The 70,798-nt window shown below is 47.0% G+C and overlaps 6 protein-coding genes and 1 pseudogene across 7 annotated transcripts in view; 4 read left to right on the top strand and 3 right to left on the bottom strand.

Annotated features, from left to right (window-relative positions):
• The window catches only part of LOC136468766 (uncharacterized), a 2,200-nt gene extending 1,658 nt beyond the window's left edge, over positions 1-542 (bottom strand). The window contains exons 1-2 of the mRNA XM_066467217.1: positions 74-542; positions 1-27 (exon numbers count right to left, since the gene is read on the bottom strand). The exon at positions 1-27 is cut by the window's left edge and continues 459 nt beyond it. Coding sequence (XP_066323314.1) covers positions 1-27; positions 74-542 — 496 coding nt within the window. The remainder of the gene's footprint in view (positions 28-73) is intronic.
• Positions 543-28,764: 28,222 nt separating this feature from the next.
• LOC136471424 (protodermal factor 1-like) lies at positions 28,765-30,333 on the top strand. The gene is made up of 3 exons (XM_066469149.1): positions 28,765-28,971; positions 29,278-29,449; positions 29,540-30,333. Exons 1-3 carry the CDS (start codon positions 28,854-28,856, stop codon positions 29,859-29,861), a joined length of 612 nt encoding a protein of 203 aa, XP_066325246.1. The 5' UTR covers positions 28,765-28,853; the 3' UTR covers positions 29,862-30,333.
• A 747-nt stretch (positions 30,334-31,080) lies between these two features.
• LOC136468767 (protodermal factor 1-like) lies at positions 31,081-32,170 on the top strand (annotated as a pseudogene).
• Positions 32,171-33,509: 1,339 nt separating this feature from the next.
• On the bottom strand, positions 33,510-35,027 carry LOC136471426 (uncharacterized). The gene has a single exon (XM_066469151.1). The coding sequence runs from the start codon at positions 34,892-34,894 to the stop codon at positions 33,818-33,820; it is 1,077 nt and encodes a 358-aa protein (XP_066325248.1). The 5' UTR covers positions 34,895-35,027; the 3' UTR covers positions 33,510-33,817.
• A 132-nt stretch (positions 35,028-35,159) lies between these two features.
• LOC136471425 (uncharacterized) lies at positions 35,160-52,712 on the top strand. The gene is made up of 3 exons (XM_066469150.1): positions 35,160-35,320; positions 50,747-51,297; positions 51,376-52,712. Exons 2-3 carry the CDS (start codon positions 50,761-50,763, stop codon positions 52,087-52,089), a joined length of 1,251 nt encoding a protein of 416 aa, XP_066325247.1. The 5' UTR covers positions 35,160-35,320; positions 50,747-50,760; the 3' UTR covers positions 52,090-52,712.
• On the bottom strand, positions 36,753-42,635 carry LOC136468768 (uncharacterized). The gene is made up of 4 exons (XM_066467219.1): positions 42,380-42,635; positions 41,396-41,539; positions 40,923-41,317; positions 36,753-36,758 (listed from the first exon to the last, which is right to left on the bottom strand). The coding sequence occupies exons 1-4, from the start codon at positions 42,633-42,635 to the stop codon at positions 36,753-36,755; spliced, it is 801 nt and encodes a 266-aa protein (XP_066323316.1).
• Positions 52,713-62,342: 9,630 nt separating the features above from the next.
• LOC136476059 (heat stress transcription factor C-2a-like) lies at positions 62,343-63,933 on the top strand. 2 transcript variants are annotated; one of them, XM_066473739.1, is made up of 2 exons: positions 62,343-62,821; positions 62,920-63,933. In XM_066473739.1, exons 1-2 carry the CDS (start codon positions 62,570-62,572, stop codon positions 63,475-63,477), a joined length of 810 nt encoding a protein of 269 aa, XP_066329836.1. In that variant the 5' UTR covers positions 62,343-62,569; the 3' UTR covers positions 63,478-63,933. The 2 variants fall into 2 exon arrangements, with proteins under 2 accessions (XP_066329836.1, XP_066329837.1); XM_066473740.1 differs by having other exon boundaries at positions 62,344-62,812.
• Positions 63,934-70,798: the final 6,865 nt, after the last annotated feature.

Consider the following 70,798-nt stretch of genomic DNA (forward strand, 5'->3'; position numbering starts at 1 on the left):
ACAACAACTTCAGCATTGTGGAAAATGCTGTATTGCCAATTCGATTACGAGACTTGATATACAACATCCTCACCAGAAAAAGAGAATTTTGAATGGCTAGATCCCGGGCTAAGTGACTTCTTCGCATCTTCAAGGACTCTTGCAAACCTTGGTTGTTCTCCATCAGCCTCTACCGCAGCATACAGATCTCCTATCATCTCTGGTACTCCGTGATCCTCATCATAATCATCATCGGCCACATCCACATGTATCCCAAAGTCATGATCACTTCCTTCGACCTCCTGCTCCAAATTTTCAACTACTACAGTATCTGCCGACTCCCCATGATGAATCCACCTGGTGTATGCAGCTGACATTCCATAAATGTGTATATGGTCATTTACATCATCCTGAGGCCGTAAACTTTGATTAAGACATTTGCTGCACGGACAAAGTATGTGGTTGTCTTCGGGGTATCTTTCACTAACAAATTTCATGAACTCTTCAACTCCTTTCACATATGCAGGTGTGAATTGTGTCCCATAAATCCAGCTTCTATCCATCTGTTTTGAGAGTAAAATAAACCTTGCACTCAGTCCTAAAATTAGAGTAAACTCAACAAAATTCAAAAACACATCCATCACATGCATATACATAAAGAAATTCAAAAACAAATCAAACCTTGTACTGCTCTATCCCACACGCCTCTGTCCCACGCAAACCGCCGCTGCCCTATCCCACGCAAGTCGTCGCTGCCCGGTGCTGCTCTCCTCGCCCCACGATCACCGTTGCTGCTCTGACCACCCCATGATCGTCGACGCTGGTGCACTAACCCACGCGCGCCGCCGCTGCTCTGTCCCACGAGCGCCGCCGCTACCCAGCGCTCCTCTGCTCGCGCGCCACGTGCTGCTCTGCTAGCCCCATGCTCGCCGGCGCTGCCACACTGTCCCACACGCGCCGCCACTGCCCGGCGCTGCTCTCCTCGCCCCACACTTGCTGGCGCTGCTCTCCTCGCTCCACGCTCGCCGGCACTACTCTGCCCGCCCAATGCTCGTCGACGCTGCTCTGCCCGCCTGACGATCGCCGGCGCTGATCTGTTGTGCTCGCCCGACGCTACTCTCACGGCGTGAGGGTTTGTCTGCGCCCACGTTCGTGCGATCATGGGTTTAGGGCCCATGAACTGTGATCAATTCAATTTAGGGAACCAAGTTTCAATTATCATGTTATACATTTACAAATAGAAAAACATGCATGCCTTTATCACAAAACGGCGAGTGCTCCAGTGGTAACGCACCAACATGTCTAGCAGCAGGTCATGGGTTCGAATCTCCCAGCGTGCGCTATTTTTTGGCAAAAAAAAGGGAGGCAGAAGGATGTAGGTCTAGCTGGACCATGTGGGCCACGCTGCCCCACTTGTTCGCCGCCACGTCCTTAGGCTGAGACCCGCTGGTGGGACCGCATCGCCACGTCTTCGAGGTTGGGACCCAATGGTGGGACCACATCGCCACGTCCTCGAGGTGGGACCTGCTAGTGGGACCACGGCGCCACGTCCTCGAGGTGGTACACGAGCCAAACGATCTATGACGATTTAGTTTTGTTGTTTTATGACGATTCTTTTGTTTTCATCATTATTCTTCGTGCCAAAGCTCCATCACTTGTTACTTATGACGAAGCTAGAAATTTCGTCATAGAAAGCGCTTGTTCTGTGATGAAATTTGTAAGCATCACGACTGAATCGTCATTGATGAACACATTTCTAGTAGTGCTTTTAGTCTGCTGCTGAACTAGAGCTTGAATCCCTTTACTGAATTCAGACCTGCTAAAATAGTTCTTGACAAATTCCACCCTTTTGTATGTTCCTTTATTTGTTGCATAAGTGAACTCTGCATATAGGTTACAGTGTTAGTCAGACCTAGTAAAATGAACTCTTGCTTTCTCTTTTACAGATTCCATCTTATAGTAAATTTATTTATACAACTGACTTCTGAAGCACTACTTCGGGTTGGCTTCTGAGTGTAAGTTTGTTAAATGCCTTCAAATTTAACACTACTTTTACCCTTTGCTGTTGTTATCTCTTTCTATTGGCTAAGTTAGTATTTCTGTTAAATTGGTTGATAATTTGTATATGTCCCAAGATTTAGTTTTGCCCCATTAATTAGTCATTGTCTTGCATAGAGAAAACTGGAATAAGAGTAGCTGTAGAACTGAGGTGTTTCTTAGTTGTTTTTCGATAAATCACTTTCACTTGAGCATTTACTTGGTGGAACATTTGTTCCACAGCAAGCTAGTCACAACCTAGTAAGTAGTAACCCTCATCAAGTGACTAAACTCAAGGATTGAACTAATGATACATATTCCACTATTCCAGCATACCACTGACTGCAAATGCAACCTTGGGTTCTACCCTGAACAAACAGGGACCTGAAAGCACAGCCCATAAAAAACTTAAAAGATTAGACACTAATTCTTACCTGAGAAACCATAAGACAAACAAAGAAATTACACATTTGCCTTTTTCTTAATCTTCGGACTGACAAACTTGCAAATTCTCCTTCCTGCATTGTTCAGATGAAACTGTAAACTGCACTACACTATAGAGATGATTCTGTATATACTTCCACACAGGCATTCAGCAAAAGCACCAGCAAATCCATCGGTGCCTTTGATGAACTGACGCACGGTATCGCGATACTGAGAAAACAACAAAACAACTAACTGAGTCAGTACTTGGTGAAACAACTATAGAGAACTAACAAATTTGGAAGATGTTGGTTTAGCCGAAGAAGGTTGCAAAAGATCATACGTTAATTATCAAAACTTCATCAGCATCATGCTCTGATAAAGACCAAAGATGCACTTACATAATGTTGTCAGTGAGGCTATTGTTCAAAACGTATATCTCAGAAATCATTCTTGTGTTTATACTTTTAAAATTCTTTTCATCATAGATTATAGTCCAACAAATGTAGAGTTGTTTGTGTTTTCTGTCTAGCTGGGCTTCTCTGCTCAACCCACATAAAAATGGTTGGGCTCTGATGTCCTAAGTGTTGGCCCTTCTGAAGCCAGCTTCTCTAGAGTAAAAAACAGAATTATGAGATTTCTAGAACAAATGCTTTTATCTCTAATGGCCTAGGGACAGGAAATTCCAGAGGCATCCTCACAACTTGCAGCAGCAGCAGCAGCAGCAGCAGCAGCGCAAGCAATTGTGAGTACAACTAGCCTAACTTATTACCTTTTCTATAAAATGCATGGCAGCTTTTCTCTAGTTTAACTAGCTGGCTGATTAGCTAATTGTATGTTTTTTTCCTTACGAATGAATAAATATTAAATGAAACAATAAGATTAGCATTTTTTAAGACGTCTTCTGTAAGACTGTAATATTGCTTGATGATAAATTTTATGAGCATTATTTGAAATTAGTGATTTGTTCTGAGTGTATGCTTTGATAGATCTATGGTACAACTACAAGTACACCTTGGGATGGACAATTGGTGGTACATTTTTGTTTATGTATGGCTAATTGGTAGTACATGCTGAAGGCAAATAATCTCTTTGCTTCCATCTAGAATGTGTTTACCTACTGGTTGTTGTTAGCATCTGAAAGATTACTACTACTACCTGTAGCAATCTAACTAATATTTCTCTTCATATATGTATAGGCCACTGGTTCTTCTCATGTTGGCTCGGAATCGACCAATGATGACAATGCCACATATGGCCACGATGAAGACAATCTCAATGCCGCATACAGAGCTGCATTGGAAACACTGAACCAAAACCATGCATGAAGGTGGAGTCATCACAAACAGATAATGCCATTTTATGTTTGTAGAAGCTGTTGGTAGTTGCCACTTCTAACCTTTAGATAGTAAAGGTGCAGCCAATAAGTTGATGCTAGTTTTTGGGAAAGACAATCAACTAGTTGATGCTTTTGTGAAATTATTATTTATGTAGCTGTGGATGCAAGACCTATGGACATCTTAATTATGTAGCTGTGGATGCAAGACCTATGGGCATCTTAATTTGTGGTTGTTGATGCCAACCGTGGGCATCTAATCTATATGTATGGCATGTGGATGATGACAAATTGATGCAATATATTTGTGTTCTAGTTGAAAACCTTATAGAATCAGATGTCATGTTTGTGCCTATACTATTATCATGAATATCGTATGAAAATTATAAATAAATGAGGTGCTTCTGTGGCCTGGTGACTACAATTATTTTCTGTCGGTATGTTGTAATTATACAGTCGGGAGGGGATGACAGAAAAACTATAATTCTCCTGTCCTGGCTCTGTCGACAGAAAAACCAATATTTCCTGTCGGTACGAGTTTATTTTTCTGTCGGTTTAACACCGATAGGAAATTTTATTCTCTGTCGGTACACATATTTTCCCTGTCGTCATTTACCGACAGAAGCAAAAATTCTAGACTTGGCGACCCACAATTTTCCTGTTGACGCCCATCGACAAGAAAAATAGTAAACTGACAGTAAAATAATACCACCGACAGAAAAAAGTTATTCCCCTGTCGCTTTAGTTCTGTCGGTATACCGACAAAAAAAATTATTTTAAATTTTCCTTGTCGGTTTTTTGCTTTTTTCTGTAGGTTTTTTACCGACAGGAAATTTTTGGTTTCCAGTAGTGCACTAGGGTTTGCGTTGTCATTCTCTCGCCCTCTCTTCTCTCTCTTCATCGCTCTCTCTCACTCTCACCCCTCTTGACTATCTTCTCTCAACACTGAGGGCGCGACGGCGCGCGCGGTGGTCTGGACGATGAAAATATGATATGCATCAACATGAAATTCAACATACATTAATGTTGAATGTATTCATTCTATGCATTTGTGCTGGTTTCTTATATGCTTTTTCTTGTAAAAAAAAGTTCCGAAACATATTTATGTATCAATTATAATGTTTTTTTTTGGAATTTTCTTTATTTTTTAAAATATATTTTTCTCATTTCCTAGACCTAAATCTACTTTTCTAGAGTATCTAGAGATATTTTCATAGGTTCTAAATATATTGTTGGACTTGTCGTATTCCTATCTATCACTAGATTTTTTTATGAAAATTTTTAAAGCTTAGAGATATTTTTTATGGGTTCAAAATCTTATCAAGTACTTACTCTTTTATAACTAAAAAAAAGGATAAAACTGACTTCAAAACCACACCAAACTAGGGCAAGAAGTACTTTGACTGGTTCTAAAAAATTAGGATATAGAATATTTAGTTTTGGGTAAAATTGGACTACGACCGTAGTTCTTCGGTACCTTGAGTGGACGGCCCCAATTATAATTCCATGTTCTGACTTCAGAGTTGTTTCCTTTCTTATATACTGTCATCGTTCTAAATTATAAGATGTTTTAGCTTTTCTAGATTTATAATTTTCTATGCACTTAGGGCAGGTACATTGCTACACGTCAGCTATCTCATACGTCGTCTCGTGTAGTGCCACGTATAATTTTTGGTGATGTGGCAGAAAGAGAGAGGGGAGAGAGAAAGAGGTCGTTGTTTCGCGAAACAACCACCTCGTGAGCTAAAATTTAAGACTATGAGATAACTATTCTACCATTGTATGAGTTGTTGTTGCCATACAACTCACAACTTTATTTTTATTCTATGCATAAATTAAGGAATTATGAGCTACTACGAGACAACTTAAAAACAACCATGGTATATGTTGTCTATTAAGTCGTCTTAAAATTATGTGGCACTACACGAGACCACCTACGAGACAAGACCCTTAGATGTACACTATGTCTAGATACATAATAAAATCGAATGTATCTTGAAAAACTAACACGTCTTATAATTTGGAACGGAGAGAGTAAGCTGCAAAGGGGTGAATTGATAACTATGCTATTACATGGACCCAAATATCTAACGAGACCAGTCTGGTCCAAACGCTCTTGAGCTTGGCTTTCTCCACGAGCGAGTTTCTGGGCCTAGGCTTGACTTGTGGTTGGTAACACACGTGCCATATTAGGGTACGGCCGGTACCTGGGCTGGGCGGCACGGGCGGCCTTCCTCGTAGCCGCCGTGGCGAGGAACCGGCATACGGACTACTACGCAGTCTACGCCTGCCTGTTTCTTTCTGGCCTCTCTTGTCTCTTATATATGCAAGCACAGACTGCATAGAGTTGCCTTTGCCTGTACGTACGTAGTAGTCAACTTGAACTGCAAAATGTGCATTGATCAACCAATCTAGGGGAACGGGTTAAGTTTCCTTGAGGATCGGAGGACATACATGCTAAATTCGCGCGTTGCTTCAAAAGTTTCAAGGTGCAAGACTATGACGGCAGCACGCTACTGAGTACTAAGCACGAAGCTGCTCAGTATAATGTACTTGTCATCGAAAGGGTGTGCTAGCCAGCGTTTTGTTGACTCCCAACTCTCAATTTTTCTCCTCACACGTATAGGCACTAAACGCCAAGAGCTAGTTTGAATTAAATCATTCTCCACAGGGATTGAAGAGATTGTCGGTGCCAAGCTTGCAGAGGAGAGAAGGGGCGTCGATTGAGGGGGAGAGGACTAGGACTCTAGGAGGCATGCGCTAGCGAAGGGGGAGTCGCGCCAATGAGAGGAGAGAGGAGACAAAGCACGGTGGATAGGGTAGGGCTGTGGGAGGCACGCTGATGGAGAGGGGGGCGGAGATGCGCTTGTAGGGAGTGGGGGAGGCACGTTGGCGGGGCGGGGGTGGCAACATGATCTAAGACCTGGCATTGACATAGTTGGGAGACGAGAGAACACGCTGAGTAGAAGGAGAAAACAAAGAAAAGTATCAAAATATATCATCTCCACTAACAAATGAGTCCCATGTGCAAGAAGAGTTATTGGAGATAGAGTTTTCACCCTATTGCAGGATAGCTCCCTCAAACCTTGAAAAGGCACTTGAGGTTCTCTAATATCTTTTCTTAGGCAAAATCGTCAGCGAAGTATTGTCCTTCTACTAGATACGCTCGATTTTCATTCCCCGTCTTTCATGAGAAGCTCCATGACTGAAAGGGTGAAGGTAATAAAAAGCCTCATAACTCAAAATGTCAAGTGAAATTTAACTCAGTGGCAGCATTGTTCAGACAAAACTATTTTCCCAGCATTTCATCAACAAAAACAAGGTGATTGAAATCGTAAAGACATGAACAACAACAAAGTTGCGACTACGACGCCGATTTACAGTTCATACAACGCCCTCGAGTAGAAATTTAATTATATATAAGAAGTCACCGCTAAAAGAGAGACAGAGAGAGAAATAATGCATACATTATACGTATATAGGATCTTCAATCGCTTCTGTGAGCCTCAGCATGCATCTGCAAAATAAGAATGCACCTAGCGGAGAGTGTGTACGTGCGTGCTTTCTAATCAGTCGGTACACGAGCTGTGTATATATGTACCTCAACCATATATGCATGCGGCGTTTAGGCGTAGATCACCGAATTTTACGGACTCGGGTCACGCATGTGCTGGAGCCCACACTCCTCGGTTAAGCGTAGCCGCACATGCCGTAGGTGCACGGGAGCCCGTGGGCGCAGGCCCGGCCGCACGCGCCGGAGTTCTCCGCGTCGTAAGCCACCGCGACGCACCGCCCGCCGCAGCACACAGCCGGCCGAACGGGCACCGCTTCCCGCACGCGCCGCAGTTGCTCGCGCTGGCGAGCACGTCGGTGCACCAGCCGCCGCAGCACTTGAGCACGCGCCAGCAGGGTACGGGTACCCACGGCGGCACGCGCGGCCAGTCTTCCTCATCGTAGCCGCCGCCGCCGTGGCGAGGAACCGGCTTGCCGACATCCCGCGGTTATTAGCTCCACCACCGGCCTGATGAACCGAGCCGCCGCCGCTCGCCGGTGCGTTAGCGGCGGCGGCAAGTAGTACGCGCAAGCTCGTGGCTGCGATTAGGACGGCGAGGAGCAAGGAGATTGGGGTCACTCGGCCGGCGCCGCCTGCCATGCTACGTGCGTGCTCCGCTTCTTCGCTCCTACGCCCTGTTTCTTTTCTGAACTCTCTTGTTTTATGTACAGACTGGACAGAGTTGCCTTTGCCTGTACGTAATTAGCTAATGCAAATTATGTGCATTGATCAACCCATCTAGGAGAACGAGTTACGTTTCCGTGAGGATCGGAGGACATACATGCTAAATTCGCGCATTGCTTCAAAAGTTGAAGGTGCAAGACTATGGATGACAGCAGGCTACTGGAGTACTGAACACGAAGTAGATAGCTAGGCCTAGGCAGTGTAGGCCAGCAGTGTACTTGTGATCAAAGGGATGTGCATGTGCCCGCTGAACGACACGCGTACAAATGCGCGCAAGGGCAGATAGCTAGGCCGCTGGAGATGGAGATGAAGATAGTGAGAGTGTGGGAGTGGGAGATGCTGGTGATGCCGGGACACTAACGCCGGTGAGGTCGTCCCCGTCTCCGACGTCGGTTGTGACAATGAGGGTGGGGTAGGGGTGGACGACCAGTGGGCCGGACAGGTCGCGCTCCGGCGTGATAGGTCGCGTATTAGATTTTGCGTTGTAAGATACTATGGGTGTCCATGAGATTGGTTCATGTACACAAGCCTAACCTGCCTCGCACGTGAGAGCCAGGCCTCCATCAGCCAAGCTGCGCGCATGCAAATCCAACTATATGTTTGGTTGCCTATTTAATCTAGGGTAAAGTACATTTTCCAACTCTCAACTCGCGTCGAAGTTCGATTTTTAACCTTCAACTATGAAACCAGTTAAGAAACACCCTCCAACTATCAAAACCGAACAAATTTGGTCCTCGGTTGGTTTCAAAAGCGGTTTTCTATTTTCGGGAGGCGCCAAAATTTTATATTATTTTTTTGAGCATCTTAACGTCCTCAAATGAAAAAACTCAAAACTACAAAGTTGTAGATCTCATTCAGAGCTACAACTTTGGTATAAAAAGTATTTTCATTTAACTCCATACAAATAATATATTAGTGCTCTAATGCGGCAAGCGCTAGTAGGCGATTATTATGGTGCTGAAATTTTATATTATTTTTTCGAGCATCTTACTGTCCTCAAATGAAAAAATTAAAACTATAAAGTTGTAGATCTCATCGAGGTCTACAATTTATATTTAAAAAATATCTTTATCCGACATCGTATTGAAGGGTTATGATTTTTCAAAATTTGAGTCTCGTCACACGACAAAACAATACTGTGACGTGACGAGATTCAAATTTCGAAAAATCATAACCCTTCAATACGATGTCGGATGAAGATAATTTTTATATATAAATTGTAGACCTCGATGAGATCTATAACTTTATAGTTTTAATTTTTTTTTCTTTTGGGGACAGTAAGATACTCGAAAAAATAATATAAAATTTCAGCACCATAATAATCGCTTACTGGCGCTTGCTGTATTAGAGCACTAATATATTATTTGTATGGAGTTAAATAAAAATACTTTTTATACCAAAGTTGTAGCTCTCAATGAGATTTACAACTTTGTAGTTTTGAGTTTTTTTCATTTGAGGACGTTAAGATGCTCAAAAAAATAATATAAAATTTCGACACCTCCCGAAAATAGAAAACCGATTTTGAAACCAGCTGAGGACCAAATTTGTCCAATTTTAATAGTTGAAGGTAGTTGAAGATATTTCTTAACCGGTTTCATAGTTGAAGGTTGAAAATCGAGCTTCGACGTAAGTTGAGGGTTGGAAAATGTACTTTACCCTTTAATCTATCGTGGCCCAACTACAAACGCTGTTTGGTTGCCTAGATCAACACACGCTAATTCGCTGAAGGCATTTTTCAGCTAGCATAGGGCGCGCGTCGCACGATCGGAGACCCTCTTGCGAAACATGGATTGTTTTCATATCCAGCGAGCCAGGCCTAGCAGTCGCTTTTGCACCCTCTTGGCCAGATCTGACCCCTAGTCCGGCCAACCAATCAAACGATTTTTGCATCCGTAGAGCCTGGACTGACCGGATACAACAAAGCAGTCACGCTCTAATGAACTGGATGCTAGATAAACTAAAGTCGCCAAAAGGAAAGTACGCGGAAAAGAATCTATACAAATCACTACGCAGAAAATGATTTTTAGCAACAGTTTAATTTTTTTTATATGGACGGTTGATGATAGAGCCGCCCCTATAGTGATGTACTCGGGTACCCAGACACCAGCCGTCCCTACAAATAAAACAGTAGGGGCGGCTGGTGTTACGAGCCGCCCCTACAAATGGGGGTCTCATTTGTAGGGGCGGCTTAATCAACAGCCGTCCCTAGAAATGCTATTTGTAGAGGCGGCTGGTGATTGAGCCGCCCCTACAAATGGCCCCGTATTTAACGCCTCGATTTGTAGAGCGCCCCTACAAATAGCCCCCATATAAAACAGAAGCAGCACATTCTTTCTCCTCAGGTCACTCACTCCAACCCGTGAAAGAAATATGGGGAGGCCTTAGGCACCTCCCAAAAATTGTTCTACTAAGGGGGTAAGGTTTTGGTCTCAAATCCTTTGGTGAAGAGGTCGTAGAAGGTAAGAAAATGCCATTCCACATTTTTTTGAAGTTTTAATGGTTGGTTAGTGAGTAATTAGAGTTTTATTTTTTCTCTCTTCTATGGTGCTTGAGCTATTTATGAGCAAATTAGACCCAACTTTTAAATGTACTAGAGTAAATTAGGGAGGAGAACAAGATCATACCCTTATTTGGTCCATGTTTCTTGATTTTAGTGAACCATTAGTTAGTTTTATGGATGTTTCATGTGCATGTGATCTAGATCTAGAGTTTGATTTTTTTATTAATTTCGTTTTTGTAAATTTATGTTTGATAAAATTGGACTAGGGTTTGTATGAAAGATATTGGGTAAAGTATAATTATTGCTAATTGTTGTCTTTGAAATTGTTTATTGTAATCAATAAATATGTATTTTAATTATTTATGGATAAATGGGCCATTAATTAATTTTCCTCTACCATGGTGTGTTTGTATGCTTCATGTAATTATATTAGATTTATATTCATATATATCTGAGGTATATACAATTATTCTCAAATAATTATTACTTTGATTCATTTTTATATATATCTGAATAAGTAGTCCTTTAATGTTTGTTTTGTTATTGTAAAAGATGGAGTACAGAAACTCTTGGATGTATGGTTCGTTAAGGTTCAAGACAGGTTTCTGTGAAGAGGTGGATAAATTTATTGCAGCCGCAACAAAGCATGCAACAACATTGAAAGAGAATAAGGATACAATTATTTGTCCCTGTAAAGATTGCAAGAACCGTATGGCATGGACAGATGTGACTATCATCAGATCACATTTGATTATGCGAGGATTTGTTGAGGACTACACAGTGTGGATTCATCATGATGAAACGGTTATTGTTAACAACGAGGATGAGGAGGAATACGACGACGAAACCATAGAATCCATGTCCCAATATTCAGCAGAGCTTGATGCACGAATGGATTTCAAGTTTGGCAATGAACAAGGTGGTGATGCTGGTGGTTGGGATGGTAATGACGAAGGTGGTGCCAATAATGATGGTGGAGCACGGGTCAGAGTTGACGATGATTTAGATGACATGATTCGAACCCTTGGACTAGAGATTTTATTAAATAGCCCGAAAGGTCTAAAAATTTGGAAAGAGTGACAAAAGCATCGAAGGAGACTGTGTATGGTGTTGAAAAGGGTTGTCCGACATATTGGACATTGCTACGTTTCGTGCTTGAGCTGCTCATCCTGAAGGCTAAGTACGGCTGGTCAGACTATAGTTTCAATGATCTATTGCATCTCCTGTCATGGGTGCTGCCACAACCAAACTCAGTTCCCGCCAACACATACCAAGCGAAGAAGGTCATTAGTCCATTGATAATGGGGGTTAAAAAAATACATGCATGCCCCAACCACTGTATACTTTTTCGTGGCAAAACGTTCAAGTCATTGGATAAATATCTCCGGTGTGGGGCCAGCCGGTACAAGAACAATGACCTTTACGGTGGGGACGAACCATCCACGGGGAAAAAGAGGAATAAGAAGGGTACAAAAAAGGTGGTACAAGAATCTCAGTCCCCAGAGGACACTCCATTAGGCAACAATGCAAAGTAGAGAAGAATTCCTACCCTGATAATGTGGTACCTGCCAATGACCGACCGCTTGAGACGTATGTTCCTAAACCCTAAAGAAGCCGCACTTATGATATGGTGGGATGATGAACGCAAGGTGGATGATGATAAGATTGCACACCCGGCTGATTGTAGTCAGTGGCAAAGGTTTGATGAGAAGCACAAAAAATTCAGCGATGACCCAAGGAATGTACGGTTTGGCTTGAGCACCGATGGAATGAATCCCTTCAATGAGAGGATGAGCAACCACAGCACATGGCCAGTGATCTTGACCATGTACAATATCCCAGCATGGTTGTGTTAGAAGAGAAAGTACCTTCTCCTCACTATTCTTATTTCTAGCCCTAAACAACTAGGCATTGATATAGACGTGTTCCTCGAGCCCTTGATGCAAGAAATGGAGAGGCTATGGAGGCATGGGGAGCAGATGTATGATGCATTCCGAAAGGAGGACTTTATATGTAGAGCAATAATATTTGTTACTACCAATGATTACTCCGTGCTGTTTGCTTTGTCTGGACAGATCAAAGGGAAGACGAGATGCTTGGTTTGCTTAGATGGTACTACATGGGTGTACCTGAATGCATCCAAGAAGATACTTTACCTAAGGAATCAATGCTTCTTAAAGACAAGTCACAAGTACCGCAGCAAATTGTTCTTTAGATTTTATGACAACGCCCCGGAGATTGAACCCCCTCCGGAGAGACGTCATAACGGAGAACATGTGTACAGAATGGTGAAAACATACGCGTCGTCTATAGAAAGAAGAATCCAGATGGGACAAACAGAGATAGAAGCACACCTCCTGTTGAAGGCGTACCTTTCAAGAAACAATCGATCTTCTTTCAGTATCTGCCTTATTGGCCAGACTTGGAGGTCCGCCATGCCATTGATGCTATGCACGTGCAGAAGAATGTCTTTGAGAGTCTCATTCCTACCTTGATGGACATAGGCAAGTTAAAGGATGGTCTGAAAGCACAGAAAGACATGGTACAGCTAAACGTGATGCTACAACTTCACCCGGTACCTGAGGCTAATGGAAAATACACTCTACCCGTGGCGTGCTTCAACCTAACACTAGATGAGAAGAGAGCTATATGCACTTTCCTGAGGGGGATCAAAGTCCCGACTAGGTTTTTAGCAAATGTGAAGAAGCTAGTGTGACAGAACCGCCCAATTTATACAAGATCAAGTACGGTTGTCCCCGCTAACACGTTGACACACCCATACTTTCACTCATATAAACCCGGTAGTCCGCCGAGTGTCCCGAAAGACCTCGGTAAATCAACATCACAACCAAGATCGCGTGATTAAGCAAATACACATCACATACATCGGGTTGCAGCGGAAATACTATTACAAAGGGTTAACAAATAATAGTACAAGTTTGGGTTTCAAAACCGCTTAGTGAAAACAACATAGCTTTCAAATGATTACATTAATATAAGTTCCAAATATATTGCTAGCATAGTGACATCATCCGACAAAAGCATATAGATGAGAAGTAAGTATAGAATCACCGAGCCCACCGGTGGTTAGCCACCATCATCAACAGGTCGAGAACATCACCTGCAACAAGGTGGGATAAACCCTGAGTACTCGAATGTACTCAGCCAGACTTACCCGTCGTAAACCAGAAATAAAGTGACACCAAGGATCATGCAAGGCTTTCTTTAGTGGGCTAGCTGACTCGTTTGCGAAAAGCATATGTTATCATGAATAAATTATTTGTAAATACTTTGCATCATCTTTATTATAACCTATCCATCTAGGTAAGCACCTGTACTATAGCAATCACTTGATTAACCAATAACATTCAGTTACCAATTTAGATTTAGCATATCCCGTACCATCCAGATAACCATCATTGTTCCATAATAATTACTACGATGAAGTAACTCGAGTCAAGTGCTCACTATCCAGGAGCGATGGCGATTCGAATCGATTCCTAACCAGCTGGTGATTTATTCCTTACACAAACCTCACTCACCCGCTAAAGTGAGATATTGATCACCGAGTCAACTTTCCAGGAATCTCGAGTTTGTCAGGAACCACATGTACCCGGGGGCCGACCGACTGCACTTTGGCCTTATCATCCCGCCCCCGTGTCCTACCACACCTGCTCCGGCACAGTGCGTTGCGGGCAATCTGCTCGGCCCGAAAAATCTCCCAGCTTCGCGGTCGGAAGGTACTTTATCCGGCCAGCTAAATGTAAGGCATGCGTTCAACATGACTCGAGGCCCAACAACGGTCGGTCCTTAATCGACACAGACGGAAACTAACAGTACCCCAGAACCCTGTCTGGTTGCCTCCAACTTTTTCCGTCCGGTCTCCAATTATCCATCACACATGGTTAATTCCAGGATATCATTCTTTCCATAGCTAAATTCTTCCAGTAACCACCTATAATGTAGGTGACCGAATATCACCGATCGCTACCGGTCTAAGCAAGGCTAAGCAGTTATTCGATCCTGACCTAACAGGGTAAAAAGGTAATAAGGTAGGCAAGGATAGTAATAAATGCATCAACGGTTTCAATCAACTCCTACAACTTAATGCAACAATATATAACTCATACATAGAAAGAATTGCTTTTATAAATTAGGAGACTTATAATGCTTCGGGGCTTGCCTGGGATCCGCCACAAGTCAGTTCAGTTAGCTTGCACCGTCCTGGTGACATCACAGGTCCTAACACTTGCTTAGTCCTTCCATCTTCGGGATAGATCCTCCATACACCGTCTTCGGGTTTGGCTCCAACATCATATTCTTCACGTGGTTCATCTAGCGCACCTAGATGAGATGCAATATGCAAGTGTATGAATATGAAGAATAGTACCATGAGATGCATCACAAAATAGCAAGCAAGGACAAGCATAGTTTACACTCACACTTAAGTACTTTGCGATGCTTAACTTAACCATCACACAATCTATCATGCTAAGATGGCAAAGAAGACGACAACACCAAGCATGACACAAGCTTTCTCAAGATCTCATGTACTCTAACTCAGTCATCACTCAAGGCATAAGTCACACTTAACAATATACAAGCAAACACTATAATTGGAATCTGCCAATTTCTGGACATGCAAACAGCAGCTACAAGATTTAGCTATAACTGGAGTTACACAAATCCAAATGACTTGCAAGAAGACATTATGGAAATCTTATGAAATTTTCTACAATTCATCTTTAATCATCTTAGCATGATTCTCAACTTAACTAAGCCAAATATATTCATTTACAGAAACTGGTCTACAATTGACAGAAAGCAGCCATTTCTGAAACCCAACTTTAAACAGCTATAACTCTTAAACTACTTGGCCAAATGACACCAAATTTTAATAGAAGCTAGATACATGAATTATCTACAACTTTTGTATAAACAAGTTTCACAACAAAGCACATTATCATGAAGAACTTTGCTAAGTTCCCAGATCTGTCCATAAACCACATCGGCAAGAAAATAATTATTAACTTATGTTGCAAATACATAATTGGGCAAAACCAACTTTACCAACATTTCACACATGACTAAAGAACACCAGAAAACCTAGTGTCCATGACCAAATAAATTCTTTTAATGCATTTCTTAATTTATTTTAGATAATAAGGTGACTTAATGAACATATACCAAAAGTGCACAATAACTTCTACAAAAATTACAGTGGCTCACATATCCTCTCAATAGTCTACTGCACAAATTTCACTCCAATTGGATATGTATAGCAACCTCTATGAAAAAGACAAGTTGCTAAAGCAAGAATTCATGTGAGAGCAAGATAAACCAATAACTCACTCATACTTCATCCAATACTCATGAAATTTTTACCACACATCAACTATCACATGAGTAGCATGCCACAAAAATTTCACCTCATTTGGAGCCCTAGATCTACAGTTATGAAAAATAACAAATTTAACTAGCATTACAACCTTACTACATAATTCTATTTTTACCGCAAAATATTTAAACTAAAACATGCCATATTATAGATCCACTGCATAGACAATTTCACAAGGATTCCAAAAAGTCCTCATTTACTATTTTACGAATTTTCTACGATTTACTATGAATTTCCAAAGTTCTTGCAAAATAATTACAAACCAGTCCTTACGGTACTATTCACATGAGTCTATGACATTGCAGATAGGACCCTGAACTTCGTCGAATTCTAGTAGGAGGTCCCTGACGGGATTTTGAGCAGGGGAGGCCGTCGGAGCTCGCTGCTCCGGCCGTAGGAGGCCATGCCGTCGGCGGCTGAGGGGCGGGGGAGCACCAGGGGAGTCGTGCGCACCCGTGTGTGTCCGTGGCTTGGCCAGAGGTGGGCCGTGGCGCCTTGGCCACACACGCCGGTGGCATGCAGCCGTGCGGCAAGGCGGCGGCGTTGTTCCGAAGGCCAATAGCTTGGGCGAGCATGCGCGCGAGATGGAGCAAGGCAAGGAGAAGGTAGTGGCGGTGGCTGTTGGGCTGCGAAGCGCTCGGAGGTGGGAGAACGGCGGCGGCCAAACTCGAGCTCGCGGCGGCCATGGCCGTTCTCGGCGTTCGCGTGAGGGAGAGCGAGTGGAGGATAGTGAGTGGGAGAGGCGAGTGAGGGAGGCGAGGGCAGCTTCTGGCGTTCGCATTTGGAGGCGCAGGGGCAGGGCAGCGCGTGGCGCGGAGGCGGGACGCGCAGCGGCAATGGAGTGCGCGCACTGCTGCATGGCTGCCACGGAGACAAAACAACGAACACGTGGCGTGCGTCTCTGTGCCCGACTTGGGGTCCGTTTTTGGGCCATCTCTGCTCCTAATTGGGCTATGGGCCTTGAAGCGAAATTGTTCTCCTTCTGATGCTCTACAAACTTGATTCAGGGTGCTCGGCCATTAGGCTGTTGGATTAGCAGATAATTAGTACTAAACTTGATAGTGTCAGTGATTTGACAGCGACAAGCAAACATCCAAAATTGATGGTCGAAATGAAATGCAACTGGTGCCATCTTCTTGTATGTTCTTCCCCATCATGTAAGCTCCAACTTTTACATTTGGATCAACTGAAGTTTCTTAGCAAAATTTGGAGAACGCGGAATGCCAACAGCGATGACAATGGATTCCAGACTTAGAAAATTTTCTAAGTACTGAAAACAGCTGTCAACTCAAAGTTCGAGCCTCGATTTGACTTAGTTCCAAGTTGATCTGGCTCTGGGTCCAAAAACAAAGTTTGTTCTACATGATATGGACTACAACTTTCATTTAAGGTCCAACCTCAAAACTGGTATAGAACCTACTGTTCTACTTTGACCAAAGTAGGATCACGATGGAGCTTAAATTATCCATTTTGATCCATTGGAGCATTTTCTTGGCATTTGCCCAACATGAACCTTTCATGACTTTTGTTGTAGAGTTCATCTAGAGTCATTTTGGCAAGGTTGCAAGGTTTGGTTGACATCTCATGTTCTCATTCACTTAATAGTGCAATTCAAGCACTTCGCAAAGTCATTCCAATAAGGATATAACTTATCATTTCATGTGACTTTTTTATTCCAAACTTCATGAAACTTTTCGAGTGTCCAATATAGATGGGTATTGATGTGAGACACATGAAGATATCCCAATCACACCACCCAAGCATATATCTTGAAAAGGGGTCTATAGGCGAGCAAAAGGTGCAATATCCAAGTTTAGGTTGGGGCTCGTTTCTATAGGTTTGACCTTGACATCTTCATCATCACTTAATATACCATGTTTTAGCTCAAACCCATTGCTTAACTGGTGGCAAACACCTAGGGTGTTACAGCTAGTGTCGATGAAGGACTTGTCAATAATACACTGCAAGGCTCACGATTGCCATGTGATGCTGACAGTGTTTCTACCTATTGTAATCAGGGCTATAAAGCCAGAGTTCTTAAAAATAGCCATCACCCGCATGTGCTACTTCTTTTCAAAGATCTCACAGAAGATGATTGGCAAGGAAGAGCTGAGTGACCTACATGAATTTGTGGTGGAGACATAAAACCAACTGGAGATGTGTTTACCTCCTGCTTTTTTTTGATATAATGCCACATCTCATGATTCACATGGTTCATCAAATACAGGCGCTTGGCCCCTGCCACTTGCATGAAATGTGGTCCTATGAGCGGTTCATGTCGGTTTTAAGTTGATACGTGCATAATTGAGCATACCCAGAGGGCTCCATGGTAGAGGGTTACAGTACTGAAGAAGTCGTCGAGTGCTGTCAAGAGTACCTAAAAGTACAGAAAGAGATTGGTAAACCCGATTCTCGTCACAAGGGTAGGCTGGCTGGGAAGGGCACCAGTGGTAGAAAAGTGTTCATCGACCATGATTACAAAGAGGTGAGTCGGGCGTATTACTGTGTCTTGCAGAGTACATAACTGATGCAACCGTATATTGATAAACACTTGGCTATCATTATGGTGGAGAGAAATGGCCGTTTGGATGATTGGGTCATGAAACAGCACAAGCAACGACTAACTACATGGTTGAAGGACCAAAACATACCGTCTGGAGAAACCATAGACTCTAGTACCATCAGTAGGTTGGCGGAGGGGCCATCAAGACAAGTGACATCTTGGAATACTTATGACATCAATGGGTATACGTACTATATCCACGCAAAGGGTAGTAAATATGTGAACCAAAACAACGACGTTCGAATAGAGGCTCTCGATGGATTAGGGCGAAAGATCCAATACTTTGGCATCATTGAAGAGATATGGGAACTTGACTATGGAAGGGATATAACGGTGGCCCTGTTTCGATGCCGCTGGATCAAACAACACCAACTGAACGAGATCAGATTGAGAGTCCTGGACCTCGAGAATCTTGTTTGAAGTTGACATTTAGTGAAATTCAAAATTTGAACTATTCAAATTTTGTCAAATAAAAATATGATTAAAATAAAAGTTGTACATATTGATGAGTTCTACAACTTTGGTATTCATGAGTTTTTCATGTGAAATCATTTACTCTTTCAAAATATTGTTTCAAGTTGAAATTATTTGAATTTCAAAATTTGAATCGTTCAAACAAAGTCACATGACAAGATAACCAAAATAAAAGTTGTACATGTTGATGAATTATACAACTTTTATGTTTACAACATTTTCATTTTATTTCATTTAACATAATAAAATTGTATTCGAAGTTTTAAAATTCAAATTTTTAATTTTTGTTTTCTATATTGATTTGACTACAATTGTTTATATATATATATATATATATATATATATATATCTTCATATATAGAATAATACAAAATGTTATATATGTGTATATACACAATTTTTTTATATTACTTTGTGTTTTTATGATATAAAAAATATAGAATTTATAATTTTAAAAAATAGAAAATATTTGTAGGGGCGGTTGGATCAGGAACCGCCCCTACCAATGAGGCGGCTGGATCAGGAACCGCCCCTACAAATGGTACCTAGTATAAATAGGAGGAAGCGCACGGGAGTCATCGTCTGGGCGTTGTGTTCTTCCTCCGACGCTGTCAGGCTGCCTAGGGTTTCCACCGCCGGTCCCGTGCCCGCCCACACCCGCACCCGGTCCCCCGGCGCCCTCCCCCGCGCACCGACCCCCGGCGTCCCGCGCCCGGCCCCCGGCGCCCTCCCCCGCGCGCCGACCCACGGCGTCCTACGCCCGGCCCCCGGCGCCCGCCCCCGCACGCCGACACCCGCACCCGATCCCCAGCGCCCGCCCCCGTGCGCCGACCCCCGGCATCCCGCGCCCGGCCCTCGGCGCCCTCCCCTGCGCGTAAGTGTTACTGTCAGTGCTTACAGAAATGAGATCATGATGTTATGCTTGCCTGCTTGTATTAATGTTCCAATAAATCTAAACCTAAGTAAGATTGCTCCAATAAAGTTAAGTTACCTCTCATTATCCCACATTAGACCAATTTTACTTTCTCCTATCTGAATTTTCACAGTTCTAATATAATAGATATAGAGGCCTTAAATTAATTTCTCATTCTTTAGGTGAATCCTAGAGTTCTCTTATCTCTTAATTCATGGTTTTGACAGCTCTACTACTCCGATTAGTAGCAGCCTGCATTTGAAATTTCCTTTGCAAGTTAACTAATGCAATGCACATCAAGTCCCAGAGATATTTTTAGCTGACCTTACAATTCACTAAAGCTTAAATTATAGTGTGGTTTAGTTAGTTTAGATGCTGGTCCTGCCAGCCCTTATGTTTGTTGATTCTTGAATTTCAGATTCCCTCTAAATATAGTGTTACATCCAAACTCCAATATTACAATTACAAGTGTCCAGAATTGTTCTCGACTTCGTGAAATATCCATATAAGCCACCAGTGCTTGCATTTATGTCTCCGTGTTTATACATTCTCATGATTTTTCAGTTCCCCTATCCTTAATTACCAGATAACATTTTATATATCTACCAGTTAAGGCCTATGTGCTCCACGTTGTGACTGATTTCAATAACCGAAACAAACTTATGGGAAATCATGAATAAACTTACCTCCTGTTAATTAGTGTTTTTACCGTATTATTAGGTGTTTTCCCAACACTGTGCCAAACATGTGCACTGTGCCTCTGTGGTTGCTTAATATCTGAATCCTGGTTTCACCCTTGGATGCCGAAGCCTTCACAAACTGCAAGCATTCCTGGACTCGTGATTTTTAAGAGCCTAATGGGTTCCAATCTTTTGCCCAGTTATCCTTACCGGACTTGTTTTAGAACATCTGAAATTTTATTCTAAGCTCTTGACAGCCTTTCATCAATTCAATTGTTTCTAGAAGTCTAGCTGTAGTTTACTTGCTCAGGCACACGCCTTTTTGCATGTAAGTGCAAAGCAGCAGGCCACAAAGCACTCAGCTTTCCATGATTCTCTCTTATTACAACTTGTGCCTTTTTGGCATATCTGTGACTTATATGCTGTTGCTATTAACAATTAATTACATGTACATTTAATTTTAGGCCTGCACAATTTTGGCCCCTTCTACCCTGTTTACTCCCTCCGTTCCAATTTATAAAATCATGATGTACATGTTGCTGCCTCTATACAAGATTTTTAGAAGATACTTCTAGGATCATCCATTAGGATTCAAATATGTTAATTAGATTTTAGAAACAAGATTTTATAAAAGTTGTGGGGGGGGGGGGGATGGGCTATCCATCGACATAGTAGAGACAATTTTCCAATAAGATGATGAGATCTTGCAACACTTTGTTTTCTTCATTCTCTTCTCTGTGCTTATGCATATATATATATATATATATATATATATATATATATATATATATATATATATATATATATGTTTGGTAGTTCTATAATTCATACTTAGCACGTAACTGTGTGTTGCATGTGTATGCACTACTTTGACTTTGGATCTTCCATTGTCTATGTTATCAGTTTTGCCATTCCTTCATTTTATTCCGTCCTCCGCCACTACTGTTATACTGTTGTTCAACTATACTACTGCTCGTGTACTACTCCTGCTATACTACTGTTCTACTACTACTCAACTACTCTCTATTCTACTACTATTGTACTACTCTATACTCTACTACTACTCTACTGCTATACTATTGTCCCACTACTGTCCTAGACTACTCTACTGAACTACTACTACTCTACTTGCTACTGCTAGCTGCTACTACTACTACTAGCTGGCTGCTACTCTACTCTCTTCTCTAGTTGCTGGCTGCTACTCTACTCACTTCCCTATACTACTAAGTGGCTGCTACTAAGTGGCTCACTTCTACCATATCTAAGTTACTAGATTTTGATCTGTAGGAGTCTTCCAACCATGTGGCAGCAGTCAACTCCTATCCTCTATGTTCGGGAAGCAGCAGCTGCTTTTTTACACATTTTCTTCTCTATGTTTGTTAAGCAGCTGTTGCTTTTTTTTTTTGCCAAATCTCCCCTCTCCTCTCATCTCCTTTGTTTTGCCGATGATGAAATTATCTAAGTCCATATATTATATGGAATATGAGCTGATGATCAAGAACTTGTGAGGAACTTGGCATCATTAGCAGCCGCCCCTACATTACCTTCTCCTCTCTTCTCTGTTATGATGCCTTGATGCTCCAAGTTCAAGATCAGATGATGATTTACATGTTTCTGAGGCCTCTACCACTGCTACTTCTCGTTTTTTATATTATTGTTTTATAGGACTACTTTGGTTTATAGACCTTTTTGATTTCTTATACCTTCTCGCGTAGCTAAAGCACACTTTCTTGCATCTTTTAGAACAAAGCACAAAATAATGTCGTGGACAACAGACAGTGCAGCTCAATGCCCCGAGCATGATGAGCAGCCAACCCTTGAGGAGCAAGCACTAGAGGACCAGCTTACTCAGAAACAGTTCGATAATGAGGTAGAAAAGGATCTAGAAGTGATGCTTACTCAGGAGGAGTGTGACGAGGAGGAAGGCCTCGAAGGAGAGGCTACTGAAGGCGAAGAAGAAGAGGATGATGAGTCAGAAGAGGGATATGAAAGTCCCGATGATCCTTTCCCACCTGAAGCAAGAAGGAGGCCAACGGAGGAAGATTTGGATAAGGATTTTGACCCGAACGAGGAGGTAGGGAAGAAGCCTTAGCTTGTAAATTTTGCTAAAGCTTTGGCTATGTCACCTCTGCTAACACTTTGACCTGTCCTATATATAGGTCCCTCCTAAAACTCAAAAAAGACGACTTCGATGTCCACGACATCTCGCTAGACAAGACGGAGTAGAGGAAAGGAGAGCAGAGGCAACAACCATAGAGACAGATCACGATGCCTCTGCTCCACAAACTCAAGACACAACCACGACTACCAAACCTAAGAGGAAATAAGGAGATAGAAAAGGAAATCTATATCCAGATAAGGCTTGCTATGTGATAACGGAGGTTGGGCCAGTAAAGGAGATCCTTGAGCCAAAGGAATTAAGAGGACGATTCTGTAATGCAATCGGGGCCCTAGTAAGAGATAAATTGAACCCAACAATCCCTAACTGGAAAGAGGTACCAGAGAACATAAAGAATACACTATGGGATAGGCAGCTGAAGGTCAATTTTAGATTTCCGGAGGGTAAGCATGAATTGGTAAAAAATGCTATCAGGATGATGGGAGAGTCATTTCGACGTTGGATGTCGAAGCTCAACACGAAGTATATCCAAAAGGGGTTAACTCCCTTCAACGAGTTCGTCAAAATAACTCTTAGTCAATGGGAGGAGCTCGTGGCTCAGAAGACTTCAGTGGAGGCATTGGAGCTCAGTGCCCGTAACACCGAGCTGGCGAAGAGGAACAAACACCACCATCATCTAGGCCCCGATGGCTACTATGCCAAGGAAGAGCAGTTTAGGAAGATGGATGAAGAGGCCGTAGCTGCTGAGAATATAGATGTGACGAACTTGAAGGTATGCTCAAGGAACTAGATATATGCGAGGAGTACAGAACCATCTGACAGTAATCTTAAGTTTGATAAGCCGGAGACCCAAGAGGCGGTATCAAGGATACTAAAATATGCTGAAGACAAAGAGACGGGCTCATTCAATCCTTCCAGAGAGAGGGACGAGCTTAGCCTTGGCTTGGGAAACAAGGAGCACACAGGCCGCACCAGGGGGCTAGGGAAAAGGATGACCTGGAAGTAAGGATTCGAAGAGGACATGCACATGTACAAGAAACATGGCCGAGACTAGGAGACTAGTCTTGAGCTCCAAGTGAAGGCTCTAGTTGCGAAGGCACTGGAGGAGCAAGGAATGTCTACGGAGCCACGTATATTAGTGACGCCGCCAAGAGAACTGGCATTAGTTGGCAGCCCTCCGAAAGTTCCTAGCAGCCAAGGTTTCACTGCAGCCACAACCCCAGTCGATCTCATACGGGAACCTACTAGTTGCACCTTGGTGTTTCTCAGCGGCCGACAGAACACTGTGATGAAGGTGGCAATGGGTGTGGCACATCCTTCCGGTGGCTTACACCACAATAATAAGATACCGTCGGACTACACTAGGATCGAGGTGCATACAGTGAAGCCCGAGTTCATGCAGTGGAGGATAGACTACATAACTCCCGAGGGGCTGGTGTTACTCGGAGATGTTATGGGGCAGTTCATCCTCTGGCACAAACGGGACATTATATTGACTGCTTCTTCGCCGCCTCCCCCTCTCCCAAATTTGGAGCGAGTTGTTGAGGCTGGAGAGATATTTTCACTGTCTCGTGACCCCCATATTCCTGAGATGCCACATTCTTCCCCGCCTCCTATCGAGCATGTGCCTGATGAGATGCCACAACCTTCTCCAGCTCATACCGGGCAAGTGCATCATGAGATGCCATAGTCTTCTCAACAAGCACAACCGATATATGAACAATGAGTGCCTCCTGAAGAAGGTGATGCACAAGAAGATGAGGACGTGCCTGAATGGGAACTCCGAAAGAAGATTTCAATCCACATAAGGCCAGTTTATGTTCCGATCAAAGACGTCTCGTCGGTGTCCAAGTGGTATTCCCGTGATCAGTTCAAGCCTGAAAACCAAGTTAAAAAAGTCCTATCACGGGGTTCTGAGGAGGTCATCAGTAGCAAACTCCACCAAATTGCAAAGCAGTATCCAAATATTGATGCCATCGAATGGTCAAAGGATTGCCCGAAAAAATATGAAAGAGGCAAGCCCTTCCTACCAAACCGGAACATCCAACGCCTACCACTTGGAATGAGAAGGTTCTATGATTGGTACTTGCGTGTTCTCCCAATGAGCATAGATATCATACAAGCATGCTTTTCCACCGGCACATTTGGAAGTCCAGCCGGAAAAATTGTCTTTGACTTCAATGACATGCACACATGCTTTCACCTAGGAGAAATGGAGATGAATCTAATTCGCACGTGGTGCCTGTAAGTCCTTGTCCTTCCGATATGATATGAATGTAATCTTTGAATTTTGTTGTAACTAACCCATGCTGTGATTTGTAGAATGCAAGTGCACATTGTCAAACAAATGTCAAGTGTGAAAGCCGGGTATGTAGACCCTCAAGCTATAGCCCAAACAAATTTTAATTACCCTAAACAGTGGACACTGGATGCCAAAGAGCTAGCAGCTGCAAAGACTCTTCGGGAGAAAGAGCGCATCCGTAGTGCGAAGCTAAGGGAAGAGTCCCTTAAGATTGCGACATACATTGCCTTGGCTTTCAAAAATTCCCAACACCACTCTATTATATGGCTACCATACAACTTCGAGTAAGCTCAACTCTATACTTAAAGCTTTGTTCGATATATTTCATTCGATGCAAAAGGGCTTATCTAGTTCTATGATTAAATCCATGCAGCAACCACTGGATTTGTATAGCCATCGATGTCAGGAGGAGCATGACATGGGTCTTTGATTCATTAGATAAGGACACGGTGACATACAAAGACTTCATATCGATTCTCAAGACGTATACATATCGACAATCCTCATTAGCTTATATGTTTGTATACATACTTGTAACGTTCACTTTTGGATACTAACAAGTTGTATTTGCTAAAATAATTCGAACAGGGCATTTAGGTTCTATGTCACTAATCATCATGGAAGGCATGATCCAGCAAGGAAGGAAAAGCTGGCTATAAAAACACTATGTGCGGTAAGTGTAACTTACTTCTTCAGTACTCTGTTACATGACTGTCAAAAGCATTACTTAAACATTTTTATATGCAAAACACACAGTGCCCCAAGCAGAAGCCTGGGAGTGTACATTGTGGATACTATATATGTTCTATGACGGGTAACACCGGTGCCTACAGGAGACACCCCTTAAGGGTAAGTTTGAACCTCTTCACCCGTAGTATAAAAACTTCGTAAATGGTATGAAATACTAAACCAAAACTTGTTTTCTTGTAGTGGAGAGAAGAGTAAGGAATGAAAAGAGACCCATACAAGGATGACCAACTCTTAGAGCTCGTCGGCGACCTTTGCAACTTCATATTGGACCAGATTGTACACTTCAGAGGCGTCTACCATGACCGAGAGTCTGAGTTAGGTACAAATCCTCAGTACCAACACCTTCGTGAGACTGAAAGGCTAGCTCTAGGACGTTGATAACAATGTATATGGAATTTATATATTTAATGATGGATTGTATATATTCATGTGAATTGGACTTGTAATTGTAGTTTATAGAATACTCTTATGCTTGTAGTCGCGGTCGCGGGGTGTTCGGCAACGCGAACGCTGGTCACGGGGCGTTCGGCAACGCGAACGCGGTTCGGAATGTTGGTCGCGGGGCGTTCGGCAACGCGAACGCGGTTCGGAACGTTGGTTGTGGGACGTCCGGCAAAGCGATTTTAAATTGAAAATTTGATTTTTTTTTTGCGGAAAAACGAAGGGACAGTTCTAGATTGAACCGTCCCTACAAATACCTGTTTGTAGGGGCGGCTGGTACTACAGCCGCCCCTACAAATATATTTGTAGGGGCGGCTGGTGTTTCCAGCCGTCTCTACAAATTGATTTGTAGGGGCGGCTGGTAATAAGAGCCGCCCCTACAAATAGATTTGTAGGGGCGGCCTGGGAACCGCCTCTACAAATGCATGATTTGTAGAGACCCTTGCGTAGGGGTGGCTGGGCAAACCGCCACTACAAATGGTCTACAACCGTTCCTAGAAATGCTTTTTGACGTAGTGAATGCTTGAGGCTTCATTCTGCTCAAAGGGGCTTGAGCCAGAGTAGGGCGTAGAAAGGAATTAGGAAAGCATTACATTTCCTAGTTTCCATTTGTTTGCACGACGCACATTGCTCTAAATTTTATTTGTAATCTGAAATAGGTTTTTCGAATTTGGATACTAGTGTTGTGCACCATGCATAGATCCAAATCCAAAACTTCTTTTTCCTTTGCACCGAAATCCAAATACCCATCACTATTTGTTGGAGTTCTTGGACGACTTGCACTACATGGCTCCTTTGAATGCCACAGCTACCAAAATGGGCTCATAATAACCAACAGTACCACACGACCCACCTACCACCGACAAACTATATCCCATCCGCTTGGCTCATAAGTCGTACTTTTTTCAGCTAACGGACAGTATTTTTCTCTTATAATAAATCAGCCAACAGTACTTTCAGCCATGGGTCAGGGGCAATGAACTTCAGCCGAAATAAGCTGCCCTTCAGGCGTTCACCGCTTCACCCCACTCACCGAAGGAACTGCACCGTTCAAAACTGGCGGCCACAGAGCAGCAGCAGCTAACTCCCGTCTGTCCCCGTCCCTGTAAACTCCGTGTCAGGCTCCGGCAGATCCACGAGAGATCACATGGCATCTCAATCCCTTTCTCAGGGCCAATCCAATCACCTTTCACGCAAGTACAGCTGCTGCTGGCCTCGCTGCGTCCTTGTGCTTGGCTACCCTCCCTGATTGCAAGGCAATCTGGTGTCAAATCAATTTGACTTCTCATCCAGTTGTGCTTTCATCTGCAACTACTGCAAATGTTTCTGAAGTTCTCACGTGAACAGGAGCAGGAGCTTGCAAATTGTTCCATGTTGGCGGTCATTTCTGAGTTCTGCATATGAGTAGGTGGATGAATGGGGCAGCAGTGCACTGCTAAAGCATATACACACTAAAAGCTGTTAAAAACGATAGGTAATATAAACGATGAAGAATAGTAGATCAAACACAGGAGACACGAGATTTTAACGTGGAAAACCCTCCCAAGGAAGAAGGGAAAAACCACGCGCACCAGCCAGCAAATCTTCACTATATCGGGTGAGGTTACAAACGTCGGGGATTTACAACTTTTCTTATCCTAAGACGACGGCTTACAGGAGGTATATATAGAGATGAAAAACCCTAATAGGCGACGATCCATACCGCAGGGGGGCTCCGCCCCCGCACCCCCCTGAGGCGCGTAGGGAAACATGATGGACTAACTTCAGCCTCCGCTTCGCTTCGGCCCTAGTCTCTCGGCAACGGGCCTCGCTTCGCTCCGGCAGAAGTTAGCCTTTATCTTGTACATAACTGAATTTGGATCACAACTTAACAAAAAGCTAGCCAGATGCAATAATGAACAGAAACGCAGAGGACTAGACACCACTATTCTGGCAGAGTATATATATTTGACCATGCAGCAATAAAACTGCAGTGAAAGTCGGTTCGAAACAAATTACCAGGTGCACCTCTGAAAGGTACTAGACTAGTGACAAAATCTGTCCAAATCTTGTGCATTCCAGTTGGACCACAAAAAACGCATTCCAGTTGGACCACAAAAAACTTCAGCTGCTCCACAGTATCAGAAGAAACTCAAGTTGGATGAGATCTCTCATGTTTCAGTTTCAGCTGGACCAGGGAAGCACACTCGTGTTTCCATTAATAAGTTTGATAGATTCAGTATTCTAATTCAGAGATAAGATCATCGGATCCAGCTCGAGGTATAGTCTAGGTAAGTCAGTAAGTGCACCAGAGTAGGTGGCAGGCGCCGATTCCAATTAAATCTTCAGGATTGCAAGGAAGAATTCACACGCTGTCCAAAGAAGCCTTTCCAAGATCCAGAGAAGCTGATCTAAGCTACCACAACTTTAGTTTCCTTTCAATTTTTTGGCACAAGATTTTGAAGAAAAATATTTGTGTTAAAAATACTCACAATGTAAGGGACTCATTGTGCGTGCCGAGAGCGATGCCTCGACAAGCTGGACAAACCAAGATCATTAAATGGTGGCCAACCAGAACTTTGCGTGCATTACAACACCCCTCACTCATGTGTATATATATGAGCCCGAAAGGAGCTGAGTTCAACAACACAAGCATCTCAAGCTTCTCGGCCAGTTCAGCCACATATTCAGTTTTGTCTGTAGACGATTTTTTTAGAGCAAGATGAGCAGCAGCAGGGTTCTTCTTGTCAGTGCTGTCCTGGTGGGGCTCGTCACCCTGAGCTCATGCAGGAGCCTGGGAGAGTTGTCTGAGCAGAAGACCTACTCTTCTGCTCCCAGATGTAATAATTTGCTCCCACTCTATTCCTTTTGTCCAACATACATTTATCTGATCAGCTTTCTTAGCAGTAGTACAACCTTTTCAATACTGTGAAATGCCGTATTGTACATACTTCACGCCTCCTGGATGCCAATATTTTAGCTAACACAGCATACAACACCTGCTAGATAATGCAATTACCCAAAAGATTAGTCTCTCAAACATAAACAGCATGCTTTCTGAACATCAGAGTTATGCAAAAGCGATACAGGTAGCAAATTCATGCATCCCTTGAAATAACAGTTGCTGAACTATATCTTATTACCAGATGGTGGCTCCCCAACTCCTACGTACGGGTCAGGAGGAGGCCACGAGCCAACGCCAACACCATCATACGGCTCAACACCAACACCATCTTACGGCACAACACCAAGCACCCCAAGTACACCTGCTTATGGGGTCCCTGAAATTCCGAAGCATGGATTTGTTGGATCCTGCGAGTAAGATCCCACACTACATGTTAACTATCAAATATCACAAAGCAATTAAGCAAATATTCTCAAACTGATGTTTTGGTATTGAAACTGCAGCTACTGGAAGAACCACCCAGACATGATCGTTGCAGTTGTTGGATACCTTGGCAACATTGGCAAGACTTTTGGTGCTGCCTGCAGCTTGATCGTGGGCAAGAAGCTTGAGAATCTGCATGATGCACTCTCAAACACCAGAACTGATGGTGTTGGTGCCCTGCTACGTGAGGGAGCAGCTGCTTACCTCAACTCCATTGTCAACAAGAAGTTTCCTTTCACCACACAGCAGGTGAAGGATTGCATTGTTGTGGCTGTGACCTCTGATGGTGCTGCTTCTGCCCAGGCTGGGATCTTCAAGAAGACAAATGAATACCACTACTAGGACATGGATATCTCCTGCCTAGACTATTTCTCTCAATTGATACTACCCGTCATTTCTTCCCCTTGATGAATTTTCCTGTGTTTTTTTGTCTGTCATGTAATATCGCCTTAAGATATGTTGATGAATGTCTTGTATTTTGTTGGATTGTCATGTAATATCATGTCTAATACATATTGATGAAATATTTGTAGTTTCTTTGGTTCTTCATGCAACACTTCTAAGGTATGCTGGATATATAGTTGTAAACACTTTTGCTGTATTTCATTATTAGTTGTAATGGATAGTTGTAAAAAACTCAGGACAGATCAGCATAGCAGGGAAAGCAAGCTTGAACTTTGAACAAAAAAAAAACAGTTCTCCAGTATTTCATTATATGTTCATGACTGCTAACTCTTTTGCTGTCTATAAATCGATAAAGAAATACTAGTTACAATTTTCACTGTCTTAAACTCCATACAGAAAGGCCTCAAATATCTCACTGAAAAAAAGGGTTAGCACTAATGACAGGTTTCGTCTAGTGGATCATGGTGGATGATGAAGTAACTATACTCACATTTCTCCAATGACATACTAGGAGTTCTGTTGTATGGGTCCAATCTTTGTCTCTCTTTAAAACAAAGATACGCAGATCTCCTGCGAGTTAGTTTTAAAAAAAAAATCTCCTGTGTTCGAGAAAAAAGAGTAACTAACAAACATTGAGAGTCTCCATTTTGAAACAAAGGATGATCATGCGATTATTAAAAAGGCCTGAAACACATTAGCTAATAAAAATTGAGAAAAATTGCACTGTGGGTGCGTATACTTGTCCATGGTGCATGAGGACTAACTATTCAACATCTCAAGTCACATGGGGATGATTCAGTTCAAAGTTGCTTTATCACAAATGGCACATATAAATTTCGCTAACTGACTTAATGCACATTTTGCAGATTAATGTAATGATTGATAGTTAGCATTTAGCAAAGAAATAATTGAACGCTCTTATAGGACAAACCAACAATTAATTATATATAAGCCTGTCCGAAATCTAGGGAAGCTCTAAGGTACCATATCATCAGTTTCTTTTTCTGCAAAATATTTGTAGAAAAGGATTTGGATTAAAATACTCAGTGTAAGCTCTTTATTGTGCTAGTTGAGAGAGCAATCAGATCACCACCGCAGCAAGATGAACAAACCAAGATCATTTAATGACGGCCAACCACTAACAGTGTAATAAGCAATGGAACTGTAGATCACTGCTCGTATTATATAAATATGCCCGAAAGGAACTCAATTCATCAATTCATCAATTCAAGCTTCTTGGCCAGTTCAGCCACATATTCAGTCTTGTCTGTACTCTGTAGATGTTGAGAGCAAAGATGAGCAGCAAAGTTCTTGATCAGTTCTGTTCTGGTGGGGTTTGTCACCAGCTCATACATTTTGTCTGAGCAGAATACCTATTCTTCTGCTCCGAACTGTATATTCTGACCTTGTTCCCTTTGTGCAGCATATATTTATTTGATCAACCTTTTTTAGTAGTAACAATACATCCTTTTAATATTGCCAAATGTTGTATTGTACTGCACAAATATTGCTAGCGCTATATAGTATATACAAGATAAATTATGTTGAACATAAACTGCAAGCTTTCTCAGCAATTAGTATTATCCAAGCAGAGCAAGTAGCAACAAATACCTCATGCACCCTTGGAAATAACAGTTGCTAAATTATGTATCATATTACCAGATGGTGGCTCCCAGGGTCAGGAGGTGGCTACAAGCCAACACCGTCTTATGGCACAACACCGACACCATCTTACTGCTTTACACCAAGTACCCCAAGCACATCTTCCTATGGGGTCCCAGAAATTCCGAAGCACAGATTTGTTGGGTCCTGCGAGTAAGAGCCCATATGAGTATACATTCAAATTTGTATGTATTCGTTATCACAAAGCCAATATGCAAAAATGATTGTTTACTTTGTTCTGCCATCAAAATTGCAGCTACTGGAAAAGCCACCTGGACATGATCATTGCAGTCGTTGGATCCCTTGGCAAGACATTTGGTGCTGCCTGCAGCTTGATCATTGGCAAGAAGCTTGAGAATCTCCATGATGCACTCTGAAACACCAGAACTGATGGTGTCGGTGCTCTTCTACGTGAGGGAGCAGCTCAGTACCTCAATTCCATTGTGAACAAGAAGTTTCCTTTTACCACCCAGCAGGTGGAGGGTTGCATTGTGGTGGCCATGACCTTAGATGGTGCTGCTTCCTCCTAGGCTGGGACTTTCAAGGCAAACGAATGCCACTACTTAGACCTGTCTCCTGCCTAAATTGTTTTCTTCAATTGATGTTATCCTTCGTTTCTAATCCTTGATGAATTTCATGTTTTCTATTTTCGGTTCGTAGTGTAATATCACCTCTAAAACATGTTGATGAATTTCTTATAATTTGTTGGATTGTAATGTAAAATAAGCACCTAATATATATTGATATTTTTTTCATGTACTACCACTGTCTGAGATATGCTGGATGTTGTAAACTCTTTGCTGTAATCAGGGCTCGAATTGAAACTTCTTCCTAGTTACCACGGTTAAGTATACAGTAATCAGAACAGCATAGCAGGGTAAGTAAGTTTGATCAGAAGAACAGTCCTGCCCCAGTTTTTATAATACTAGATTTTCGTGACAACTGACTGTTTTGTTGTCTATACACTGATAAAGAATTAGCTTAGATCAGCAATGAACCTATTAATAAGTCAACAACATAATCATCACTTCAAATAACATTTTTTAACAGATATTAACCGGTCATGCGAGTTGGGGAATCACGATTGTGTCTTACTAGTCAGTTGCAAGTGGTGGCAGGTCACAGGAGCCATTACCAGCCTATCAGCCAAATATACAGCGGTTAGCTAATTCACCAAGCAGCAAAGGCCCTTATGTCAAATGAATATATTAATCTGCTGCTCTGTTTTCTTCAAACATCTTTGAAATTAAACCCAGTACCAAGTTACTAGAGGCAAAATATTTCAAGCAAACATCTCAAAATTATCCTGTGGTGAATTTGATGCTGAAGAACTCAGTTCTACTTCTAAGCCTCTACGGTTCTACCAGCCATTCTAGTATATCCTGAATTATTGTACAGAAGTATGTTTAAATTAATTATATTAAAGGCAAAAACAAATTTGTTAAAAGCATTTAAGAAAAAAAATGCACTGTGGGTGCTTGTTCATAGTGTATGAGGCCTAACTACTCCATAAGTCACATGGGATGATTCAGCGTCAAAGTCACATTTTGCAGATGAATCATGAATGTAAGGATTGTTAGTTAACAATGAAATGAGTGAATGCACTTATATGCAGGATATTTCAGGATATAGAGCACGGTTGTTGGTTAGGACTACTTCATACTATTTATCAGAACCAAGCAATACAAGATGTTGTACATCCCTTGAAAGTCCTAGAGAAAAAAAGAAGTCCTAGAGGAAGTGCTCTACTGAGTAGTGACCGAGTATTTGAGTAGCCAGGTTTTTTCTAATAAATACATCCCTTGAAATACAAGATGTCATGCATAGTGAGGTTTTTAATATGTTCTACACTTAGCCAAATCAGACTGAAGATTCAGACATTAATCGCTATCACATGATATGCCAATCTGTGGAAGTTCAAAGGAAGCCTGGAATCCCAGATTTGCACATTTTATTGCTTTCCAAAAGAAAAATAGTACAAGTACAACAATAATGAGTGTAATCAACACATTTTCTTGCTTTCCATAATTTGCACTAACAAGTAGTAAAGAGAAATACAATCATACCAGAAACTATGAGTGGAAGTTGTGAACTATAAGCTGTGAGCAGAAGTTTTACACAAGGTCTTGCTCTAACTTTCCGCTATTGTAGATCATGGTCAAAAGTTGATCTTCAAACAATCAGCAAATTACTCGGTTCACTATGGTATGCAAGCCAGTTGGGCCTCAGTCCTAATGATTCATATGGGACTCAAACCATTGGAAAATTTCAGTATTCTTCAGGCTGGTGAACTCATGGTACGCATAGGCAACATTGAGCTCCTCGGTGACATGCCTCTCCAGACCGAACCCCTCAGGCAACACCCTGGCCACCTCAGCCGCCTCCTTCCACGGTGTTCTCCTCCCGTCCTTCTTGAGGAACCCCTTCTCATCCACGAATCCCTTCCGGCGAAGCACGTCCACCAGAGCGTCGGCGAAGGCCCGGGTCAGCCCCGGCACCCTCCCCGCCAGGAACTCCGCGCTCACGGCGAAGTCATCGCACCGGATCTCCCGCACGTCGACGTGCTTCTCCCTGAGCCTGCCCACGCTGTCCGCAACCAACTGCGCCCTCTCGGTGTCCTTGGGCATGTGCACGAACAGCGCCGGCGGATACCCGGTGGGGATCTCGGCCATGGCCCCGTACACGCCCTCCGCGATCATGACGACGCCGCTGCTGAACTTAACCCTGGCCGCGAGCGCGGAGAGGAAGTACCCGCCCGAGGACGCGCCGATGCCGACGAGCGGGAGGCCCGCGAGCTGAGGGTACTTCTCTGTAGTCCACCACTTGATGATGGACTGGACGGCAGCGAGCTCGCTGCCATCCTCCCCGTCCCCGCCGCCGGCGTCGTCGAGGGACCAGCACTCGGCGCGGCTGGAGACGGCGAGGACGGCGTACCCGCGGCTGAGCGCGGCACGGGTGAAGCGGCGCTCCTCGGGGAGCCCCGTGCAGCGCGGGCAGCCCGGGGAGGCGTCGAAGAAGTCGGTGGCGCGGATGGTGCACCCGGGCGCCGCGAACAACGCGGCTCGCAGCGGCGACGACGGGGGCGGTAGCTGCCACAGCACCTCGTTGCCGTTCCTTCGGGTGACGCGCGCGTCGAGGCGGACTGCGTCGGCGGCGGCGTCAGTGGTCAGCAGCGGCGCCGGGGGAGGGGCGCGCGGAGGGAGCAGCGCGGTGGCGAGGAGGAGCAACGCGCACGTCGAGGCGATCAGCACCGCGGGCCGGAGGGACTGCGGGATCCCGGCGAGGATGGCGTGCATTTCGCGTGTCATTATTAGTCGGCGCCTATGGAGATTGGAAGGATTGGGCAACTGGAGATCAGGAGATCCGAATCCGAGAGAGATTTGGGTGGGGATCGGCGTGTCAAAAGGCCCGTGCTACAGTACAGTGATCGCCGTTGACTTGGTTGCTGAAATGAACTAGGCCCATGTACAAATGTGGGCTGCACCTCTAGATCTTATTGGGCTTTCTGTCGCTTCCCTTCATCCATCACCCGGCTGCTGCCGCTTCATTCATCCTCATCTTGTCTGAGGTTCGGCGGCGCGCCGCGTGCCCGTGCCGTGCCGTCGGCGTGTGGGCTTAGGCTTCTTGCCTTCCCCGTCGCCATCCTTCTCCTTCCGGCGAACGGTCGTTGTGAGGTCCCCACTTCGTCACCTTCGCTTCCTCCCGGAAAAGGCGGCTTCGGTCGGCCATCTCAGGTAGCTCACCACGATCCCCAAGTTCCCAACCACCAAATCCCTGCTTCCGGTTGGGGATGGTTGAACTATTGCCCGATTCGCTTTAGTTTGTTGCTGCGTATTCATTGCTACTCACCGTATTGCTAGTTTGCATCACATCCACTCCGCTGTATGGTCGGATGTCCGTTACATGGCAGATTGTTGTTGCTAATGCTTTTTGCCGTTGTGCTAAGGACTGCACTAACTTATTGGCAGGGGAAAAAAGGAATGCACAATTTTTTCCCTCGAAGTATGAAATACGCTTACTATTATGAAGGATTGTTGGCATTTTACCTTTTATTCGAAACCCTGAAATGCACCCTTGTCCCGATTTCTCCCTGTACCGTGCCGTATGCCCTATATTCACATACCTTACAAGAGGTTTGGGTTGCCGTATGCCCTATTGTCGGGTAACATGGAACGGGGTACCCCGAGTGCATAACGAAAGAAATCACTTAAACACCATAAAAAACAAAGCCAAAGGATAAGCCGTTTGTTAAACCCCGGTCTCGTCCGAACCCACCGGCTCTCCGCCTTGCTCCCGGCCTCGTACGGGAGGCCTCGGTGGCCGGACAAATCTCCGCCTCACGCGAGGCCTCGCGTAGGAGCCTCGACAGGGAACCGATTCTCCGTCTCGCCCGAGGCCCCGCGCGAGGAGCCTCGGACGAGATGTCGATTCCCCGTCTCGCTCGAAGCCGGCTCGGCAACGACCCGTCGCTTTCGCCTCGGCCAGTCTCCCCGACAGCGCGTCGTGCCCCATTAATGCGCCAACCACTCCCGCAATATCAGCCGGACGACGGCTCAACACTGCGGAGCGGTCGACAAGACGGGAAGTCACGTCTACGTCATACCGTCCTGGACCGGGCACGGCGGGGATTACCGGCCACTGTGCTCTGGTGCTGTGCCCACGATCAGCGCCTGCACTACACTGTGCCACCTAACCCCCGCCCCAGAGACAACGCGGCATGGGGGGTCAAGTCCGGGACACCATAGCCTTGGAATCAGTGTATGTGACCAACTACTCCCTCCAAGCCTCGGCCATCCACTTCAGGGTCTCGGCAACTCCGGGATTCACGTCTGTCGAGCCTCCCACGATGGCCCGGCCTCGGCACCAACTGAGCCTCGGCTTCCCGCGCAGTCAACACACGATGACCAACACGTCGACTGCCGCGCCCGCTTCGAGATAGCACTGGAGCTTTCATGACGCACAGGATCGGATGTGACCGGCGCGTCGCCCCAGTACTTCAAGGACGGACCACACCGTCGGCCACGCCGCCACAGGAACAGGCTATAGGGCTCGAACACGCCGCCTCCGTCCGCACGACGCCGTGTAGCTAACGAATGTATTACCCTCGTCCCCCCTTCAACTATAAAAGGGAGGGACCAGGGCCGTTTCGAGGGGGGACACGGGCGATTAGACCTAGACTCGCGCAAACACACTCACTCAATTCACGCACACTCTCCCGCGGCCTGAGAGCAACGTCTCAAGCAGCCCGCACCGCTCCACGCCGAGACCTAGGACTAGCTTCCTCTCTCGCCCAGCTTGTAACCCCCTACTACAAGCACTTCGATGCAAGGAATACAAGATCGATCTCTCAGACTGCACGTAGGGCACCGATTGCCCGAACCAGTATAAACCTTGTGTCTCTTTGTATCACCATCCGGGATTTGGTACACGCAGTACAAATTTACTAGTTGGTTGAGGACCCCCGGTCCGAAACACCGACAGTTGGCGCGCCAGGTAGGGGCCTCTGCGTGTCAGCTTCGTTATCCCAACAAGTTCCGGATGGCAGACCCCGTACGACCACTGCGTCTCGGCATGGTGGTCTGGTTTGGGAGCCTAGAGTTCATGTCTCTAGGGCATGAGTACGACATGGTACTCCTCACACCCCGAGCCCCGCCTGCCGACGACGACGTCACGCACCCACAGCCCAGGCGCAGGCGGCGCCCGGGCGGCCGCTCACGTCGTGCTCGCCAGGCACGATGCGAGTGGGGCCACGCCGACACCACGTGAACCCAGGACGACACGCCGCGCTCCGCCGGTATCCCGTGCCCAGCTATTGGCACAAGGTCCCTGGTTGGGGGCCTGTCTGGCCTGAGCCTGGACAACGGAGAGACGCCGGTGGCGTGCGGCAACGCCCCGTCACCGAGCTCTGCTCCGCCACCTCCTGAGGAGCCGGCTCCGGCAAAGCGGAATTCGGCGATGGCACCATCTCCGTACCCCTTCGGGTTGAGAAATGTCGCCGCCTCCTATGCTTATGCCTACGCTTCCATTCACGCGGAGCCCTCAGGACACCACCAACGCTTCGCCCTCGACTTTGGTACCGCGACTTCGACTCACTCCCACGCCGACTCCTCGGAGGAGGACGAGGCGTGGGCCGGAGCGGATTTCTCCGGGCTTCGCGACCCTGAAGCCATGCGCCGTTTCCTGGCCGCGAGTGACTATTGCTTTGGCTACTCCGACTCTGACGATGAAGGTACTTACGATCCCACTCGTGAGTGCTTACACGTCGGACTTGGGATGCCAAGCACGGGCGATGAGGACGAGGGGGCAGGCAACCGTACTCCGCTTCATCAGGGAACGGGCGATGCCACACCCTCACGCATTATCCCACCGGCAGCACGGAACGAGAACCTTGCCCTCGGACAACTTCGACGCCCGGACCTGGAGCAGCTCCGTGAGCTTCAGGCCAAGGTCGAGCAAGATCGACTCCTTCTGCAACAGCTCCGAAACACACTCGAGCAGGAGCAGCAGGGCCGTGGTGACGGCGGAGGAGCCCGGCGGCGGGCCGCGACATGCACCACCGCATCAACGACGACGAAGGGGACGATCGTCCCCCAATCTTCAATCGCGCTAGCCAGAATGTCGCGGCTGCGGCGATGCTAGTGCGCGCGATGCCCGAGCCCTCTACCACGGAAGGGCGATGGGTTCACGGCGAGCTCCGGGATCTCCTCGAGACCGCCGCGGTGCAGCAGGCCGAGAGTTCCGCTTCACGGCGGCGCGGAGCCGCCTCGGACCTCCCCTCGGCACCGCATCGGCAGGATAGGGAGGCCTCGGTTCGTCCTGAGCCCGCTCGAGCGCCGACAATCAACAGGGTCCCCTCGGTCCACGACCGCCTCGACAACCGACGCGAGGCGCAGGGCGACCACGAGGTGGTCGGCCGACGACGGCGCCACGACAGTGAGGGGCCCGCTCGGGGCTACCATCCGCATCGGGGCGGCCGCTACGACAGTGAGGAGGACCGCAGTCCCTCTCCCGAACCGCCCGGCCCCCGAGTCTTTAGCAGGGCCATCCGCAGCGCTCAGTTTCCAGCCCAGTTTCGCCAACCGGCCAACCTCACGAAGTATAGCGGCAAGACCAACCCCGAGCTTTGGCTTGCCGATTACCGCCTGGCTTGTCAGCTAGGCGGCGCGGACGATGACCTGCTCATCATCCGCAACCTCCCCTTGCTCTTGTCAGACTCAGCACGAGCCTGGCTCGAACACCTTCCTCCCTCACAGATCCACGACTAGCGCGACTTGGTTAGGGTCTTCGTCGGGAACTTCTAGGGCACATACGTGCGCCCTGGAAACTCCTGGGACCTTAAGAGTTGTCGCCAGAAACCGGACGAGTCTCTCCGAGACTTCATCCGGCGCTTCTCCAAACAGTGCACCGAGTTGCCCAGCGTCGGCGACTCAGAAATCGTCCAGGCTTTCCTCTCCGGCACCACCTGCCGAGACTTGGTCCGAGAGTTAGGTCGGAACGTGCCGCGCTCAACTGCCGCGCTCCTCGACATCGCCACCAACTTCGCCTCGGGCGAAGAGGCTGTTGGAGCCATCTTCCCCGACAACGATGCCAAGGGGAAGCGGAGGGACGAGGCCACCGAGGCCTCGGCTCCCCGCCTCCCCAGGAAAAAGAAAAAGGGTCGCCAGGGGAAGCAGGAGATGCTCGAGGCTGATCTAGTCGCGGCCGCGGAGCGCAAGAATCCCCGAGGCCCTAGGGGCCCCGGGCTCTTTGACGACATGCTAAAGAAGCCTTGCCCTTATCACCAGGGCCCAGTGAGGCACGCCCTCGAGGATTGCACCATGCTCCGGCGTTATTACGCCAAGCTCGGGCTCCCCGACGACGATGCCAAGAAGAAGGGCGTCGGCGACCGGGACGACGACAAGGACGAAGGGTTCCCCGAGGTGCACAATGCCTTCATGATCTTTGGCGGACCCTCGGCGTGCCTTACGGCGCGCCAGCGAAAGAGGGAACGCCGAGAGGTCTTCTCGGTTAAGGTGGCCACTCCCCGATACCTCGATTGGTCTCGGAAAGCAATCACCTTTGATCGGGACGACCACCCCGACCATGTCCCGAATCCCGGGCAGTACCCACTTGTTGTCGACCCGATCATCGGCAACACCCGAGGACACCCAAGGACCAACGGCCAAGTAGAACGTGCCAACGGCATGATCCTACAAGGCCTCAAGCCAAGAATTTACAACCGGTTGAAGAAGTTTGGCAACAAATGGCTCGCCGAACTCCCATCGGTCATCTGGAGCCTGAGGAACACTCCAAGCCGAGCCACGGGGTTCACACCTTTCTTCCTGGTCTATGGAGCCGAGGCCATCCTCCCCACCGACTTGGAATATGGTTCCCCGAGGCTACAGGCCTACAACGAGCAAAGCAACCGCACCACCCGCGAGGACGCCCTCGACCAACTGGAGGAAGCCCGAGACGTCGCGCTGCTGCACTCGGCCAAATACCAGTAAGCCCTACGGCGCTATCAGGCCCGGCGCATTCGAAGCCGAGACTTGAAGGTAGACGACCTGGTGTTGAGGCTGACACAGAGCAACAAGGGCCGCCACAAGCTGACTCCACCATGGGAAGGACCGTACATCATCGCCCAAGTGCTGAAGCCCGGAACCTACAAGCTAGCCAACGAGAGGGGCGAAATCTTCACCAACGTTTGGAACATAGAACAGCTACGTCGCTTTTACCCTTAAATTTTCAAGTATTGTATATATTGTTTCTCGGAATACAATTGAGAAGCGTTCTTTAGTTGTTCTGATTTTTCGAGAAACCCCCCCGAGCCCATCGCGGGTCTCGGCAATACGATAACACTGTAAGGGAGACTCGGCTCCGCCTCTGCAGAACCGAGCCTCCCTCGGGGGCTAGATGGGGGACTCCCCCCTAAGTCCCACGCACCATTTTTTTAAGTCGTTTTTTGAAAAAATTCCTACGCCAAACTCTATGCACACTCTGACGAATCGGTTGTAAAAAACCCAAGGACCGAAAAGTCTGTTCCAAGGACAGAAGGCCGGTAGAGTCGCGAGACGGCCTACGCCCCCGGGCTACGACACTCCCTCACCACCTTTCGCCCAAGGGGCGGCTTAGGCTCCAAGGAGGTTTTTTGCAAAAGAAATCTGATCAGACACAACAGAGGGCAGAGGCTCGGAAATACAAGAAAAACGATTAAGAAACACGAGTACGTTAAAAAGAGGCCTCGACGGCCACAAGCGTTACGATACAAAGTTAATCCCTATTCTATTTACATGGCCTCTTGGGCCCAGGTCAAGGCTCAGGGCCTCCAGCATCGGCAGACGGCGGGGGAGGGACCACCTCCTCTTCGAACAGCTTGGCCAGCGCCGTGCCGGGGCCCTCCGTCGCTTCTATCAGCTTCGCGACCGCCTCGTCGGCCTCCTCGTCATCGTCGGGCAGGACGTAGCCATCGCTGATGGCCTGGAGGTCAACGCCAATGTAGTGCGAAGCGATAACGGCCAGCGCGCGCTTGACGCCCGTATGTAGCGCCCCTCGGAGTCGCTCGCCCACTTGACCGCTCAACGCAATCAGGCGGCTCCCGAGAGAGCTTCCTGACTGGACCCCCTCGACTTCCAGGGCCTCGCAGGCGGTACGGGCGGCGCTCTTCAGCGCATCGTGCTCCCCGATCTCGGTTTCAAGCACCGCTTGCACTACGGCGGAGGCCTCGGCTGCCTGGGTAACCTCCTTCTCCAGCTCTGCGCCAAACGCAACGGAATGAGGATGAGCGCAAAGGAATACAAGCCAGAACAGGGGCGGAAGTCTACGGGACTCACCCTCGGCCTTCTGCCCCCAGCGTCGGGCCTCAGCTTTCTCCTTCCAACGCTGGGCCTCGACCCGAGACGCCTCGACCCTCTCCTTCAGGCGCTGGGCCTCGACCCGAGAAGCCTCGGCCGCCCTGGAAGCTTCTCTCCCCAGCTCTGCGTTACACCAGGGAGTTAGGGAGCGAACATAAGAAAAAGCAAATAAAACGAGGGGAATAGGACTCACCCTCGGCCTTTCCCCTCCAGACCACAGCCTCGGTTTGCGAGGCCTCGGCCACCGTAAGGGCCTCATCCAAGGCGTCTTTCGTCAGCTGGTGCGCACTCTGCTCCGCCCCTAGCTGCCCAGCAAGGACCTTGCCCGAGGCCGCGGCCTCTCCAGCCCGGGACCTGAAGGCGTCCCGCTCACCGGCCACGCGGGTCAGCTCCTCCTCCAACTCCTTGACCCGCGCCGCCAGAGGGGCGACCTGCTCCTGGGCCGTGGCCGCCTCGACCTTTGCATCGGCACAACGAAGGCGGAGGTCCTCTACCTCCGCGCTCCGCGCCGCCAGAAGTTCGTTGGCGCCGGCAAACAGGCCCTTCTGCCGTTGGAGCTGGCCCTAGACGTCCCTCTCCCGCCGGAGAAAGACCGACTTCCCGAGGGACCGGGTCTCGAGCTCCTGGGTAAGCAGAACAGGGGTCATTCACTACAAGAAAACTCGGAAAAAGACAACACCGCATGAGAAAGGAAAGCGCAAACCTGGGCGACTCCGGGCAGATCATCGGCCACCACGGACAGCGTCGTCCGTAGTGACCGCTCCGCCAGCTGGCGGTATTGCTCAAAGGTGTCCCAGCGCCCGCCCTCGGCCGCGTCCTCAAGGGCGAACAGAGGCTCCCCCTCAGGGTCATCCCGGCTCTGCCACAGGACACGTGGGTGATCCCACCCGCGGGACTCGGGTCGTACCCGCACGAGGGCCGAGCTTCCCTCGCCCGGGGTCGGAATCGGCTGCTCCACGGCGCCGGCCACCTCGGCGTCAACCACCTCCTGCGCCCGGGAGGTATCATCGGAGGAGATCGGATGGACCTCCACCTTCCGGGCGCCCTCCCGCGACAACGACGGCCCTTGGCCCAAGAGTGCCACCGAAGCCTCCGCCGCCTTCATCTCTGCTTCTTGGGCCGACAGCCTCGCCGCAATCACGTCGGCTTCAGTAGTCTCGGGGGCTCCGGCCTCCGTCATCGTGGCCTCGGTAGTCCCGAGGGCTCCGGCCTCCGCCATCGTGGCCTCGATGGTCGCGGGAGCTACGGCCACCACCGCTGTGGCCTCGGCGGTCCTAGGCGCCCCGGCCTCCGTCGCCTCGGCCTGTGAAACCCCGGGGACCTCGATCTTGGTGGCCTCGGCAGCCAAGGGAACCTCGGCCCCATCCGACCCACGGGCCTCGCCATCGTGGGGCGGAGGCGCTCCCTCCCCCGCCTGTGTCGGGGCCGCCTCGGCAGCCCCTCCTTGGGTGGCCGGCTCCTTCGGGTCGGCCCTCGCCGACGCCGCGCCACGTTGTAGGGCGGCTTGCGCCTCCGCCACCCAGTGGGCGGTGGAGCCGGGGTTCACCTTGAGCGCTTTGAGGGGCGCCAAGGTAGGCACCTCCGCAGGTCGCTTCCGGCTAAGGACAAAACATTTACAGGGTCAGCACGAGACAAAAGAACGAACGGAAAGCGCTGCGGCTCCACCAAAAATACGCCTACCTCGAGCGGGGCTGCAACCGCTTCGGCACGACAACCCTCGTCTGCAAAGGCGGTGGCGGCGGCAGAGGCACGGCCTCCGTGTTCATCGGCGCCGGTTGGTCCTCGACGGACCCCGGCGCCCCCTCGGTCCTCTGCGGGGGCAGTTGCGTCGCCCCCGCCGCCACCCGCTCCACCGCTGCCGCCGAGCCCACCGGGCTGACGGCACGCTTGCCCAACGCCCGCTCCTCGAGCGTATCGGCCTCGGCCCCGAGGCGGGCAATCACCGACCCCGGGGCGGCTCCTCCTCCTCCTGGGAGAGCCGGGCTGCTTGCCGACGCCCCAGGCACCGTCTCCTCAACGTCAGGGAGATGGTCCAAGGGACCCCGCCCTATCTCGCCCCCGTCATCTCCATCCGAGGCATCCGTCGATAGCGACGGCGACGGGGACTCCTCCAACGGGAGACCGTCCTTCCTTTGCTGCCGACGGTGCTTATCCAGTTCCTCGCGCGCAAGGATCTTCTTCGTGCGCTTCGCCACCTTGGCGTCCTTCCGCCTTTTCTGCGCCTCGGCGTGCGCCCGGTTAGCCGCCCGCCGCCTTGCGTCCTCAGGAACGGGCGGCGGGGAGGCTCGCACGTCCCTCATCCCCTGCAGGAACGGCGAACACGGATAAGGGAACAAGAAACGATGAGAAACGGGGACGCCCCGGGGGTTGCAGTGGCACGCGACTTACCAGCGAGAGGAACCCCCGCGACGGGCGCATCGCGAAGGGGGTCAGGTTACTGCCCCTCAGCTTCGCCTCCACCGTCTCCCCCACCCAGCGAAGAATTTCCTCGTCGAAAAGAACGGAGGAAGACATCCGGATGCCCTCGTTTGGCTCATCCGGCCTCATCTCGAACAAGCGCCGTCGCCGAGCCATCAGCGGCAGCACCCTCCGGCGGTGGAAGGCAGCCACGACCACGGCCGCAGTAAGGCCACGGCCCCGCAGCCTCTCCAGCCCCTCCAGGAGCGGCTACAGCTTGGGCTGATCCTCCCTCGGGACGCCATACTTTCACCTCTCCGGGCAGCTCCCCACGATCCGCCCGGTGTAGGGGGGAAGTCCACCGTCGTCGTTGCGAAGGTAGAACCAGCTCGTGTACCATCGGCGATTGGATGACGAAAGCTAGGCCGGGATGTAGAGGTGCTGACGGTCCTGGCGCACTTGGAGAGTGCAGCCGCCAGCCCTCACCGCCTTCCTCGTGCCCAACGTACCCGTCGGCTTGGTGGTATGCCCCGACCGGAAGAGGTGGAGCCACAACTCCCAATGGGGAGCAATCCCCAAATACCCCTCGCAGACAGCGACGAAGATGGCCGCCTGCGCGATGGAATTGGGGTTGAAGTTGTGGAGCTCCACGCCGTAGTAGTGCGGGAGCGCCCGCATGAACCGGTCCGCCGGAAGGCCGAGGCCGCGCTCGTGAAAAGACACGAAGCTCACGACGTAACCGTTGCGAGGCCTCGGCTCCGGCTCACCCGACGGAGCGATCCACTCCGGCCTGTTGGGGTCGGTAACCGGACGAAGGAGCCCGCCGTCGACGAGCGACTGAAGCATCTCCACGGTGACGTCGGATGGACCCCAAGGATCCGCCTCGATGACAACAATGTCGCCGGCCATGAGTGCGATGGAAGGTTCGACTACGGCGGTGAGTCTCTCTCTCTCTCTCTCTCTCCGCCTCGCCTCTCTCCCTTCTTCCTCCCGGGGCTCTCTGCTCTAGCGACGGCTAAAAGACGGCAAAGCTATTGCGGGCAAGGTAAGGAGGGGAGGTGCGAGGCTCGTTGCGTATTTATGCAGGATGAAGGCGAAACGGACGGGCGACGAAATCGGAGAAGTTTCCCTCAGATCCGGCGTGGTTAATCCCGATCCGATTTTACCGCCCACGTGCCCACCTTTTCCTCATTAATCGCGGGAACAGTTACGTCCCATCCGCTGACACCACGTCGCGCCCGACCGCTGCAGCAGCAGGCGTCGTTCCGTCTCCCTAGAAAATCGCCTCAAAAGGCGCGCCAGCCGTTGTCGAGCCGATGTGGGAGACATTCCCCCCACCCTGTTCCTTTCAGATGAAGGAACTGGGCGCCGAGCCCATTACGGTCCAGGGGTTCGGAGGCTGGGCCCCTAAGGGTTTCGACAGCCGCCCTAGGGCAACAGAGTCAGGGACGACCGCGGGCGAGCTCACACGGGGCCGAGGCCCAAGCAAGCGAAACGCTTGGGACGCCCTAAGTCGTGTCCGAGACCGGTAGGGAGGTCTCCGAATGGGATCCCACCGTAGGGAGGCACCGAGCCACCGGGGCCCAGCGAACGGCCTCGGCACCCACTAGACAAACCCTCTGGTACTCTTGGAGTGCGTCTCTGGACCACTAGCCGACCCCTAGCGAACGGGGCACGGGCCTCCACTCGGACTCACCCGATAACAGCTCACCGGAAATGCCATCGGTCGCGCCCATCGAGGGTAGCTTGGCATATTCCACCCCTCCTTCCGAACGAAAAGAAAGCGTGAGGGTCGTACGAAAAGCCAGGGGAACCCCTGACGGCCCTCTTGCTCCGTGCAGAGGCTAGGGGGCTCCTCCTGCAACCTTGTCGAGACCCAGCGACCCAGGCTCACGTTCGAGGGGGCTCGGCAAAACAACCCCTCCTTCCGAACAAAAAGGACGCGCGAGGGTCGATTCAGAAAGTGAGGGGAACTCCTGACGGCCCTCTCGCTCCGTGCAGAGGCTAGGGAGCTCTTCCTGCAGATATGCTGAGACCCCGCGACCCAGGCTCGCACCCGAGGGGGGCTCGGCAAACAAACCCTCACGCGCGAGGGGCGTACAAAAAGCCAGGGGAACTCCTGATCGCCCTCTTGCTCCGTGCAGAGGCTCGGGGGCTCTCCCTGCAATTTTGCCGAGACCAAGCGACCCAGGCTCGCACACGAGTGGGCTCGGCAAAAAACCCCTCCGTCTGAACGAAAATGATGTGCGAGGGTCGAACAAAAAAGTCGGGGGGAACCCTGACCGCCCTCTCGCTCCGTGCGGAGGCTCGGGGGCTCCTCCTGCACCCAAGACAGAGACAAGCGACCCAAGCCCGCACTTGAAAATTCGAGAAAATGCGACAAAGGGCATCAAGCCCGTTGCGGTCCAGGGGTTCGAAGGCTGGGCCCCTAAGGGTTCCGACAGCCGCCCCAGGGCAACAGAGTCAGGGACGACTATGGGCGAGCCCGTACGGGACCAAGGCCTTAGCAAGCGAAACGCTTGAGGCGTCCTAAGTCGTGTCCGAGACCGGCAGGGAGGTCTCCGAATGGGATCCCACCGTAGGGAGGCACCGAGCCACCGGGGCTCAGCGAACGGTCTCGGCACCCACTAGAGAAACCCTCTGATACTCTTGGAGTGCGTCTCTGGACCACTAGCCGACCTCTAGCGAACGGGGCACGGGCCTCCACTTGGACTCACCCGATAACAGCTCACCGGAAATGCCACCGCTCGCGCCCATCGAGGGTAGCTTGGCATATTCCACCCCTCCTTCCGAACGAAAAGGAAGCACGAGGGTCGCACAAAAAGTCAGGAGGACTCCTGATTGCCCTCTCGCTCCATAAAGCGGCACGGGGGTTCTTCCTGCGATCTTGCCGAGACCCCGCGACCCGAACTCGCACTTGTGGGCTCGGCAAATACGATAACATCCCTCGGTCAACGTGAGAAAAAGACCCTGGAGGAATGAACTCACTCCCCTAGGGCCTCGGGGGCTACCCGGCGGGTGCGCTCGTGTGCACCCACCGAAACCTCGAAGTACGAAATGCTATTCCGCCAGAAGCTACCGCAAGTCAAGCCTCGTCAAAACCTCAAGAAGAGCGCTCACACTCTCCCTGAGGCTCGGGGGCTACTGTCGGGTACCATGGAACGGGGTACCCCGAGCACATAACGAAAGAAATCACTTAAACACCATAAAAAACAAAGCCAAAGGATAAGCCGTTTGTTAAACCCCGGTCTCGTCCGAACCCATCGGCTCTCCGCCTCGCTCTCGGCCTCGTACGGGAGGCCTCGGTGGCCGGACAAATCTCCGCCTCGCGCGAGGCCTCACGTAGGAGCCTCGACAGGGAACCGATTCTCCGTCTCGCCTGAGGCCCCGCGCGAGGAGCCTCAGACGAGATGTCGATTCCCCGTCTCGCTCGAAGCCGGCTCGGCAACGACCCGTCGCTTCCGCCTCAGCCAGTCTCCCCGACAGCGCGTCGTGCCCCATTAATGCGCCAACCACTCCCACAATATCAGCCGGACGATGGCTCGACACTGCGGAGCGGTCGACAAGACGGGAAGTCACGTCTACGCCATACCGTCCTGACCGGGCACGGCGGGGATTACCGGCCACTGTGCTCTGGTGCTGTGCCCACGATCAGCGCCTGCACTACACTGTGCCACCTAACCCCCGGCCCAGAGACAACGCGGCATGGGGGGTCAAGTCCAGGACACCATAGCCTCGGAATCAGTGTATGTCACCAACTACTCCCTTCAAGCCTCGGCCATCCACTTCAGGGTCTCGGCAACTCCGGGATTCACGTCTGCCGAGCCTCTCACGATGGCTCGACCTCGGCACCAACTGAGCATCGGCTTCCCGCGCAGTCAACACACGATGACCAACACGCCGACTGTCGTGCCCGCTTCGAGATAGCACTGGAGCTTCCATGACGCACAGGATCGGATGTGACCGGCGCGTCGCCCCAGTACATCAAGGACGGACCACACCGTCGGCTACGCCGCCACAGGAACAGGCTACAGGGTTCGGACACGCCGCCTCCGTCCGCATGACGCTGTGTAGCTAGCGAATGTATTACCCTCGTCCCCCCTTCAACTATAAAAGGGAGGGACCAGGGCCGTTTCGAGGGGGGACACGGGCGATTAGACCTAGACTCGCGCAAACACACTCACTCAATTCACACACACTCTCCCGCGGCCTGAGAGCAACGTCTCAAGTAGCCCGCACCGCTCCACGCCGAGACCTGGGACTAGCTCCCTCTCTCGCCCAGCTTGTAACCCCCTACTACAAGCACTTCGGTGCAAGGAATACAAGATCGATCTCTCAGACTGGACGTAGGGCACCGATTGCCCGAACCAGTATAAACCTTGTGTCTCTTTGCATCACCATCCGGGATTGGGTACACGCAGTACAAATTTACTAGTTGGTTGAGGACCCCCCGGTCCGAAACACCGACACCTATGTTCACATACCTTACAAGAGGTTTGGGTTGTGCAAACCATGTCTAATAAGGCAGGAAGGAAGAGAGAACATAGAAGAGGCTTTTACCTGTGTGTCATTACAAAAGTTTGTAATTACCCACAAACCATTAAAAAGTTTGAGCGGTCACAGGTGCCATTGGTCGAAACTTTTTTGTCCTCTACACCATTCCGTCCACATTGGATGCTAACGGTGTTAAACTGAGCTACGAAAAGACTTAAATACCCTCAGACTAGAGAAGCGAGCTGAAATTTCATTTTCCTCCTGTGCCACTCGCTGGATGAGTGTTTTGGCGCCAAATTGAGGATGGAGCAGGAGAGCGTTCGGTTGGACGAGGAGCGTCGTGCCCATCATCCCCGAAAGCGAGTACTTGTACTACCTGATAAAAAATGAAAACTGCATAGAACTTTAGCATCACAACAAAAAATTGTAGCTAAGGGACAAAATACATCACAATAATCTTTTTTACTGTTTACTTATATAGTGTTAGCAGGAACTTGCATTGCATGTACGAAGCATATATATATTATTATATTTCTCAAAATACGTAATGGAGCTCAAACTCATTTAAGAAAGAGAGCCCACCAGACAGGCGGCCACTATACATGGCGTCGTCTATATTTATCTGCGGGAGTTGTTGATCACAAACTAACAATACAAGAAGCTAGCTAGTAACCAGAATGTATAAGTATTCACGTATTTGCCCTATAAAGAAAAGAGGCCGGATGCATGAACTAATCGCCTACGTACGTGAGGTGTGCCAGAAGAAACAGGCTAGCAAGTTGCATGTGTGTATCATGTACGTATATATAGGTATGCGACAAGCTAATAGAAGTATGTACACGTATATGCAAGTAGCAGCAGTAAGCTTCTTCAATCACCAGGAAGGCGTACATGCACCTGTGCAAGCCGGCCGGCCGGCCGTAGAGACGACGCGTTCGTCAACTTCTTCATCATCAATGCAACAGCTCCTTAAATTAAAAAAAAAATGCAACTGCTCCTTCGCCCATAACGCCTGAAGTGTCCATGGATCATTGAACGCGTCGCGTTATGTGACGAAAAGGACCCGAGTCTGCGGCGACCAAAGCCGCATCTGGAGGGCAGCTAGCGCTGCACAGGCTGGCGAGAAGGGGCACTGACCGGCACCGCGCCGCCCGCTACAAAGGAGGTGCCCGCTGCGAGTGTCGAGTACGTGAAACCAGCATCCATATGGTGCCGAGATCGAAGTCGCTGGCCGAAAGCAGCACCATCAGCGGCATGTGCGCACCGTGGCGATGAAGCAGCCGAGGCTGCGCAGCGTGCAGAAGCGGCCGTGGGGCTCCCGCTCTCCGCATCCTTGAAGATGGCGCGCTGCCTGTCAGCGACTCCAGCATCGGGACTCCAGCATCAGTGCATCACCACCCCGACGAACGCGATCCAAGCCTTGGACAGGCGCCTACTCGATGACGACGCCGACGGCGGAGGCTGACAATGGGGGTAGGGAAGGGTGTCCACGGCGAATCGTCACCGCGGCGTCGCACATCCCACCGGAGCGCCCGTAGAACTACTGCGACTGCACCATGAAGCCGCATCCACGCGTGCGCCAGGTGCTGTCGTCGCGGACGCAGACGACGGGGCTGATCCTCTCGGCAAAGGCACCGGCGCGGCCACGGAGGTCCTGCGGCACCACGGTAAAGGCGTTCTACGAATAGGAGCCCGAGCAGAGCACGGCGTCGGAGCCGAGGACGACGCAAGCGCGGGCGCCTCTACACGGTGAGGTACGGTGCGGTCATGGGAACCGGTGTCGACGTGGGCGCTGCTGTCCGGTGAAGCCATGGAAGAAGATGACCTTGAAGCCACGCGCCCACATCGCCCTACGCGACTCGGCTGCCCGCCGCCCGCTGCAGAGGAGCCGTCAGGCTCTGCAGCTGCCGCTCCCGATGAGGGCCTGCTGAGGATAGGGTTGCCGGCTATAAACAAGATGGGGGCATTCTAGACATTTTAACTATCCGGACCCACATGTCAGGATGGTCAAACCGTTGAAAACTAACAGAATATGACGGGAATGGCATCGAGGGTAAAAAAGTTCCGACCAGTGGCACTTATAACCGCTCAAACTTTTTAATGGCTTATGGGTAATTATAAACTTTTTATAACGGCACACAGGTAAATGCCTCAGCATAGAAACTCAATTTGTGCCCTGTATCATAAATTCTGCAAGTCAGATATGAGGTTTTAACTTTTTTTGTGTGTGAAAATTACCTGTAAGAGCGGTATTTTATCGATGTGCAACTCTAACAACTGTGCTTACTTTAGCAATGATGGAAATCCCTGAAAGCATTATGGTAACACTGATTCTTTTCAATTTCAGCCTGATTTTTCTTTTCAAAACTGCACTTGTTCTTTTAACATGCATATTTTGCCTGCAATCCTTCATTGAAATCTGGTTTTCTTCGTTGCTAGTACATTTAGAGAAGATGGATCCAGAAGACTCTAGTGAGTATGAGGACGAAGAAGAAGAAGACGATGACTTGATGATATTCATCTTGCCAGCACTATATCTAGCATCTACTGGAAATGGAACTCTGGATCAAACATCGATGGTTAGTGATGGTACTGCAATTGAAACTCCAAGTCAAGTATCAAAGTTTAATGATGCTGAATGGATTTGTAAAGTGCTTGAAGATGACCGAGGCCAAGGCTATGATAAACTTCGTGTGGAGCCTCATATTCTCCTAGAACTTTCGCGCTATCTGAGGTCAAATGATCTTTTGAGAAATACCAGAGGTGTTTCTGTAGAAGAGAAAATTGGCATGTTTATTTACATGCTATCTCGAAATGCTAGTTTTCAGAAACTAAATGACAGATTCAAGTACAGTACAGAAACTATTCACAGACATATCAAGGCATGCTTTGATGCAGTCACACCAATGACTGCTGAATTCGTCAAGACACCTTTAACTCAAGCCCACCAGAAAATAGCATCTGATACACGTTACTGGCCTTACTTTGAGGTCAGTGTAACTTTTGGTCATATACATTTGGATTTTCTGCCCTTTTCTGTTACCTTGAGGATTTATTTTCCCTTGCAGAACTGTATTGGAGCAATTGATGGAATTCATGTCCCTATGACAATATCAGACAGCGAAGCAGCTCCATACCGAAATAGACAAGAATCCCTTACCCAAAACGTGATGCTTGCTTGTGATTTTGATTTGAATTTCGTCTATGTTTCTAGTAGCCGAGAAGGGTCTGCATCTGATGCAGCAGTCTTATACTCTGCTATAGAATCTGGATTTGAAGTCCCAAGAGGAAAGTACTACCTGGTTGACGGGGGTTATGCAAACACGCCATCTTTTCTTGCTCCTTATAATGAAGTCCCATACCATACTGAAGAGCAAGATGAGAGCAATTTCGAACCAATAGACTACAGAGAGCTTTTCAATCTTCGTCATGCACAGCTGCACAGACATATTAAGCGTGCTGTAGGCCTACTGAAGATGCGATTTCCAATTCTAAATGTCGCAACATCATACCGAAAAGACACTCAACTGAAAATTCCTTCAGCAGCAGTTGTTCTACATAACATAATTCAGAGACAAGGAGGTAATGAAGAGTTGTTATGTGAGCAAACAATCCCATTTGCTTCCCATAAAACAGTGAATCTTCCTAGTGGTGATGATACATATGGTTACGATGTTTCAGCTTTGAACAGTGAATGTGACATGGGTAATGCTTTGAGAGATGGTATTGCACTGAGGATGTGGGCAGATTATGAAAGTAGCATGTGTCTGATTTCAGAATAGAACAGGCTAGCCTAAAAGAATATTGAGGCAAGTAGAAGACTGCTTACTTTCAAGCTGCACTTAGGTGTTGGTCGTTACATGCTGCATATGGTTTTTTTATGACATCCAGATCCTTGCTCCTGATGCATTTGCTGATGTGATTATTCAAGTTTTGAACTGTGAATTAAGACTTCTATGGCTTCTGGTTGAAAACGAAAGTAGTTATGCTTTGTTGCTTACCGAGTTGATTCCCACCTTTAAGTTGGCTGCTTCATATCCTGCATCTGTTAACTAAACTAGGTGTCTAAATATATGTAAATGGGAGAGCTTTATTAGGAGATGCAGTTGCTGTCGTACCTATAATCCATAATCAGGTGCTTGTATTAGGATTCTATGTTGGTACGGAAATCTAGTTTTCTTGTGCCATACAGAGCAACGAATTTCTCCATTTTGTGAATTACGTACTATTTTGTTTGAAAGTTCAGGTATCCTGCTGTTTTTCTTTCTTTGGCCAAGTCAGAAGTTAGGCTTAGTTCCGTTGAGTTCAGTTCCTGTCTGTGTGAAGTTCAAGTTATTTTATTTGTTACAGAGGTATTAATAGTGTTTCTTTTCTTTTTGCTGATCATGTAGTAAGACAACGGAATTAATCCCTGTTTGGAACGGTATGTGTAAAGCTGTTCATTTGTCTGTCAATTTGTCAACGCTTTGCTACACGGAGTGATCCTTTGCTTTTCTCATTGTTGGTGCACTTTTTCTCCAGCGTCTGAAAAGTGGACCATCCATTTTATGTAGCCACTTCGCCTGCAAAGCATAAAAGGGCATCATGGCACCCTTCTGGAAGATAGAAGCGACTCGACTTCAAATTGCTGGAATGGCACATTTCCTACACGCCACGTGAAGAAATCCACTACCCCAGCTAGGAAAACTCACGAGTCTTGACGGCCACCTATGGCACGGCAGTCGGTTGGTGGAGTCTAGGTTCACGAGTTCCCTCATGTCTGCTCCTTCGCTTCACCACTCCAATTACCCTTGGGTTCACTAGATGGAGGTGTACTAGTACCACTTGTCAAAATAGAAGACTATGACCTCTGTGACGCCATGGAATTTATCCTACCAAAACAAACCATGCATAGGGAACAGACCATTTTCTTTAAACAGACATTGGAACTTAGACTAGAACTTGTAGGGCCCTATTCTACTGGGAAACATCTCAAAACACTAGTAGTTTCTAAGAAAAAATAGTTACCACTAGTGCAAGCCTAGGGGTTATATTTTTAAACCCTTATAATATCTATAAAAAAATCTGAATATTTTGGGACAAAATTGTATTAAATAATCAGGGTATATTATTTTATTCATAGCATCATACTTAATATTTTGTGAAAATAGGCCTGCCCAAACATTTAAAAGGTAAACGGATACCCTATATGCATGTCCTAAGGTCGTGTTTGGTGAGTTTGCTAGAATTTTTTTAAAACACGTTCGAACATAGGTCTCACAGGTCCAAGTTTAAAAATCTGTAATGGAAAACCGTAACACATACACCATGGGCTGTTTTCACTTCCTTGGCCCGTTGCCTCTCTTCCATCTGGCCCATCCATTTCTGCCCACCGTCTCCTGTGCCTGTGTTCCTCTGAACGCGATGACGACAGACACTCACCGGAGTCCACCATCTCTTCCTGCAGCAAACCTCGCGCTCCTTCTCTTTTGATTCCTAACTCATCTCTCTTTGTTTTGTTTAGACTCTGTGCTTTTATACAAAGGTCGGGATTGTATCAACTTGATGTAACAATTGTAAATTAACAAAATCCTTCCTTTAAAAAAAATCCTTCTCACACTTCACCACACTTAGTTGTCGAGGTGCTCTTGACTAACATGTCATTCCTAGGAGATTCAATTCTTTGGGATGTTTTCTCTTGGTATATTAAAGAAAATGTTTCTAGCTAACGTTTAAAGAATAGCCCTCTAGTCAGCTGGAGCACGGGAAATTGGAAGAAATAATTGAATTGAAGGTCCACACCATTTTCGCACTCGTGAAACCGAGCTCTACATATCACATATGGCTGTGGTGGGTGCAAAAAAATTGGAATCATTCATCTTTCTTGCACACGCGTCCAATGCAGCTGGACAAGGTTCATTTCTCATAGGGAACAAATGCATGTTCAGGGAAGCAAGGAAAAGAATAGGAGGATGCGGATAGAAAAGAATGGCCCCATGTTCAATTGGGCCGAAAGGGTAGTGGGCCGGTGTTGGGTATGAGCTGGTGGTAGGCGGTGAACGTATCGCGTGGGTGTGTGACTGAAATGTGTCTTGTGGGCTGCTTCAGGCTGGTATACACGAAGTCACGAACTCAGTTTCATAAATTCACTAGCAGGTACCCCCGTGCTTCGCACGGGCCAGCAAGCCAGAATTGTAGTACTCACTCCATCCCAAATTGTAAGTCATTCCAAGAATCTTGAAGAGTCAAAGCATCTTAAGTTTGACCAAGTTTATATAATAAGATAATAACATTTATGATACCAACTAAGTACTAATAGATTCTTTGTTAATTATATTTTTATAGCATACCTATTTGATGTCATAAATCTTTGTAATTTTTTTTATAATTTTGATCAAACTTGAGAAGCTTTGACTCTCCAAGATTCTTAGAATGACTTACAATTTGGGATGGAGAGAGTACATCATATGATTATACATGGAACAAAAATATTAGTAAAAAATTAGTTACAGATAGGATGTTATTTGAGCCTTCATAGGATAATGTAACCATAGTACAGGGATGGTTCAGTTGGATCTGGAGACTCATTTCGCCATGGGCCAAAGACCTGAATTGTTACATGAGGATAGCAGACACTATGAGGACAGCAGACACTGGACTGAACCTGACACGGTAAGACCTGAATTAGAGTATAACAAATTAGGGGTGACTGATTGTAACGAAAATTGAGGGTAGTAAGAAGATCTGGCCAATCTGAGTACATTAGTTGCGTATGTCCTCATTTGTGGAACAGTGCCTACAATGCATGTAGCAAACAAATAAATTAATTAATTATTAAGAGCAGATAGCCAATTTTAGGCAACTGGCTACATGGGTATGAAGAATCGATTTGCTCAATGATCTTATTCGTTGTGGACAATGCTCTAAAGGCGTATAGTCGTATACTACCATGGTTAGGTACGGAAAGCTGTAGCGGCAATATATAGCAATGGATTTAGCAGCGTAATGGACTCAGCGTGTTGACATGCAGCAGGAAACCAAGTCTTCCACGAAGTGATAAGAGATGGATAAAAACATCGTTGAGTCAAGCAAGATTTATGGTTTGCATATTCAGCACATCATAACCCTAAAATAGTAACTTAAAGGAACATATTGGCAGGTAATGTCTTTTCATGTGTAGAAACATCGAGGGAAATATAGGGCTTGGCTAACAATTGTGCATACCTTGGGAAGGGCCATGTAAAAAAATCTGAATAAATCGAAAGGTCTTAAATAATCATTGTCATTGACGGTGCAGTAGGTGTGCCGGATGGTAAGGCATTGAGAACCATCACCCCTGCCTATTGAGAAAAATAAGGAAGCCAGGTTCAGGATAAAAAACCCACTGACCAACACAATTACATGGGTTTTTTATGCCATTCGATCAGTCATAACATTTACAAAGCCTACAATTAAGGTACATCTAATGATGTTCAATATGAAAACTATAGGTATAGAAAATAGTATGGTTTGCATCAAGTACATCGTAGTCCTGAGATGATAACTTAAAAGGAACATGTCAGCAGGAAAGGTCTTTGCATGTCTAAAAACAGGAGGGAAACACAGGTCTCATAATAGAAAGTTAGACGAACTGCAAACAGAGGTCTGATATATGTGGAAAAATATGAGTAAACAATATGTTTGTCGTTACAGATTAATATAATTAATGTAGCAATAGAAAAAATTTATACCAATCCAAATTACGCATTAGGGCATATGTAGCGTGGCTCTTTCATGGACGAAACACAGATTTAATCAACAACAGAAAACTGATTGTAAGACGCCAGCAGTTCAAATTTTCAATCAACTTCATTGTGGATCAGCATCTTCATTATTCCAAATCGTCAGCATTCGAAGATGCAGAGATGGACCAAAATTCAGTGGTGGAAAGGAAATATATTTTGCCATGTTCATATGGAGAATTTTATGTTCAGATTGAGCATTTGAAAATTGCATCAGTACATTCATCCAGGAAAGCAGGTAATATTTATGTTTTGACATGTTAGAAACAAATTAGTGCTCGAGTCATCATGTTTGCTAATAGGAAAATCACATGGTAATTGAAATGCAGATTGTTTTTATAACCCTAACAAATTAGTCTGTGGCTCTAATGTCTCGTCATTTTCCAATTTGACGAAACATTCTGTAGCAAAGCAATTCATTGATAAATCACAATCATTTTGGTGACTAAAAAATAAGATGGTCAAATTCAAAAGTACAACACCAACCCTGAGAAGCGAGAAGGAACAAACCTTTGCTGTAATATCCCATGATAATTTCAGAGTGGAGACACCGTATGGGTCCGGAGCTGCATTATAAGGCCCCAATGCAATGGTCCAGAGCTGAGGCAGAACAGTAAGAATGTGAATCAACCGCAAGCAGTAGATAAATGAGTTTAGCTGTTGCTAATACTTAGAAACACAAAGCACTGACAAACATGTTGACACCGAATTAGGACTAATGAGCAGGACTCAAGAAGGCAGTCCAAGACATAGAGGAAGTATACGAAACTAAAGTAATTTTACGTTTAGGGAAAACTATCTGAAATAACCAGGGTGGAAATAGGACGATTCCATAACAAATATGACTACATTGCGCATGAGACAGAGAAGGCATATGATATTTATTTAGTTCTTATGCGCCATGGCACAACCTACGTTAGCAGTGTAGGTCAGGATTTAGTTTAGAATAACTTGGGAAGTAAAATTTGCGCAACTAAGCTAGTGGGATCGGAGAACACTGAAACACGTCTAGGCCAAGATTGGCTGTTGTCCACCAAGAATACCTGGATTTTTGGGGGGCGCAGCGTGAGACAACGTTGAAGGCGATAGGCATACAGACCTGCGCAAACAGTCAAAAGAGGAATAGTTTTTTCCCCACCTGGGCACGCACGCAGCCGTCAAGGTGACCTTGCTCGCTGCAAGGAAGAGGAGAGAGGAGGGCAGATCCCCGCAGGAAGGGGAGCGGGAGAAGGAGAGGCGACCTTGCTCGCTGCAACGAAGAAGGGAGGCGGAGACCGCAGTCATGGCAGAACAAAGAGGAAGGAAGGGAGCGGCCCGGCGGCAGCACCGAGGCAGGGCGCAGCGGCGCTCTGCGAGGCCTGGCCGCGCCGGTCGGCAAGCGGAGGGCGCAGGCGGGGCGGCGTTCCGGCGTCGCACAGTGGGCGGAGGCGGCAGGAGCGTGGAGGCAGCAGCGTACGGCTCGGCGGCGGCGGAGGCTCGAGGCAGGTTTCTTTTCTTTCTTTGGGGGCGGTATTTTTTTGGTGGGCGATGCGGACGCGTAGATAGGGCTATTGGGGCGCGCGCTCGATGGTGGCAGGCATCACGCGGCTGGACGGCTGATCGGACGGTCAGGCGAGGAAGGCTGTGGATGAGCAGTGATCTGAGTGTAGGAAACGGGAGGGCACTATTCATCGGCAGTGGAATTCACCAGGATTGCCAGGTGGTCACAGCGACTGCCCCCGCGCTGAGTGCTTGTGACGTGCGTGTACTTCTGCTACATTTGTACTGCTTTTTTTTTTGTATTTTTGGTCAGGCTCCCAAAGCTGACAACACGAGATCCTGAAAAAAGATAACGGTGCACAAAAGAAGAAGAAGAAAAGACAAATGCTGATGTTACGGCTTGACAATTACTCACATAGGGGCCCAGCAGGGCCTGCTCCTGGCCGCCACGTACCCGCCCGCGGTTGATCACGACCTGCCACGCTTTTTCGTTGCATCACTTGCTTGCAGCTGGAAACCCTAAATGTTGCTGATTCAAACCAACCAACCGTCCGCATACAGATTTGGTTAAGAAAAACAACCACATAGACAAGGCTAAGGGCTTGTTTAGTTGTAGGAAGTTGGAATTTGGGGCTACTGTAGCACTTTCGTTTTTATTTGGTAATTAGTGTTTAATCATGGACTAATTAGACTCAAAACGTTCGTCTCGTAATTTCCCACCAAACTGTGCAATTAGTTTTTTTTCATCTACATTTAATGCTCTATGCACGGGTCGCAAACATTCGATGTGACAGGTACGGTAGCACTTTTTGGAAATTTAGGGTGAAACTAAACAACGCCTAATATAATGGTAGTCCGAACGTATGGTCTAGCTAGTGTGCACTGTGCAACAGGTCACGGTCAAATGACGTTACTACATACGGTAACCGATAGCAGCGGTAACAGATGACGCTACGGCCTTGAAATAGTAGGCCGCCGCACCTGCCCGCCACGCGTGCCCCGGTGTTGACGCAGACACGCGACAGCGACAGGGGTTGGGGCGCCGAGCTGAAGGCGTTTCGATCCCGGGCTACCTGCCGCGGCTGGGGGGGCCTCGAGTCCGGGGGGCTTGGCCCCACCAGCTCGACGACAAACAGTGGCATGACCCATGGTCCATGGACGGACGAGCAGAGCTCGCGCGGTGGGCAGTGAAGGGGCTCCCTTCAGTCAAGGCCCCGCACCGCACCTCTCGTTTCGCTTTCCCCGTGTCCACAGCACAGACCCCAAGCGACCAATCCTACAGAAAAGCCCGTTTGGAAGGACGCATTGGACGTGGAAGCGCAGCAGCTGTATGTCACCAAGGCGTTTCAGACATTGATGGTAATTTATTGAAGCTGACAGTTAGTTCAGCCAAAGATAAGTTCTCTACAATCAAAGCCATTTTTTGAGCTCATGCTTTTATCAAAAATAAGCTTAATAATAAAGGGAAAATAAGGTCACTAAGAGTAGCCATGAGCAAATTTCTACCTGTTACTGTTATTGGATGTGTCTTAAGATGGACTTGAGAAATTCATTGCTCATTATCTGATAAGTTCTAACAAGTAGTACCGGTTTGTGTGTTGTGGTGATGTGGTCAAATTGTTATTTTTAATCAATCATCAAATACATGCCGAAGACACTTAAAAAGATGCATAATGTTGTTGAAAAACACCGATTTCTTCTTCAATCTGTGGATAGGGAGAACTCACTGGACCAACGCCACCGCGTCATGGTCTTCAAGAATATATGCAAGAACTATTTTCTCATTTATAAAACAATTTATCTCAGACTGAAGACAGAAACATAATAGCATTCTCATGCTAATTAAAATAGGCTTACACTCAATAAAAATGGCAATAGTTGCTAATTTTTGTAGTAAGCAAAACTATAATGCAGCCTTGCAAGCTGGAGACACCTCTAAAACTTAACTATAAGCAGGCATCACCGATATACCAATAAACAATGTACTTTTTATTACATTGCTTTTCTATGCAACAGCAGTACTCTTCATGGCTTTTATATTGAAGACACAAAAACAAGAGGGGCATTTAGACATGCATGAAACTTTTCAGGGATTCAGTTGCTGGCAGGGGTTTCCTTTTATATCATTCCTATGATTCAGGGTTATTGATTTAGTTCAATGGGTGAAGTGCTTCGGTAATCTCGTGAACACATGCGCCAAGATTGACAAAAGATAGGAGGAAAACATTTGACAGTATAATGATTTACTTATGGTGGAACGTGTGGAAGGAGCGAAACAGAAGAATTTTTCAAAACAAATCGTTGCAGCCAAGACAAGTCGCTCTTCTTTGCAAGGAAGAAATAGAGCAGTACCAGCTGGCAACAGGAAACAATGGGTGGACCCATCATTCCTAGTGCCTGCTCAATAGTTCGGCCAGGCTTTCTTCTTCCGTTTTGTTTCATGGTTTTGTCTGCTTGTTTCGGGTCAGTTGGTTAACAGGTCGAGGGGACGGTCGCGAGACCGTTTTAGTGGCGCGTTTTTGTCGCATGGTCTAGTTTGTATTTTTTTTCTTTTTCTGTTTCTATCTCTAATAAAAATACGGCAAAGCTCTTGCCGCCTTTCTAAAAAAAAATCTCGTGAACAATTTTTCTACAACTTGAAAATCCAAAAAAGGGCTGCTCAGCTGAGAAATGTAGTTACACACTCTGTATACCAAAAAAAAAACAGGTAAACTTTAGCTTCAGTAAAAAGCTATATCGGAAAAGTTTTTTGTGCTTAGTAAGGCAATTGTTGTATCTATATTATTTAGCTTCATATATCTTAGTCCTACTCCAAATGCATGAAGATTTTATATGTGGGTAAGGAATAGATAATCAATCAATCCTCGATGAGATCTACCTTGTATTGCTGCACGCAAAAGGATGTCTGGGAAGACACGGCCTGCTTGAGGCGCTTTTCATCGAACAGAATGTGGGCAGGTACTGTGTGTTCAGACCTCCCACCGTCCCACGCTAGGCGATGTGTAAGAGCATGAGAGGTCGGGAGCTGAGAGCTGGTGGTGGTGGTGGAGAGCTTGCCGAGCCAGCATCGCCTTTGGCAGAGCGCTGACACCGATGCAGGTTTTGTTCCTGTGGTCAGTTGTGCGGCTCGAGCTCGCGGGTGTTACGTGCTGCCACCAGGCCGTGGCGGCCGACAAAGGGACAACCATGGCTTCGACGTCTTTGGCGTAGCCGCCCAGCCAATCAGCCGCGAGTCCGAGAAGCGCGGCCATCCTGATTTCGCATCTTGTTCCCTCTCAGCATCGAGCCCGCCACGCCGCGCCGCGCGGCCAGGTGCGAGCGGGGCGGGCGGAGGAACAGGCGGCAACGAAATCGGGTTCTGACGCATCCGACGAGGTGCGGAGAGTGCGGTAGCCGGCGGCGCGTGAACAGGGCAACTGGCGGCGCATGAGCACGACTGCACGAGCAAGGACAGTTCAGTTCAAGGCGCAACCGCGCAGGGGAAGGCAGGTTCTCGAGAATTCGCGATGACCGATGATCCAGTTCGTAGCTTAGCGGGTGAGAGACCCTGCGGATTCGTGTTCGAAGGACACGTGGCAAAATAGGATGCTATAACGTGTTTGTTTGGGCTTATAAGATCGGGATTATAAACTGCAATAATATTTTTCTTCCACATCAAATCAACCAGCAGTACTAGCTTAGAGCAAGTATAATAGCAGGCTGTAAGCCGACTAAATACTGAGGTGGAGGAGAAAGGGGAGGAGAGAGGAGAGGAGAGAGCTGTAAGCTTACAGCCGGCTTGGACACAAAAACCAAGAAAGTATGTGAGAGAGATAAGTGGGCCATATATTAACTATAAAGAGCTAACTATTATATGAGTGGGCTAAGAGAAAAATACAAGGAACCTTACGGCCAGCGAGCCGGCTGTATTATTACCTTTGCTCTTATAATCCACCGTCGTTTGAGCCCGTCTAGATTTGTGCAGATTTCGTCTTTTAAGAGATTGTGTAGTACGTACACGTGCGGCGCCTGCGTGGCAACGTGTGTCCCCCGGGAGGGCACGGCCCCTACACCTGCTAATAAAGAAGAGGAGCGGTAGGAGCAGCAGCTACGACGAAGAGAAGACCGACCACTGACCTGCCGCTGCCGCCTGCGCGGAGGACGTGTGCGCACGGGAGAGGAGGGCACTGCCTCCCTGCTGCCACGGACGCGGGTGCCCAGGCAGGAGGGAAGGGAATGCCGAACGGGCAACTCGACCCCGACTGGCCGTTCGCGGTGCAGAGGAGGAGGCAGCAGCAGCACACTCCCCCACTCGTGAAGGTCGATGATGGATGGGTTTAAAGGATTTGACACGTGCATTGTGCACGACGGAACTGACGAATTTTCACCGACACCAGTTACACAACTGCAAGGATGGAGGTGACCCTCACTGACGAATTTTCCCGAGGGCGGGGCATTTTTCTTCTCTGCCGTACAGTGGCTCCTGCGGTCCGGGCCAGACCGAAAGCCGTGTCCCAATGCCCGCGCGCCAGCAAGAACGGGATCCCCAGGCCACGAGGCCACCGATTCGGCCGAAAAAAAACACGGGCAAAGGGCCCCGCGGCATCGTGCGGCCGACGCTCTTTCAAGCTCGGCGAGCGGTCAGGCAGAGACATGCGCGGCTCCGGGGGTCCACGGAACTTGTGGCTGCAGGAAGGCTCCAGGCCTGGGACACGCGTCCGGCCTGACTTGGCAGCTGTCCCTCTCGCCCCTCCTGATCCTGATGAAGTGGTGAGCACCCACCCCACCACAAGTAGTATATGATGCCGCTCGTCACCCTCCTCGCCTTGGCCATCTCGGGCTCCGGCACTCGCCTACTCGCCTCCCCCTTTCCCTTTCCCTTTCCGCGCCCACCACCATTGCCACAAATAGCAACCAACACGCCAATAGCCTAGCCTAGCCACCGTCGGCGCTCGGCGGCGAGAGTATATATACTATATATATACAGCCACACGCCACTAGTATACCTGTTGGGATCAGCGCAGCAGTGAAGGGACTGTGCGTAATGGACAATACAACCATGGCGACGAACGGCGGCGGCGCGGGCGTGGACGCGGCCGGTGTGGCGCCGTTCGTGGCCAAGACGTACCGCATGGTGGACGACCCGGCGACCGACGGCGTGATCGCGTGGGGCAGGGACAACAACAGCGTCGTCGTGGCCGACCCCTTCGTCTTCTCGCAGAAGCTGCTGCCCGCGCACTTCAAGCACTCCAACTTCTCCAGCTTCGTGCGCCAGCTCAACACCTACGTCTGTCCTGTATACTGGTCACTCGAGTCGAATACTCGATCAGGTGATTGTTCTGTTCTTGACCGGTGAACCTGATCGACGGCCTGCTGTTGAATTGTACCCTGCAGGGCTTCCGGAAGGTGGATCCGGACCGGTGGGAGTTCGCGCACGTGTCGTTCCTGCGCGGGCAGGCGCACCTGCTGAGCCAGATCGTCCGCCGGAGCAGCGGCGGCGGCAAGCGCAACAAGGACGACGGCGGCAACGCCGTGGACGAGGACGCGGTGGCCATGGAGGTGGTCCGGCTGCGGCGGGAGCAGCGGGCCATCGAGGAGCAGGTGGCCGCGATGTGGCGCCGCGTGCAGGAGACGGAGCGCCGGCCCAAGCAGATGCTCGCGTTCCTCGTCAAGGTCGCGGGCGACCCGCAGGTGCTGCGCCGCCTCGTCTCCGGGGGCGGCGGTGCCGCCGGAAGCGACGCAGCCGGGTTCGCCACCACGGAGTCGGACGACGGCGCGAACATCAAGAGGGCGCGGATGCTGCTTGATGCCGGCGGCAGCGGCGGCGCCAGCGACGGCGCCTTCGACTTCGGCGGGTTCTATAGCACCGGCGGAGGCGAAGATGACGTCGGGTTCTGCGGCGATTACCTGCAGCCACCGCCGTACTTGTTCCCCGTCAACAGCGGCTACTGATGGCGGTCGGGGCGGCAATCCGAGCGGTGGTCGCTTGTCGTCGTGTGCGTTCTTCGTCGTTAGTTACCCGCCTACCCCTCCCGAATTGCTTTGGGCTGTTCGTGCCAACGGCGGACGCTGACGGAGGCCTAGACAACCCAAGATAGAGAGCTCTCCGGCCGGGCTGGTAGCCTGGTACAATACAAGCCGATCGCGTCCGTGCGTGCCTTGTGACTCGTGGGCGCCGGCGGCGACCGCCGGAGCACCCCCGTGTGTACAGGCACGCCGCACGCGTGCAAGCGGAATAACTAGGAGGTGGTACAAAGTGTAAAGCCTTTGGTTTAGGCAGGTCCGTCTGGTGATGTTTGCTTGCTTTCCTTGCGTCCCCCTGTGAGTACTACGGAGTACCTACCTGTTGTAAAACATAAGGAGTGTACTCTATCCGGAACGAACGGAGAAAGAGAAATCTTAATCTTAGTTCCTTTGTACATCTAGCTTGTTTGTACGTGGGTTAAGTTTTAGCAGGAAAAAAAAATATATATATATATATATATATATATATATATATATATAAAGTGGAGTGATACAACGGTAGTGGAGTATTACTACTAATGGTGAATTGATTCTCAGAGAGCTTCTGAGATTATATGTTTATGGTGTATGTGTGTGGGTGGAGTGGGTGGTGGATGAGAGCGGATGTCTGAGGCTTCGGTGGTTGTCTTCTGCTTGAGCATTCGATGATCAATGAATGCGTCCGACGTCCCTCTTTATAGCATGGAGGGAGCGTCCTTCATACTTATTGTCTGAAGTCTGAAGGAGTGAGCCTTATCGTCTGAAGAAGCCTTCGAGACGAAGTCATCGTCTGAGGCGCCTTCGTGATTAAGGAAGCGTCTGGCGTCTTCGCGATTAGCTAATCTGGTGCTTAGTGAATATGCTTATGCGGAATATTTCTAAGGATCTTCTGCAGGTTGGCGAGACCAAAAATTCAGCCGGTAGTGCGTACTATGCTTGTGACAGTCCTACTCGGTACTCACCGTATGCATCACTAACTCGCTTCAGAACTAGACTAACCCGGTCTACTCCCTTGCTATCCCCAGCCACGAACACATACCGCATGCCTATTCTTGATTTGATGTTTGCAACATCAATCATTCGGGCGTGGAAGACCATACCAAAGAATTCTACAAGGATACTATCTGTGCACGATGGAGGACAGCGCAAAAGGAATATACAGTCACTCTACTGTAGCCAGGATAATTATTCTCCATCCAGCTGTCCAGGCAACAGTACGAAGAGATAATTGAAGACGCCAGACGCTTCCTTAATCACGAAGGCGCCTCAGACGATGACTTCGTCTCGAAGGCTTCTTCAGACGATAAGGCTCACTCCTTCAGACGATAAGTATGAAGGACGCTCCCTCCATGCTATAAAGAGGAACGCCGAGCGCATTCATTGATCATCGAATGCTCAAGCGGAAGACAACCACCGAAGCCTCAGACATCCGCTCTCATCCACCACCCACTCCACCAACTCTCCACCCACACACATACACCATGAACATATGATCTCAGAAGCTCTCTGAGAATCAATCCACCATTAGTAGTAATACTCCACTACCGTTGTATCACTCCACTTTGTAAATTAGAGAATAAAGGAGGTCCTCGTGATCATCCTACGCTTGTAAGGTAATCCCTAAGGTTTGTGCTAAGTGCTTGGGGTTTCCCGAAAGGGAAAGCCGTATGTAAGCTTCCTCTGTGGAAATGAATTAAGCTTTTCCGTTTGAATCCCTGCCTTCCTTTAAGCTCGTTCATATGGGGCGACGTCTCTATGCTAGGGACCCTAGAGGAGAAACCTCTGCGTGTGTTGTTCTCGTGTTAGCCCAGATAGCAGCGTTTGTAGAGAACCCTGTGTGCGCAGAGAAGTGTTCCCCTTGGGTGGAACTGCCTGGGAAGACGATAGAGCCTGAGTCCTGTGTGTTTGTGGCTGGGGATAGCGAGGGAGTAGACCGGGTTAGTCTAGTTCTGAAGCAAGTTAGTGATGCATACGGTGAGTACCGAGTAGGACTGTCACAAGCATAGTACGCACGACCGGCTGAATTTTTGGTCTCGCCAGCCTGCAGAAGATCCTTAGAAATATTCCGCATAAGCATATTCACTAAGCACCAGATTAGCTAATCGCGGAATTCGGGATATGAACAGTGCCCGAGCACTCACCGGGAGTGGCTCAACCACTTCACTATTCAAGGCAAGCGTCGCTTTCACGAGCAAATATTTTATGCACGCTGGATGAGCGAGCGCGCGATTAGTGAATATAAAAATTGATATGTCGCTTTCGTGATTAGCTAATCTGGTGCTTAGTGAATATGCTTATGCAGAATATTTCTAAGGATCTTCTGCAGGCTGGCGAGACCAAAAATTCAGCCGGTCGTGCGTACTATGCTTGTGACAGTCCTACTCGGTACTCACCGTATGCATCACTAACTCGCTTCAGAACTAGACTAACCCGGTCTACTCCCTTGCTATCCCCAGCCACGAACACACAGGACTCAGACTCTATCGTCTCCCCAGCCAGTTCCACCCAAGGGGAACACTTCTCTGCGCACACAGGGTTCTCTACAAACGCCGCTATCTAGGCTAACACAAGAACAACACACGCAGAGGTTTCTCCTCTAGGGTCCCTAGCATAGAGACGTCGCCCCATATGAACGAGCTTGAAGGAAGGCAGGGATTCAAACAGGAAAGCTTAATTCATTTTCACAGAGCAAGCTTACATACGGCTTTCCCTTTCGGGAAACCCCAAGCACTTAGCACAAACCTTAGGGATTACCTTACAAGCGCAGGATGATCACGGGGATCTCCTTTATTCTAATTTACAGCTAATGGTGGAGTAATACAACGGTAGTGGAGTATTACTATTCGTGGTGGATGATTCTTAGAGAGCTTCTAAGATCATGTCTTCATGTGTATATGTGTGGATGGAGAGTTGGTGGAGTGGGTGGTGGATGAGAGTGTGTGTCTTCGGTGTCTGAGCTTTCTTCGATGGTGGTCTGGTGTTTCGATGCTGAATGAATGCGCCCGGCGTCCAGCTTTATAGCATGGAGGGAGCGTCCTTCATGCTTATCGTCTGAAGGAGCGAGCCTTGTCGTCTGAAGAAGCCTTCGAGGCGAAGTCATCTTCTGAGGTGCCTTCGTGATTAAGGAAGCGTCTGGCGTCTTCAATTATTATTCTTTACTGTTGCCTGGATAGCTGGACGGAGAATAATTGTCCTGGCTATAGTAGAGTGACTGTATATTCCTGTTGCGCTGTCCTCCATCGCACACAGATAGTATCCTTCTGGATATTCTTTGGTATGGTCTTCCACGCCCGAATGATTGATGTTGCAAACATCAAATCAAGGATAAGCATGCGGTATTATCTCCATGGCATCTATCTCTTCCCTCGGACAAATTGTTGATAAACCTTATCAACATAAGAAGTATATTTCTTGTATGAATATATTAATATTGAACTGAGTCTATATTGATTCTTCAATATTTTTTTCGTTGTCCACTTCTTCAGGTTGCCATATTTCATACCAGGACAACAACTCACAATATTCTTTTCATCATATTGAAATCTAATATTCTGGTCTTTGTCCATGACCACGGATATCCAACATCTCATCATCATTATCATCGTCATCAGATATCTGTATATTCATTTTTGAGTCATAGTCTTTCTTAATATTTTCTTCATAGTCTTTCCTTATATTTTCAAATTTTTCATTTATTTCATGTCTTACTTCTTGTAAGACTTCTTCTTTTATATCTTTCTTCAATAAAGAAATTCTTGCTTCAAGTCTTTCTTTTATTTTTTTCTCAAGAACTTCTTCATTCAATGATTCTGTGTCTCTTTTTACAACATCTTTATATGTGGATACCCTTGAGGATCCTTCTTCTCTTATATTAACACCTGGCAAATTTATCTTCACATCTTTTGCCCTTTTATATTTTTGAATATAATCTTTTGCTGCTGGTTCTATGAAATAATTTACTCCCAAAATGCTTCTTGCATATGAGAGAGCTTGATCAATATCTGAATATTTTTTCCATGATACACCTCCATCATTTTCTCTTTCTACCTGTTGAGCTATAATTGATTCGAATGTTACATATATTCCTGGTGTCTTTCCCCTATATATAACATATATGGGTCTTTTTTCTATATTGACAGATGATTCTTTCGGTTGTATCTTTCCATTGATCATATGAAAATATTCAGCCAAACTATTTAATATTGCTAGCATATATCCTTTATCTTCTCTTTTATTATTATATTGGAACCAGAAATTGTCTAGAATGCATTCTTGTATATCATCTAGAACAATATGGTCTCTAGGTTTGAATTTATAAGTATTAGGCGGAAATATTCTTAACTTATTTTCAGTTCCGAAATTGAAACATTCACCCCCAATAGGGCTTGTTCCTCTCTTCATTCCTGCAAAATAGAAGATTGTGAAAATATATCAGGCAATGTATTATCTTTGCCTTTTATATGCTCAAATATTACTTTATATCCGTTTCCAGTAATAATATCTTCAAATAGAACCCATCTCCTAGTTGAACTTTTCTTACTATTGACTTTATTGTAGTATCTGCATATAGCTTCACAGTCTGTCCTAACTGTGAACTCTTTAAATCCTAGATATAGTCTAAAAGCATTTATTGCATTTATAACAGCCAAAATTTCTCTATCCGTATTGTTTATTGCTTTTAACTTATATTTTCCTGAAGCATACCTACATATTTGTTCTTCTAACTTTGGAGAATATTTGTGTGGTTTTTGCTTTAATATTGCACCCCATCCTAACTTGAATGCATCTGTCTCTATAATAAAATAATTATCATCTAAAGGTAACTCTAGGGGTTTTAAATCTTTGACTTTTTCTTTAATAGTTCTTACTAACTTTATATCTTCAGAATTAAAATGTTTTTGCCCATTTTTTCTTAATTTTGCATATAATGGACCAGCTAACTTAGCTAAATTTTCAATATAATTTCTAGCATAATTGACTATTCCTAAGAATTGCTGTAGGGTTTTCTTATCATTCATGACATCTGGAAATTCTAAGATTTTCTTTGCAATATGATCTTGTAAATAGATTTTTCCCTCTCCTATTTCATGACCTAAAAAGTTTATCTTTTCCTTACATATCTCCATTTTCCTTTTGGACAATATTAATTCATGTTGTTCTACCTTTCTAAAGAAGGTTTCCAGATGAGCTATATGTTCTTTATAAGATTTTGAGAAAACTAATAAGTCATCAATATAAACTAATATGAATTCTTGATTTTCATTAAAAATATTTTGCATTTTTCTTTGAAATAAAGCAGGGGCATTTTTTAATCCTAAGGGCATTACTAACCATTCAAAATGACCTTGAGGACATGTGAAAGCAGTCCATTCTATTGATTCTTCTGCCATTTTTACTTGCCAAAACCCAGCTTTTAAATCAAATTTTGAAAAATATTTACTACCTTGTATTCTATTTATCCATTCTTGCTTATTTGGAATATTATAAGCATCATCTATGGTATTATCATTTAGTCTTTTATAATTGATAACCATTCTTGACTTTCATCTGGCTATTTCAGCATGATTTCTAACTATAAATGAAGCTGATCTATAAGGACTTCGGCTATCTCTTATAGCTCCTAATTTTAGTAATTCTTCAATATGCATCTTAAATTCTTCTATATCTTTAGGTGTTGCTTCTATAGGACTTGTCTTAATTATATGGTCAGGATTTATTATGTTAATTTTACACGATATACCATTCTTGTCCCAATGCTTCATTGGTATTTCTCCTATTATCTGAATATCTTCCAATCTTGTCACAATTTTATCTATATCCTTTTTAGATTTTATGTCTCTATACCAATTTGGTGCTAATGATTGCAAACTGATACATTCTATGCATGAGTTTGCTATATGAAACTCTTCTATATTTTCACCTAGCTCTTCATCTATATAAATATCAGGGACATTTTCATTAGATCCTTGGAGTTCTAAATTGGTCTTTCCTGGATTAGAATTTATAGTCTTTCGTACTTCTGTTATATATGGAACATTGTCTTGGTAAGGAATAAAGGTTATTCCTTGCTCATGTATGATAGTTGTTTGTAAAGAGAACTGTAGAAATCTTAATCCTAATATCATATCATCATGTATCATAGATAGATCTCTTATTGTAATTTCATCCATTATATATTTTATGTTATTTATTTGTACTTCAACATCATAAGCTAGTTGATTATGAACCTTTTTTATCCCAGACATATCAGTAGATATTTCTGCTTTATCTTGATCTATTGTATGAACTATTTCTAGACACTTTACAAAATATTTATCTTGTATAATATTTTTTGTACAACCGGTGTCTACTAGTGCTAATATTTTATAAGAGATATTAGGCGTTAATTTTACTTTTACAAGTATTCTTATTCCTATAATTTCTTTAAATGGTAATCTTACTATATATTTGCTACCATAGTTTATTATGGCTTCTTTTAATTGTAACGCTTTATTATTATTTTTATTTACCATTGCTTGATCTTTTAACTCAGTAAGACCTCTATGATTATCTTCTATCTTATTAGCTTTATTGAGTTCTATTTTACTCTTTAGCTCTTCTAATTCTGCTTCTAAGCTATTTATTCTATTCTCTAAATTTCTGACTCTACTTACTAATAATTTATCATCTGATTCTAGTTCTACTTCTTGTCTCCATTTTTGGTTATTGGTTCTTAGACATGAAGCACATGCTTGCTTTAAACATTTAATACATGTAAGTCTATTTTCTTGACTAGGGTAGAATATACAAAAAGTACATTTTATATTATAATCACCTCTTCCTTTTATCCAATCATGTTCACAGTCTTCTTGATTCATTAATTCTATTTTTGTTTCTTTTGAACTATTAATATCTTCAGATATTATATCTAACCCTTCCATAGCATTATCAAGATTGAGTAACTCTTCATCATCTAAAGAGTCTATAAAATCTTGGTAACTTTCTACATTATTTTCTTCTTCTTCATAACTTTCTAATAGAAACTTATTATTAATCTCCCATTGCTCTTCTTCACTGATAATGTATTCAATATTATTTGTCTGCACAACTTCTTTAACTTCATGAGTCTCTTCATCTTTAGTTTTTAACTCATCTTCTTGTTTCTTTATCACAACAGGTGTTGTGAAATATTTATTCTTTAATTCTCTCTCTTTCTTGATATTATCAAGTCTACATATTTCTCGTCTAAAGAATAATTCTTTTTCTCTTATGGCAGACCATTTATATGTTA

Source organism: Miscanthus floridulus, chromosome 8 (genome assembly GCF_019320115.1).
Source record: "Miscanthus floridulus cultivar M001 chromosome 8, ASM1932011v1, whole genome shotgun sequence".
Taxonomy (NCBI): Eukaryota; Viridiplantae; Streptophyta; class Magnoliopsida; order Poales; family Poaceae; genus Miscanthus; species Miscanthus floridulus.

Bases quoted from the DNA above. Each gene is read 5' to 3' on its own strand.
- LOC136471425 (XM_066469150.1), top strand. From the start codon at position 50,761: ATGGATCCAGAAGACTCTAGTGAGTATGAGGACGAAGAAGAAGAAGAC. The intron at 51,298-51,375 runs GTCAGTGTAACT...TTTCCCTTGCAG, and splicing joins GTTACTGGCCTTACTTTGAG to AACTGTATTGGAGCAATTGA.
- LOC136471424 (XM_066469149.1), top strand. From the start codon at position 28,854: ATGAGCAGCAGCAGGGTTCTTCTTGTCAGTGCTGTCCTGGTGGGGCTC. The intron at 28,972-29,277 runs GTAATAATTTGC...TCTTATTACCAG, and splicing joins CTACTCTTCTGCTCCCAGAT to ATGGTGGCTCCCCAACTCCT. The intron at 29,450-29,539 runs GTAAGATCCCAC...TTGAAACTGCAG, and splicing joins GGATTTGTTGGATCCTGCGA to CTACTGGAAGAACCACCCAG.
- LOC136468768 (XM_066467219.1), bottom strand. From the start codon at position 42,635: ATGGCGGAGGCCGGAGCCCTCGGGACTACCGAGGCCACGATGACGGAG. The intron at 41,540-42,379 runs GCGCCGTGGAGC...GGTGTAACGCAG, and splicing joins GGTTGACGCCGAGGTGGCCG to AGCTGGGGAGAGAAGCTTCC. The intron at 41,318-41,395 runs GTGAGTCCCGTA...CGTTTGGCGCAG, and splicing joins CTGGGGGCAGAAGGCCGAGG to AGCTGGAGAAGGAGGTTACC.
- LOC136476059 (XM_066473739.1), top strand. From the start codon at position 62,570: ATGGACAATACAACCATGGCGACGAACGGCGGCGGCGCGGGCGTGGAC. The intron at 62,822-62,919 runs GTATACTGGTCA...TGTACCCTGCAG, and splicing joins TCAACACCTACGTCTGTCCT to GGCTTCCGGAAGGTGGATCC.
- LOC136471426 (XM_066469151.1), bottom strand. From the start codon at position 34,894: ATGACACGCGAAATGCACGCCATCCTCGCCGGGATCCCGCAGTCCCTC.